This window comes from Mustela nivalis, assembly GCF_964662115.1.
Source record: "Mustela nivalis genome assembly, chromosome: 8".
Taxonomy (NCBI): Eukaryota; Metazoa; Chordata; class Mammalia; order Carnivora; family Mustelidae; genus Mustela; species Mustela nivalis.
The window spans coordinates 57,042,786-57,107,720 of NC_139027.1; the positions used below are offsets into that span (position 1 = coordinate 57,042,786).

Here is a 64,935-nt window from a genome sequence, read left to right on the forward strand (position 1 = left end):
TAGGGCATTCTTCCAGCATGGGTCTTGGTTTATAGATGCTCTGTTAAGGCCTGTTGATCTAGTTGTTCTAAGAAGACTTAATTTTATGGAGGTATATAGCAAAACTACCCACTTTTTCCTGAGCCTTGCTAGTGTTGAATAGGAAGCATCCAGAAACAGCAGGACCTCAGTGACTGCCCTGCAGAAGCTTGGCCCACCAGAGCGGCCCTACCCTGCCTCAGGAGATCAGGCTGGCTAAAAGCTGCTAGAACAAAATCCATTCAGCTCCCCTTCAGGTGATCCCCTAGAAAAGCTCTGTAACCTGGAACTACTTGGAACCACCACTGCAGAACACAAGAGAGGAAGAAAGGAACATGCAGATCCTAGCAGAAATACTGTATTCATTTTGAGGACTGCTATGTTTTAAGGCAAATGTCACACACACACAAAACAGTCAGAGATGAACAGTATTTACAACATGTTAGAAGAGTGGGGGAGATAGCTTCAGACAGTGAGAAAGTAGGATTTTCCCCAGCCTGGTCTGAAAAACAAGGAGGCACACAGCACCTCCTTCCTCCCAGAGGAAGGGGAGCTATCGTATGGGATTTCATATAGAAGCGCCCCTCTTGGGCCCAGCACTCTGCCTACTGCCTTGCCAGGTTTGGGACAGAGGAGGCGTGCTCATGAGATGGGCAGCTCTAATTTTAACGTTTTGTGAAACTTACTTTTAGACATAGGAAAATCAGTTTGCAGAAGCCACAACACTGTGGTTAGGTCACTTCTATCCAAATCCAAAACTTGCTTGGATGAGAGCTAAAACAACATGGAGACACACATACATATATGCATTTGTGTGCAAATAGAGCCATAGATATGTGGGAGAAGGAAAGACAGCAGAGGCAAAGGCAGAATGTTCACTTGCAATTTGGGATCAAACAATGTGATTGTTTCCCCTTTCAAAATAGAAGGGGGATCAGCAAGGAGCCAGAGTGTCAAGGTTTCCAGGCAGCTCTCGGCTCAGTTCCTGGTCCCTCTTGGCCTCACAGGGGATGGGAGCGGGTGGGCTGGTTTAAAGAGATTTGGAGGGAGCTGGGCCTTCCCACTGGCCAGGCCAGCTCTAAGCCCAGGGCTCTTCCCCACTCCTTCCACTCTGGCACACACCCCAAAAGGAAGGGCTTGACTGCCTCTGTCCCTGCCCTCCCATTCTCAACAGCACCAGAAACACATCTCCACAGCGTGTTCCTTTTCTGCAGGGCCTGGGTGACAGCCATGTCACAGCAATAGGGAAAACAAGAAAACGCACGAGGTGGGACGTCCGGGAACTGTTAACGGCCTGCTGTGAGGCGGATGGCCCGTGCCGGGGACCTGGGAGTCACGGGGAAGCCAGGGGCCCAGAAACATGCTGCAGATGGGATGGTTCACTCAGGAGGAGCTGAACAACCAGGAAGAGGTTGCACTCGATACTGGCAAATACCTATGAAGAGAACAAGCTGCATGGCAGAGTTGTAACTGCATGCAGAGACCAAAGTTCTGCTCAGAGAAGCTATCTTTACCAGGAGCACAAGGCCTCTAGGAAGAAAGGTCTCACTTGGGTAAAACATAAGAAGAACGTAGGTCGTTAGCACTTGCCATCCAAGAAATGAATGGGTTGTTTTCACGGATTCACTCAGTTTGCCTCACCAAATCCCTCTGAGGTAGGTAAGAGGCAGATGACATTAGCCCCATTTTACAAATGGGGTGAAGTGAGGCCCAGGACTCGTGGCAGGTCACACTACGGAGAACCATCAACAGCCACAGTGAACGAACATTCTTGTGCTTTTCAGTCTCCCCGTCCCTGGCAACACTGGTCTTCTGGATAAAGCCCCCTCACCTGGTTTCAGACCAAGTCGGCAGGTATCTGCAGGAATGGGGACATTTGGTTTCCAGTCTTAAACTTTTCATCTACTGGCAGGAAAAGAAACCCAGCCCACAGCAAATTAGCCAAAGCCAGGAGACCTGGGGACCTGGCAATGGGGCACCCCACCCCAGTTAGTAAGTGGGTTTATGTGTTTTCATTTTTGTTTTTGTTTTGCAAAGTGCAGCATTTTAGGGGGCTAGCTGAATTCTAAGAATGGATTAATGAGCCAGCAGGTCCTGAATATGAAGATCATGGAGGAAAAGTCCCCTCTTGGGCCTGGTTGGGGGATAAAGCTACAGTGTTGTCAGAGGCCAGGTCCTGGAAGCAGAAAACTTCCCTGGGGCTGGAATGAAATTGAGGATGACTGCGTATATCTGTGTGTGTGTGTATCTGTCCTGACAGAGTGCTTCCCTTACCCTTGCTGGCTGCATCCCCCCTCCTTTCTCTGACCTCAGCATTTAAACTGTTTACTTAATGCTACTGACCAGAGACCCCCACAGTGCTAATGGGGTCTGTAGTATTTCCAGCTGAACAATGTGCTGAACCTCCAAGCCCACCAGTGACTCAGAATCAGCCACACCTCCAAGTTGGAAATCTCTCAATACCTCAGGTACCAGCTCAGTGAATTCCAGCCACAGGTAAGAATTTGGGAATTTTTCCAATCACTCTGGCTCACGAGGGTGCATGACAGAGGACTGTAAAACCCCTAGTTTGCCCCGAAAGACCGCCAGGGCAGAGCTGCCTGCGCGCAGTGAAGGGCACCTGTGCGTTCTTCCAGGCCGTAACTACCCGTCCCGGGGAGCCCGATCTGCCTCCAGCCTGCAGCTCCAGGACGGGTTTCCAAAGCACACACAGTTGCACCTGTACACGGATCAAGCCATATGGCAGAGCGCCCCGGTCTCCGGTAACCAGTTCCCGCTGGGAAGCGCGATGCCTGCACGGAAACATAATCCTCGAACCCTTGACCGGGCCAAAGCATTGCACGGGCCTAAAAGTTGGTGAGCAGGAGGCCCGCGCCCCCTGGCCGCCCTCACACGGCGGGGCGCCACCGCCGGCGGGCACGCCCGGGGCCAGCCCCCTTACAGAACCGACTCTTTGGATTCCAGCTCGGGGGCGCTGGCTGCGGGGCCGGCGGGGTTCTGGTGCGTCACCAGAGGCGACGTCTCCTCCTCCGATTTGCAGTTGGGGACAGCCTCCACCTTCACTTCGCTCAGCTCCTGCTCGCCTGGCTTCCCGGCCTTCTGATTGAGGTGGTGGAGAATGCCGGCGCCCAGCGCGTCCCCTTCCACGTTCACCACCGTGGTGGTGCGGTCCCTGCGGGGGAAGAAAAGGCAGGCCTTGCCGCCGCTGCCGCACAGCAGCCTGGGCCTCACTTTACTCGAAACTGTTTCGGTCAATATTTCTCACTCTCAGGAAAGTAACAGACCCTGATTGTGGAAAACCTGGAAAGAAGAGAAGCATCAAGAAAACAAAAGTCGGGACGCCCGGGTGGCTCAGTTGGTTGGACGACTGCCTTCCGCTCAGGTCATGATCCCGGAGTCCCGGAATCGAGTCCCACATCAGGCTCCCAGCTCCATGGGGAGTCTGCTTCGCTCTCTGACCTTCTCCTCGCTCATGCTCTCTCTCACTGTCTCTCTCTCTCAAATAAATAAATAAAATCTTAAAAAAAAAAAAAAGATGAAGCTAATTACTTAAAAAAAAAAAAAAAAAGTCACCCACCCACACTTCACAACTCCCAGTGAGTCCAGTAACTCCTTTCTATGGATGTCTTCTATGCGGAGGAGACACCATCTATGAGGGTCACGCACAGCTGGGACAGACAGTGTAGACTGGGTTTCAGACCCAACTTCTCCCCCGCTTAGCAGTACACTGTGGGAACACCCCTTCTTCTTCTCTCATCACTGCCTCTCTGCTGAATGTTCAACTTTGCCTGTATTCTGTGGCAGTTGGCAAACACCATCTCATAGCACTGTCCTTTCCAGAAGCTTGTCTTCCCACAGGTTAGTCCAATAACCACTCTCTCTCCTGAGGCTCAGAGCAAGCACTGTGCCCATTTGGCAGAAAGGGAGAAAAGTGTGAACTTGCCTGCCAGCACCAGAAAAACTAAGGGCTGTGTAAGCAGAGGCTGTGGGGTGGTGAATGGTTCACGTGACTTCAGGTCTCTACTAGGCCATCTGCCTGGTGCCCTGTTGTCTCTGTTTTTGACTAACAGTCTCTTAGAGGCCTGTCTTCCTCAGACAGAAGCAGCTGGCTCTAACACTCTGCTCCAGTCCTGTCCAACACACCAGCTCAGGGACCGAGTTCCCTCTAATGAGCTGTATAGACAATGCAGGTCTCCATTTCACCCTCCTTGTTCTGAAGGATTCTGAGAAGTCCCTGAAAATTTCTAGGGCTTACACAAGAGGTTGGAAACCACCATTCCCAACCACAATGGGCAGAGCCACGAGCCCAGGGCCAGACTCTAGTGTTTAGGTGATGCCATGCCTGGCTGGGGCTAGCCTGGAAGGCAGTGTCTTTTTTCACTAATGTTTACTGTATGCTCTACCACAAGCCTGGAACTCTTCCATGCACTGTGGATATGCTATCTTATTTCATCTCCAACCCAGTTCTGGTGTAGGTTCTATTATTATTCCCATTTGACAGGTGAACCAATCAAAGTCCAGAACAGTTCCTATCACACAACTAGTAAATGGTAAAGCTGGGATTTGAACCCAGGTACCTGGACTCCAGGGCTAATTTTCTTACTCATATGCTCTACTGCCCAACATTAGCACCTCAGGTGACCTTCCCTATAAAACAAGTATTATTCATACCTAAAGAGGGTATCAAATGACTCAAGGAGTCCACACTCAGAATCAACACTCACTGTTCTATGCCTCTACATGAGCCCTGGTGATGGTGGCCTGAATCACATCTCCTTTGTAACTCCTCCTCCCCTGAGCCCAATCCACTCACATCAACTGGGTTCATCTCCACTTCCCTTAATGAAATCACTCCTTGCATGTTTCAGGCCAAGGACAATCATTCCCAAAGACTCACTCCTCCAATGGCTATGACTCTTATGCAGCCAACAATCTCCATTAGACCCTGGCCCCTGCCTTGGGCCTGCACTGGGGGCCCAGCCTGGGTCTTGGACTCCCATTTTCCTGGATGCTCTAACAAAGTTCTCAGTAATGACATTTCGTGGTCATTTATGGGCCGTTGACCCTTATACTGTTTAATTTTTCCTAAATTTTGTCTTGCCTGGGACACCTGTGTGGCTCAGTTGGTTAAGGGTCTGCCTTTGGCTCAGGTCATGATCCCAGTCCTGGGACCGAGCCTGCATTGGGCTCCCTGCTCAGTGGAGAGGCTGCTTCTCCCTCTGCCTACTGCTCCCTCTGCTTGTGTGTGTGCTCTCTCTTTTCTCTCTCTGACAAATAAATAAACAAAATTATAAAATTATGTCTTGCCAGCTCAACTCCTTCACAAGGCATGTCTGAAGTGTCTCTTCTCCCAGACACAGTGGGATGCCAAGCTCCTGGGGAAGGTACCACAGACTTTCTTTTATTCACTGACCTTAGGACTTGCTACTTACACAATCCAGTCCACAGCCAGGATCAGAGAAAGGTCATGAGTGGGCAGGCCAATGGCCTCCAGGATAATGGCGATGGTGAGGACCCCTCCAGCCGGTACGCCTGCTGCCCCGACACTGGATGCTGTGGCTGTCACTCTACAGGATGGCACAGAAGACTAGCCATTAACACAGAGCATGGTATGGGCACAGAGAAACGCAAAATATGGCGGCTATGGCTTTGAAACCAAAAATCACACAACCCTAGATGCTGCCAGCTGAGCCCTTCAGAGATGATTCACTCTCTTCAAGTAATGAATTCATGCTGTCATTTTCCAAATGGGACCTCCCCAAGTCATGGTGAGATTGGTATTCATGACGTGTTTCAAAGGAAATCACACACACAATGAAAAACCCCTCAAGTTTTGACCCAGACCTAAGGATGAAGAATAATGAACTTACAGAATCGTGAAAATCTGTCCTGCCTTCAGCTCGATGTTGTTGAGCTGGGCAATAAACACCGCGGCCACACACTGGAAGATGGCTGCCCCATCCATGTTCACAGTGGCCCCGATGGGGAGGATGAACCTGCTGATCCTCTTGTCCACACCGTTGTTTTCCTCAATGCACTTCATCATGGAGGGGAGGGTTGCTGAGCTGGAAAGGGAGAAACGGCCAACCGTGACAACAGTCCTTTCCAGCCTGGCTAAGAGAGTACTCAGCGCAGACCCAGACACAGAGCAGTTAGCATCATCCTAATGTCTGTTTTTTTTCCCCTTGAAAAAAGAGAAAAATTGGAATTGTTTCAAACCTTCTGTCATGGACACCTGGGTGGCTCAGATGGTTAAGCATCTGCCTTCAGCTCAGGTCATGATCCCAGGGTCCTGGGATTGAGTCCCGCATTGGGCTTCCTACTCAGCAGGGACCCTGCTTCTCCTTCTGCCTCCCTTTCTCTCTCTCATGAATAAATAAAATCTTTTTTGAAAAAAAGTTTTCAGTCACAATGTGCAGTAATGTCAATTCCTGAAGTATTCAAAATGGGACCCTCTAGATTTACCTGTTACGTTATTTACTTAAATACACCTGTTCCAAATATTTCAAGAAACACCATATTGCCTCATGGTGCAAAATGTTCTCAAGACAACAAAGAACTGTTTATTCCATATGTGCATCTCCTCTCTTGAGTTGTTCCTCTCCCCGCCTCCCTCCCCACTGGAAGTAAAAGGCAAACTATGACTTTTTTTCCTCTTTGGCCAAGAAGTGGCAATGGCTGTGAGAGGCTGGAGAGGGACTGTGTTCCTGGATAACTGGAAGAATAAGTCCTACACTCTCCAGCCAGCCCCGTGGGAGGCTGTCACAGCTGAGAAGCAGATTTGTCTCTAAGCCACAGAAACTTACCTCCCTAATTCTTTTTACCACCCCAGCACGGCATCACAGAAATAGCCACTGAGGATGGGAGGGAACATGCAGTAGAGAAACAAAAACCAAATCTGGTAATGCAATGTGCTGCCATCCTTTAATAGTTTTCCTTCTTTCTTCCTTTCTTCCTCCCTTCCCTCCTTCGTTTCTTTCTTTCAGATTTTATTTATTTATTTGATACACACAGAGAGAGAGGACAAGTAGGGAGAGCAGCCGGCAGAGGGAGACGCAGGCTCCCTGCCGAGCAAGGAGCCTGATGCAGGGCTCCATCCCAGGACCCTGGCATCGTGACCCTCGATGAAGGCAGATGCTTAACCAGTTAAGCCACCCAGGCACCCTTTTGAAAGTCTTCTTTAACACACCTGGAAAGCCCAATTTTTTGGAAGGATTTCCAGTAATGACAAAGTGCATCTTTTGTACTAAATTAGATAATCCCACAATACTGTGGACTCCCAGAGAGCTAAGCACCTGTTCCTCACCATGATACCTTGGTCTTATTTTGTGATTCATGCATTTAGAGGGAGAACTGGGCAGGCATCATTCTAGAAACTTCCCTGTAAGGAGTTCTGAGGTAAGCGATTGCTTTCTTTCACTCAGACAAAGGTCTTAGTAATTGGGGTGAGGACCCACAATTGGGTTAAACAATGATCTGACCTCTAAGGAGCAAGAAGGAAAAGGGAATGAGACGATCCCGAATTCTGGCAATCCCAGAAACCCACTTCCATAGAAATATGCGGCTGGACTCACCTGGTTCCACATCACTATGGCTCAGAGCAGCTGAGAGCACCCGACTCACCTGGAGCAGGTGGCAAACGCTGTTGCAAATGGTGTGAGGAGGCCCAGGAGGAACCTGAATGGGTTTTTTCGTGTGAAAACAAAGTAAATAAGTGGAAGAACAATTCCTCCATGAATAAAATGGCCCAATATAGATGTGAAGATATATTTTCCAAGGCTGGTCACCAGCACGATGATGTCCTTCATTTCCAAAATCTTGCTTCCAACCAGGAACATGATGCCCACAGGTACATACCTAGGGCATGAGCACAGGTACCTGTCAGTAAGAGTGATGTGATGATGGGCCCAGGAGATCCAAGCCCTTCCTGATACCCAGCACAGGGCCTTTCAACTAAGTGGTCTTCGTTTGTCCCTAGGATGATTCTAAGGGTGCCTGGCTGGTTCAGTCAGGAGCACACACAACTCCTGTTCTCACGGCGGGGAGTTTGAGACCCAAATGGGGCATGGAGCCTACCTAAAAAAAAAAAAAAAAAGGAAGATCTCTCTAGAATGATCCTGAAGAACTGAAAAGGATGGGCCCATTTTATAGGCTGTGAAACTGAGTAAAATTAACATGATAAATCACCATGGGTCATAGCATTAGGACCAGAACCCAGATTTCTTTCCCCTTGGATATGTTATGCTCTTTAAAAATTTTTTTTTTTACTTTAAGATTTTATTTATCTATTTGACAAAGAGAGAGAGGGAGAGACCACAAGCAGGGTAAAAGGCAGGGGGAGAAGCAGACTCCTTGCTGAGCCTGATGTGAGGCTCGATCCCAGGACCCCAGGATCATAACCTGAACCGAAGGCAGATGCTTAAACGACTGGAAATATTATGTTCTTAAGAGAGGAATGCTACCAACCACATGGGCTGCCAAGTGGAAAGCCGAGGAACTCAAGATCAAAGCCTCTGGGACTGAGAATTTGACTTTCAGCCTTGGTCAGTCTTGTTCCGAGAACTTAGAAACACAAAAGACTAACACCTATTTTGCAGAATTGCTGTGATACAGAATTGAGCCAAAGCTGGGACTTTTGTTAAGTTTTCAGTTCTTTGTGGTTTGGAAAACATGATTCCGTGGGAAAAAGTCATTAACAATGACCCTCAGGGAACACTCCTTGAATGTGAAGATTTTTTTAATGGTGAGACAGGAAGAAGAAAGGGAAGGAATGAACTATGGGAGCTACAAAACCCCGTAAGTCAGCTGTTTTGAATTTAATATAAATTTAGGAAGAATTTTATAACCATTGACTTTATTTGTAAGTTTCAATCACATAGATAATAATATCACAAATTTGAGAGAGTTCAAAAGGACGAGACAAGTGTCCCTTCCACATTTGCCTCCCAAGTACTTAGTTTCCTTCCCTAGAGATAGCCACTGTCACTGGTTTCCTGAATTTTCTTTACAGAGATATTCTAAGCAGTGTTATAATGTTAAATTTCATAGAGCCCATAAATGCATTCTCCTTTCAAAAAATTAAAATACAGGGGCGCCTGGGTGGCTCAGTGGGTTAAGCCGCTGCCTTCGGCTCAGGTCATGGTCTCAGGGTCCTGGGATCGAGTCCCGCATCGGGCTCTCTGCTCAGCAGGGAGCCTGCTTCCTCCTCTCTCTCTCTCTCTGCCTGCCTCTCTGCCTACTTGTGATCTCTCTGTGTCAAATAAATAAAAATAAAATCTTTAAAAAAAAAAAAAAAAATTAAAATACAGGTTAGGCCCAAATCCTCTTTCGGCACTCATGTCAGACCACTCCTTAGATAACTACTCCCACTTGCTATGCATTTAGGTACATCCGTATGTATATAAATCTTTTTTTTTTTTTTTTTTTTTTTGTTAGAGAGAGAGAGAGATTGAGAGGGCGTGCAAGCACAGGCAGACAGAGTGGCAGGCTAGAAGCAGAGGGAGAAGCAGGGTCCCTGCCGAGCAAGGAGCCCGATGTGGGACTCAATCCCAGGACGCCGGGATCATGACCCGAGCCGAAGGCAGCCGCTTAACCAACTGAGCCACCCAGGCGTTCCCGTATGTATATAAATCTATATATTCATTTTGAACCTCACATTATATCTCTGATATCTTTTTATGTCAATACATGGAAATCTACCTCATTTTGTCTTTAAGTTGTCGCAAAACATGCATAACATAAAATTTATCATTTTAACCTTTTTTAAGTGTGCACTTTAGTGGTTTCAAGTACATTCATATGGCTGTAGAGCCATCACCAATATCCATCTATCCATGTCCTGTATACTTCCATGTCCTATACTGAAACTACATATTCACTAAACAATAACCTCTTGTGTCCCCAAGTGGTTCCTGGGATAACCCCCAGTGGTTCCACAATAACCCCACTTGCGTCCCAGTGGTTCCTGGGAACCACTGTTCTATTTTCTGTGTCCATGAATTTGACTATTCCAGGTACCTCTTGTAAATGGAATCATACAATATTTTCCCTTTTGTGACTAGCTTATTTCACATAGCATCATGTCTTCAAGGTTCATTCATGTCAGAATTCCATTCTTTCTTAGGGCCGAATCATATTTCATTGTATGTATATATCACGTTTTTCTGATCCTTTATTGATGGACATCTGGGTTGTTTCCACCTTTACCTTTTTCTTTTTAAATATTAGCCTCAAAACTGAAATACTGTACATCATCTTGCCATTGTTCTGCTGATGAACCTCCAGACTGTTCCCAGGTTTGCATTACAAACAATGTTGCAAGCAGTCTCTTTGTGCCTACCTTGCTGTGTTCTCTAGGTAGAGATACCAAGAAGTGAATTGGTGAGTTATGGTGTGTGTATATTTTAAATTTTAGTAGATTTCAACAAATTGTTCTCTAAAGTAGCTCTTTGAATTCATAGTCCCACCAGCTGTCCAAGAGAATAATCTTTTCCCTGCACCACTGCTTCTGATTCAGGGATGACTTTGCCCATGGGACATTTGGCAGTATCTGGAGATATTTTTGGTTGTCACAGCTTTGGGGAAGGGGTCACTAGCATTTAGTGGATGGAGGCCAGGGATGCTTCTAGACATCCCACCCTTTGCTCAAAACTATCCTCACTCTTATTAATGCCTGATAAGACCAAACTTCTCATTTTCCTAATCCTAATAAGTTGGGCATCTCTTAAAATGTGTATTGATCATTCAGGTTTCCTCTTCTATGAATTGCCTGCTCACCTACTTTGTCTAATAGTATACTCAGTCTTTTTTCTTTTTCAACAACCAGAACTCCTTGCATTAGTGCTTCTCAGATGATCTTTGGTGTATTTTTATCCAGCTGATCATGGGTCAATATTCTTATAAAAGACAACAGAAATAAAATATTAGAAAAGTGGTCAGGTTCTTGGATATTGCAGCAATATGAAATTGCTACAGAAGTTTGTAAATGCTTACTCTTAATTTCCCTATAAATCTCATTGCAGAGAGATAAATAGTTTGTGAACTGGTAGCAATCCTCCAGGAATTGATGCTTTCATATATGTGTGTGTGTACATATATACATTATATGTAAATATATATAATTTTTTTTCAGTAATTGTCCTCTTTTGTTCAATGTATCTTTTGTAGGCAAACATTTTGTATTCTGATGTAGTCAGATTTAGCAGCTTTTTATGGCTTTTACTTTTTGCATTCATTTAGGAAGAGTTTCCATACCCCTATGTTTTCTTCTAATAATTTAGGACACTCCCCTCTTCCCTTCTTCCTTCCTCCTTGGATAGTTTAGTGTGTGAGTTGGCACCCTGAGTTTTATTGGAACAATCATGTTCATTCATTTATAAATAGTCTATAGTTGCTTTCATCCTATAATGGCAGGGTTAGTAGTTGTGTCAGAGACCACATGGTCTGCCAAGTTTGCTGAGCCTGTATTTAAGCCATTGAGGCATTATTTCTGAGGCATTATTCCTGTCCTGTGAGCAGGACAGGCAGGTGCTTTGATATTTTAGTGGGTAATGAGCAAAGGAAAGAAAGCAGAAAGAGCTGCTATTGGAGATCCCTCTCAAACCTGGTTGAGATCCTTTAACCAGGTAAGTCATTTTACACCCCAATTCTGTGTGACATATATTTGGCTGGGCAACAGATCTCCAAGGGGAGTCAGACACACAGCAGGGTCTGCCTGACCAAACACCTGGTTATGTAACTAGTATATCGATTTGAAGGAATGACTATAAATTGGTTTTCAGATTGAAAACAAATGTCTTAACATAGGAACATCACTTTCTTGCATAATTTCCCTTAATCCAAACGTTGGGAGGATTTTAGACTAAAAAAAATAATAAGACAGGAAAAGAATCTGACATGTGATGAAAATACTTTTTCCTTTCTGAAAAATATTTTTCTGCTCAGAACAACAACAGTCATATGAACAGTCATGTTTGCAAATGATGGAGTCAGACTCTGGAATTTTTGGTTGAGGAAGATAAACACCACCACCAGTGGGGGCTCTGGACTTGGCCTCCCACTCAATTCCAAACTTTACTACCAAATTCCAGGCTTCTCTCCTGAGATAGTTAAGGGTTGCCAATAAGGAAAATGCTTCATGTACGAAAGGATACTCTACGTTTCTGGACAATATACAAAAAGAAGCTAAAATGCATAGCAGTTTGGCCCAAGTAAAACAGCAAGGTAAAACTTTTAAGGGATGGGCACTAGGATTGGTAGGCTTTTTGAGAAGTCTCTTTGAGACCTCTGGTCAAATTTTTACTTGTTAGCCAGAAATCAATCCATTGGTTTTTATTAAACAACTGTGCTTTTATTGATGTTCCATAAAGAAATATTTATGTAAAAGGAGACCATTCCAAGTTTATGTATGCATGGAGTGAAAATGAATTTGTCTTCCATGCTGTGAAATATTATAGGAAGGGGCCCCTTTGAAGCTTGAAGTTGACTGTTTTAAGATAAATAAACCTTATTTTATGCAGCAGGTAGCATACTTACTGAGTTCATTGCCCTACAAGATGATCTAGGCATCTTATATGATATGGATAATGGTGTAACCTCATAACTAAATCGATTACCAGGGATAGAACCATAACGGGTCACTGTGGGTGCTGAAGAAGGGACTGGTAATGATGGCACATTCCTGATTCTCTGAGGGCCTGGACAAGAGGAAGAACTGTCTCCACCTCTACCCGCCCCTGTATCAAGTCCGGCCCATGGTGCATCAACCACAGGCTGGGTGGCCCCACAGGGCTGACCTAAGATAGCAGACTTGGGCTCTTTTCTGGATGGCAAGAGAGAGGAAAGGGAGAGTAGCAGGCAGGCCAAACTTACCACATAATCCATGACACCAGCACCATCGTCGCCTCGTTGAAGGCATTAAAGAAACGGATGAGCTCTTCTCCTTCAGAGCCAAGTTTCTTTAGGGCCACTCCTAACACCAGTGCAAAGAGGACCAATCCTAAAATGTTCATCCCTTCGATCTCGGTGCCAATGGGGATCTATAGGATCGCAGGGGACAGAGGGTCTAAGTTTACAGCCGATGAGTGAGAATTCAAGTAGAGGTTAGACAGTAACTTCAAACGGTTACTTTTATTTTATCAGGTAGCATTTTAAAGGCAGGACTTGAATTCAAGACCCTGAGATCAAGACTTGAGCTGAGGTCAAGAGTTGGATGCTTCACCGGCTGAGCCACCCAGACGCCCCCAAAGGGTTGCTTTTAAAAGAAAAGCTGGCTAATATAATGTTGTATGTCAACTACCCTGCAGTAATAACTATAAAAAAATAAATTAAAAAGAATTAAAGAGCTGGTTGGTGAAAAGTTCTTTCACATCGAGATTGCAACTGTGCCTCCCAAATGTCAATAAATCTTTTGTGGCTAGACTGTTACAGTGGTCTCCTACCTGAAAAATTTCACAAAAGGTTCTCAGGATATTCTTTCCTGAGTCACTGACTTAAAATAAAATATATAGATATACTATATTCCTTATTTTTTTTCCATAATGCTCAATCTCACTACTATAAGCATGTATTGGACAAACATTTTATTCCATCAAAGTACATGAAATTCTGAACAGGAAACACATCAGCATGGTAAAAAGAGAAAGAGCATTTTTTACCATAGATCTGAGTTCTAGTCCCAGCTCTGGGACTAGATAACTTCTCTGACCTTGCAAGATGAAGTGAATTGGACTAATTAGTAGCTTTCGACTTTTTTTTTTTTTTTAAAGTACAACTTCTCCTCAAAGAAAGGCTGGTAAAGCACAGAGCCCCTCAGCCCTGAGAAGCTGTGTGGGGTGGGGAAGGGGCAAAGTACTTTCTTCTTCCCATGACAGCTCTGTAGCAGGACCAAATAATCCTTGAGGTCCCTTGTCCCTTCCAGCTCTATCGTGAAGGCTGGGATCTCACCCAGTGTCCAGCCATTAATAGCTACTCAAAAAATATGTGTGAGTGAATGATGGCTATAGTGAGTTAAGCGTCTGAGACAAGTTCCATGTGTAGAGATGGGTTAAATCACCTATTTGTTATATTTCAGAACAGCAGAAGGGGTGTTATAAAATATTTTTTGAAGAAAGGGACATCAGTTCCAATTTGACGAAATGGATCTGCTGAAGATTCCAATGCTGCCGATGTTGGCCTTTGGCCACGTTGCTAAGTAACCTAAGGAGCAAACCTAATCTATATTTTCCAGATAGTTCCTTCAAACCCCAGAGTTTTCAGCCCTGCTGAGAAGAAGATGCATCATGTATGCTCCCTCAATTAAAAAGCATTATTTGCTTTGTAAGTTATTTGCCACAAGTGATCTTATAAAGAGCTTTACCTTCTCACGGGTTATATTTCCAGAGCTGGTATTGTGGGTCACCTCTCTATAATCAGTTGCATACTGGGAACAAGAGGAAGAAGAAGACATTGTCAGTTCATAGGTAAAGGCCAACCAGAGAAACTGAGAAAGGACTGTTGGACCTCTTGCTATTCTTATTCACTCTGAGTGTTCTAGGAATTCCTCACTTGGTTGGCCTGACAAGGGCCTCTAAGAACTACACCAAAGTTACTTAAGACCAAGGCAGCATACACCCCAAGAGGCCTCTGAGTTATCTAGGGACTCATACCATTAGGGACAATGGTTTGGAGGAGAAGGTCTGCACAATTTCATGCTGATAGTTTGATATTTCTAACAGCTGACATGTTATACTATTTGACTTTTGGCATTAATTTCATAATGTTCCACTCTGTTCCAGAACTTATTTGAGCCTGAATGCTTTTCAGCACCTACTTTTTTTTTTTTTTTTTTTTTTAAGATATATCTATTTGAGGGGCACCTGGGTGGCTCAGTGGGTTAAGCCTCTGCCTTCAGCTCAGGTCATGATCCCAGGGTCCTGGGATCGAGCCCCACATCAGGCTTTCTGCTCTGCAGGGAGCTTGCTTCCTCCTCTCTCTCTGCCTGCCTCTCTGCCTACTTGTGATCTCTGTCAGATAAATAAAGAAAAAATTAAAAAAAAAAAAAGATATATCTATTTGAGAGACAGAGAGTAAGAGTATGAGCTAGGGTAGGGGTAGGGGCCAAGGGAGAGGGAGAAGCAGACTCCCCTCTGAACAGGGAGCCTAATGCAGGGTGATCCCAGGACCCCATTATCATGATCTAAGTCAAACACAGACACTTAACCTACTGAGCCACCCAGGTTTCTCTCAGCATCTACTTCTGATCTTTCTAATCTGCTTGGTTCCCACTCTCCAAAGCAAAGGATATGAGACAAGATGGTGTCTTCTGGTTAAGTCTTGTGGAAGATTCACTTATCAGAAGTGAAATGACTTTCCAAACTTGGGTCCTACAATCGACCTCACATACTTTTTTTTTTTTTTTTTTAAGATTTTTATTTGTTTATTTGACAGATCAGAAGTAGTAAGAGAGGCAGGCAGAGAGAGAGAGAGGAGGAAGCAGGCTCCCCGCTGAGCAGAGAGCCCGATGCGGGGCTCGATCCCAGGACCCTGAGACCATGAACTGAGCCGAAGGCAGTGGCTTTAACCCACTGAGCCACCCAGGCGCCCCCTCACATACTTTTGCACAAGGCACTCGGGGGTCTGGCAGAATACACAACTGAATGGAGTCTCTTAGAAAGTGCCTTTCCTGACCTGTTCTAAGGACACCTGGTTCCGGACTGTTAAGAGGAGCCCATTACGGGGTACTGCTTTGTGCCTGCCTTTGATGCAGTCTGGTCTCTCTCACCTTTGATTTATCAGGCTTTCAGACAAGCAGAGGTGTTCAGCTGTCCTGTGATTACCAGTGACGGGAAACAAAACCCACCCCATGCCTTCTGTGACAGGCACTGAAAACCTCATACACCTTTTTTTTTTTTTCCTACCTTACATTATATATATAAGACACAACTGTGCTTATATGCAGATTTTTAAAAAATTATTTATTTATTTATTTGTGAGAGAGCGAGCACAAGCGGTGGGTAGGGGGCAGAGGGAGAGAGAGAAGCAAACTCTCTGCTGTGCAGGGAGCCTGATGCTGGGCTCTATCCCAGGTCTCCAGGATCATGACATGAGCAGAAGGCAGCCGCTCAACCAACTGAGCCTCCCACACACCCAGCAGAATTTTTTTTTTTTAAAGAGAGAGATTGAGGGAGAGGCTGTAAACAGAAACAGAAGAGTCTGCTTGGAAAAGGCAATGAGATTAGTCCACCTAATCTAGACCTTTATTCTCCTTCTGCTTATAAAGCATGGCTAGGGCATGTTACTCGCAGTCTTGCCAAAATTAGGTAAAACTAGAAACAACTTGAATGTCTATCAATAAGGGACAGACAGAATAAAATTATGATATGCTCACACAGTGGAATAGGGCCATTAACATTATGCAGAAGGGTATTTACCAACATGAAAAAATGTTTATAATATGCTGCCTTAAAAAAGAGGTGAAAAACAATGTGTAGTATGTGTACATACCAACAGATATGTAATACAGTTGTTTTTATTTCTAACACGTGTGTGTGTGCACATGTAGAGAAAAAATGTATCTGAAGGATATGTACCAAAATGTTAATGGGTATCTCTAGGCTGTGATTATGAGTGATTTTTAATTTTTTCCATGTTTTTGCACTTATTTTTTATTTATTAATTTTTTAAAAGATTATTTATTTATTTATTTGACAGACAGAGATCACAAGTAGGCAGAGAGGCAGTCAGAGTGGAAGGGAAGCAGGTTCCCTGCTGAGCAAAGAGTCTGACTTGGGCTCGATCCCAGGATCCTGGGATCATGACCTGAGCCAAAGGCAGAGGCTTTAACCCACTGAGCCACCCAAGCACCCTTATTTTTTATTTTTTACATATGCATATATTACCTCTATAATCAGAAAAAAGATAAAAGTATATTTTTCAAACATTATAAAATATTTAAGAGACCCCAAAATGTGATTTAAGAGTATTTCTCAGGTGATATGAAAAATGGTGGTACCAGTGGGATATTTTAGAAAACCTTCTTGTTTTTGTTGTTGTTATTTCACTTTGGTTTTTACTCCAGGGTCCACGCTATAAAAATTTAGGCCCAGGTTACCAAGGTTTTTTTTTTTTTTTTTTTAAAAGATTTTATTTATTTATTTGACAGACAGAGACTACAATAGGCAGAGAGGCAGAGAGAGAGGAGGAAGCAGGCTCTCCGTGGAGCAGAGAGCCCGATGCGGGGCTCTATCCCAGGACCCTGAGATCATGACCTGAGCCGAAGGACAGTGCAGTACCCACTGAGCCACCCAGGCGCCCCAGGTTACCAAGTTTTGCTAACAATACTACCCCTCTCTGACCCACCTTAAATAACCCCATAGTATCATTTATACACCACCCCTGTAAGTTTCCTATTTTTTTGCAAAGCATCAAGCCTTACCGTACGGAAAGCGGCAACCACAAGGTTTGAGGGAAACAGGTTTCTGTTAGGAAAAAAAGCACTTTGTCAGTGTTCTTAAAATTCAGTGTTCAAAGTGTCCACTTTCAGATACCCATTCCTGACAGCCCAACACACAATGTTTCCTCTCCCTCTCCCTCCAGCAGTTACTGTGGTCTCCGCTTGATCCAAGAACCCAGTCATGCCTCGGCTGCTGGGTCACAATACTCAGAGCGCACCAATTTTTACCCTTATCTCCACTGTGGTTCTCTAGGAAAACTGCATCACTTTCCTATCCCCTAGAAGTTAAGCCTTACTGCAGTGGTTTTCAACGGGAGTGGTACTGCCCACTGGTGGAATCCAAGGGAGTGCTTTCATTGTTGATATAATTGGGGGGCATTCCTGCCATTGGGGGAGAGTAATAGGGGGTGGTGCCAGGTCCCAGCCACTCATTCTACTGAGTGTGGCCTTCACACATCCCAAATGTCCCATATGACATACTTGTAGATGAAAACCTTATTTATAAAGACCTCAGCCTAAACTCATTTCAAAATGAGGTTTTGTTTGTTTTTTTGGTACAATTTGAACACACACTTAATTTTCTAGGAATGTAATTACTGTGTAAAAAATAGAATGAGTTTTTACTTTGTATTATTCAGAATGTTTCTAAAAATTGCTCATCCTCCTGGAAAATCACATCACCAATGGCTAACTGTAGGATCTGGGTACCTTAATTAATTACACACACCAGTATCAAGCAACAGCCTGCATTTACAGCTGTCTCATTAATGGTGACTTTAAATTCAGAAGCAAGTGCCTAACCACTTCATTTTAGGATCTCTACATATGGAAACAAGTTATTTTTATTATAAGTTAACTCTCTTTTTATCCTTCTGTTGAGTCACATTGATGCTCTGAAATTGAAATGCACTGAAATTCTATTTATGGATTTCATTTCAGGATGAAGGATTTTATAAAATATTTGTTGTAAAAGGCGGGCAATAGGACGAGTCAACTTAAGCTAGATTTTGAAGCCAAAATTTTTTCATGTGAACAGTTTGCTGAGGACCTCCTTTGCAGGCTCTATGCAAGATGCCGGTCTTGATATATAACAAAATCCCAGTGACGACCCATTTGTAAAACACTGAATCATTTACAATTTGTGCCAAACATACACATTAATACTTATTTCTGTGGCTGAGTTGTTTACCTAGCACTGGAATCTCCAGGCAACCATTTGCAGTGTCTTTGGTTTCGGAGGTAGGCAGGTCTGACTGCAACCCAGGTTGGCAAGCAATCTAAAATGACTCCTGGTAGTCACACTTTGTACAATACCCTCCACTTGAGAGTGGGTGGGGCCTATGACTTTCATCTAGCCAACAGAATACAGCATGCGGATGGGATGTCATTTTCATGATTAGGTTACATAAAATTGGGGTTTATTTTTTGCTGTTAAGACTTTCTTTATTGCAACTCAATATTTTTTTTTAAGATTTTTTTATTTGTTTATTTGACAGACAGAAATCACAAGTAGACAGAGAAACAGGCAGAGAGAGAGAGGGAGAAGCAGGATCCCTGTCCAGCAGAGAGCACGATGTGGGGCTCGATCCTAGGACCCTGGAATCATGACCTGAGTGGAAGGCAGAGGCTTTAACCCACTGAGCCACCCAGGCACCTGCAACTCATTCTTTATTAATAAACTCATTGACCTGTACATCTAAAATGGGTGCGTTTTACTATATTTAAATAGTATCTCATATCTGCTTAAAAGGCTAAAAAGTGAGATACAGTGCTAACCGCAAAGAGTTTACAACCAAAAAAACACATACTTTCAAAGGGATGACTGCACTTTCTATAGCTCAGCTCTCAGATATTAGTCCCTGGGAAGGCACCACCTGGGGGCCATGAGATATGTAGCAACCATAAAATCATCCTCCTTTCCCCTGGTCCCTCTGGTTGTCACAGAGCAGGCGCAGTCCCTCCTGCCCATACTAAGGGCAAGGAGCTGAGGCTATAGAGTAAAGCAAAAACATTTCTCTGCACTCTTCACAAATAACGTCCTTGGTGTTGTATCTAAAAAGTCATTACCGTACTGAAGGTCATTTAGGTTTTCTATGTTTTCTTCCAGGAGTTTTAGAGTTTTGCGTTTTACATATACGTCTGTGACCCATTTTGAGTCAATTTTTGTGAAAGATGTAAGGTCTGTGTCTAGGGGTCAGATTCCAGCTGTTCCAGCCCAATATGTTGAAAAGATTATCTTCGAGCCATTGTATTGCCTCTACTTCTTTGTTAAAGATCAGCTGACTGTATTTACAGAGGCTCTCTGTTCCGTTCCATTGATCTATTTGACTGTTGGTTCCCCAACACCACACTGTCTTGATTACTGTTGTTTTTTTGTTTTTTTGAAGATTTTATTTATTTATTTGACAGAGAGAGATGACAAGCAGGCAGAGAGGCAGGCAGAGAGAGAGGAGGAAGCAAGCTCCCCGCTGAGCAGAGAGCCCGATGCGGGGCTCGATCCCAGGACCCTGAGATCAGACCTGAGCCGAAGGCAGCGGCTTAACCCACTGAGCCACCCAGGTGCCCTGATTACTGTTGTTTTATGGTAAGTCTTATATAGTCGGGTAGTGTCAGCCGTCCGGTTTTGATCTCCTCTCTGCAAGCTTCTTACCCCTCTTTCCTTTGGCTCTTAAACACAGATACTGCTATGAAGGAACTCTAGCTTCCTTACTCCCGAGCTCTCCTGCATTCAGGGATCAGCTGCTTGTCATGCAGGTAGGTTTGCCCCTCACAGCTCTGTCTTTAGGCTCACATTCACAGAATTAACTCTGTGTGCTTTCAAAATAAGAAACATTTGAGCTGGAGGAGATTTTAGAGGTGGTCAAGATTGACACCCTCATTTAACACACGGGGACACCAAGAACCCGGAGACATTAAGCTGGCTTACATCTCCCATTCATGCTCCATACCTAGACTAACATCATCCAATATGGTAGCCATTGGTTGTTGGACACTTGAAATATGGCTGGTGCTGGGGAGGATCTGAGTTATTTTATTTTATTTTATTTACATGTAAACGAGTTAAATGTAAACACTTGTGGCTGTGTCTATCCTACTGGACAGTGCAGATCTAGAGTTTTGAGATCCAGAGTCTGGGAGTAAGGACCAACTGGTCTTTCCATGCTTCACATTTACACAGTACCCGATTTCAGAGGGCTTCAAATCGCTGAGCTCTTCAACTTACACAAATTCTCAAATATTTCCTTTTTCTTATTGGATCCCTAGAAATTTTCCTAAGTTACATAATACCAGATCTACACTGGACCAGTTTCTCTAACATTAGTGGGCTGTGAAAGCAATTTACTAGTTAAAGCCATTATTTTATAAAATATGTAATACATTAGACAGAATTGAAAAAACCTGCATGTATCACATTTAAAATGCTGTTTTGGCACTTGCTTCATGTTGCGTATGGGGGAAGGCTAGGGAGGGGCTAGATGTGTACTGAAGCCATAAATTTAAAGTACATTTCTTAGAGTAGGTCTAAGTCAAAAACATCTGCAAAAATATCAAGTCCACACTAAATCCAGAGTCCACGTCAGACCAAATTAGGAAAGAATGAATGGACAAGCCTTTCCAGTGCTAGAAGAACCTTTGGGTACATTACTTAAACCGAAAACCTGGTAGGAGAGGAGGCTGAACTCCTGTTAGTGGTGGTGAATGTGCACGCAGCTCACACAATGAAAAACTTCAAAAATGTTCCTTCTTTATACATCTGGTACTGTTTGCTCTTCTGATCCTATTTGTCAAGGGTGGTATGCATTTCCCTGTCCTATAGGAGAAGAATGGAAAACAATTTACTGTTGCTTAGGTATATTTTTTTGTTCCAGAAATATTTCCTTTTATTTAAGTTCAAAAATTCTTTACTGAATTTATGAAAATTTCAAAGACTGTTCAGAACAGGATATAGCACGGTATGTACACCTGCTAAACATTTATTATCCTTAGTGTTTATTGTTACAGAGTCGGTTAACAGGGACATGCCCCTTCAGATCTTGGTACCCCCCACAAGGCTGGGAGCAGAGGAAGGGCTGGGGGTAGTGGGCTCACACTCTGGTAACAGTGGGGGTGCAGGAGAGTGATCTATCCTCTTTTTGAGGCCCATCTCCAGTTTTAGATTCCAGCTGGAAAGGTTAATGCCAGGCCCCTGGCGTGGGGGCCTTTTCGGGAAGTAAGATTGAAAACAGTTTTAATTCTTTTAACAAGTGGACTGGGGCTATCCCTGAGGGGCAGGAACACTTGACAGTATCAGCAAGACACTCCAATATTAATTCACTTAATCTTTGTAACAAATGCAGGTAGTAGATACTATTATTAGTCTCATTTTACAGATAAGAAAATTGAGGAAAAGAGAGGCTTAAAGACTTGTCCACACAGCTGGTAAGTGATAGAGCTGGATTCAAAATCAGGTAATTGATCCCAATGTCTGCTTTTAATCACACACACCCCCCAATGCCCGCAAGCCCCCTCACTGGGTGTATGCTCTTTTCAGTCTCAGAACTATTCAGGTAGCCTCCTGGGTGGTGGAAGGAAAGGTGTCAAGGTAAAACCTTTTATTATTTTTTTTAAATAACACGCTGCCACTTTTTCCCTTTGGTGACTAATTAGGCTGAGAAATCTCCATTAATTTGGATCCGTGTTAGATTTGCTAAGAATCTTCCTCTTGCCTATAGAAGAGAGACATAGGCATAGGCCAAACAGCCTCCCATGGCCAACAGTTAAAAGAAATTATTCACTATTCACTCTCTTGACTGCAACCTAGGGGCTAAGATTAGAGCTCAGTCTCTGATAGGTTTCTTTGAAGCTATTAAAGAAATGTGTTCTTTGCAAATTGAGAGGCATCATATTCACACCAGTCCTTGACCAGGAAAGTCAGTCCCTCACGCCTCCCTCTGTGAAGGGAAAGGCTCAGAGCACTGTTCAGTGTTGAAAAAATGAGCACAAGAATTAAACAATAAAGCCTAGAAAACTGGGCAACGGGCAAAATCTCTCTTGTGTCTACCAGGCACAAGGCTGTGCCCTGCTACACTTTTGCAAAAGACAGTGGCCTCTGGGAGGGAGACAAACCATTAGAGTCTCTTAATTTCAATAAACAAACTGAGGGTTGCTGGGGGGTCGAGGGGGAGGGATGAGGTGGCTGGGTTATGGACTTTGGGGAGGGGATATGCTATGGTTAGTGCTGTGAATTGTGTAACACTGATGAATCACAGACCTGTACCCAAGAAGCAAATAATACATTATATGTTAATTAAAAAAAAAAAAAAAAAGACAGTGGCCTTGGGCCATTCTTCCAGATGCCAATGCAGACAGAGCTCTGGGCCCAGGAGCTGTCCCTACCTGCCACCTTTGCAGATAAGCCTCTGGTTTTCCAACTGAAAACTACAAATTTTAATACCCAAGGGAATGTTAGAAGCCAGTTCTTTCCACTTATAGCTGAAGAAAATTGAGGTCGACTGGTCAACTTTAGAGACCACAAATATGTAATACAGGGGCCGGGGTGGGGGGTGGGGGGGGATGGTGGGGGGGAATGCAGAAACTGCAATGTCAGAGAGGATACATGAGGATTTCTGCTCCCTTTTAGAATGGAAGGCTCTTCTAGGTTCAGTTTTGACTTTTGTACATTTTCCAAATGTCCCACGTGTTGATTCTTTTTTTTTTTTTAAGATTTTTATTTATTTATTTGACAGAGAGAGATCACAAGCAGGCAGAGAGAGAGGAAGGGAAGAAGACTTCCCACTGAGCAGAGAGCTGGATGCGAGGCTCAATTCCAGGACCTGGGATCATGACCTGAGCCGAAGGCAGAGGCTTAACCCACTGAGCCACCCAGGCGCCCCTCTTTTTTTTTTTTAAGATTTTTATTTATTTATTTGAGAGAGAACATAGAGAGAGAGTGAGAAAAAGAAAAGCAGACTCCCTGCTGAGCACAGAGGAGAGCTTGATGCAGGGCGCAGGGCTCGATCCCAGGACCCTGAGATCATGACCTGAGCCGAAGGCAGATGCTTAACCTTCTGAGTCCCCCAGGTGCCCCCCCCCAATGTTGATTCTCTTAGTTCAAAACATAGTAACTGTTCACTTATTTTTCTCCAAGCTCCATGTAGTTCCCAAAATACCTAAAAACATAAGCTTCAAGTCATCCTGAGCGCCCCCAAACATTCCCTCCCCACAACATTCATTCTCTTTTCTTTCCGACTATGAAAAGAGGGCCATCCCCATAAGTTCATGTGAAACAAAGACAATGTCCTGATAGCTCTGTAATACCACTCCGCATATAACCAGAGCAAGCAGAGTGGGCCAGCCCTGGTCTAACAGCTTTACAAATGTTAACTCAGGTAACCCTCAGAGGAAACTTCCAAGGTAGATACTTTGAGGATGCCGGTTACAGAGATGAGGAAGCTAAGACACAGGAGTTAGGGACATGCTCTAGAAATCACAATCAGTAAGCCTTGTTAGGGACCAAGAAGTTCCATGAGTTCTTCATAACCTGTTTCCCGGTCTCTTTGGTGTTGCATCTGTTTCATTTTGGATGAACAGTCACAGCTTGAGCACTTGGGTCCCACCCAATTCTGAGAGTCCTTTGCTGTTCTGGGTCCCCAGGCATAAAGCTCTAGGCTGCTCAGGAGGAAACTGGGACTTTCCCACCTGCCAGTTGCTCTCCATCACCCCTTCTCAGTTCTCAGAAGGCCTGCTACTAACACCTGTGCCTCACAGACACTCTGTGGCCTTTATTATTTCTAAATTCATTGTGTGTTGGGAAATCAAACTACTCAGCAATGGCATTCTGAAAATCGTCTAAAAGTTATAAAGAATGTCTATGAACTTCATTCCTTTCTGACTTGTAGTTCCATCTTGAGAAAAATTAGAAATCGTAGCAGAGAGACTCTGAGGAGCACCCCCACCAGCAAAGCCTGGTCATCAGAGTCTCTCTGATGAGAATTCAGAGACTTCTCCCACTCCTTCTGCCTGTTTGAGTTCTGGGCAGTTACCCAGTGACAGACTGCAGGATAACTGAGGTGGTTGCCAGCCAGCTCACTTCATTCAGTGGCCACAGGCAGTAAGGACTGTACCCTGCCTTTGCCAAGGAACATGCCCAGAGTCCCACAAAATCAGCATCTGCGGGGTTTCTTTGAAGGAAGCAAATTTAAAACTTTGACTCAGGGACCCAGGAAGCACTGAGGTTATAGCTCAAAACTCAGTTCCCTCTCACCAGCTGCTCAAGGTGAAGGCCAATCAGAGCAGCAGTACACAGGACTTCCTTCACTGCCGGGGCTCAGGTCCTCTGTTTAGAGCAAGTGGGCATCTGCCCTGACCCAAATCACATTCTTACCTGATGCCCTTTTGGCCCAGAGTAAACATTTCTGAGATGTTTGGACTAAATCAGCACCATGACACCATTACTATAGCAAACTGGGGGGAGGGAAGAGTGGGAGAAACAGAGCCCTGAATACTGGGGCACAAGACCCATATTTTCGCTAATCCCTCTTTTGATAAATCACTCTGTGACCCTGAGCAAATCACTTAATCTCTCTCAGTTTCCTCAGTTGTAAAATAGGATCATACCACCTGCCCTACCTTTATCCGTGAGCTGCTGGAGGCTGGTTGCAAGAAGTCTTATGAAAGGCTGCCTATTCCCAATAAGCCACAACAAAGGTTCTCTTAGTCCTTTCCAGCACCTGCAGCCCAAGTCACTGAAAAGTCTGCACCCAGACAGACCACTAAGCCATGATGCTGGGTTACCATTCACTTCTTTTTTTTTTTTTTTTCAAAGACCCCATCCACTTATTTGATAGAGAGAGTGAGCACAAGCAGGGAGAGTGGGAAAGGGAGAAGCAGGCTCTCCACTGAGCAGGGAGCCCGATGCGGACGGATCCCAGCACTCTGGGATCATGACTAGAGCCAAAGGCAGATGCTTAACCTACAGAGCCAACTTACCATACACTTCAGAAGCAATAGCTGTAGGGCTTGGTTTTAAACCTAGAAAACCACAATCAGGAATTAAGATGTCCTTCCTGAGACAGGTGGTAATAAAATAACCCCTCATCCTATCTTGCCCCCTTTGGGGGCTACTGTCTCTCTTTTGGAGATAAAACAATGCTACTGAGCTTCTCTCTGGGGTACCATCAGCAGGTCAGAGCTGGGCATCCATACTTCCTTTCCAGGGCCACTGACCCCTACAAAAAAGAATCCTTTAACCCCATAACCACCTTTCCTCCTGGAGAAAGCTGACTAATAGGTAAATGTAATAAGCCAAAGGCTTTCTCAACCTTAGTAGACTTTGTTTTCAGCACCCACCTAAAAGCCCCCCAAACTATAAGGGTTTCGAAAGACTCCAAATATCAAGCTGCTAGATACCAAAGACTGTGATCATATAAAAGTCCTAATAGGCCACCTCCATCTGCCTTTTTGGTAAGAACTTTTTGATCCCCCTCAATGGAGGGTGTGTGTGTGTGTGTGTTTAATACAAAAGCCTTGGACTTTTTATTGTTGTTGTTGTAGTTTCAAATGAACACACTCTCAAGTGGCAGACAGTGATCACATTTTCCAGAGGGAGAAAAGGAAATAGCAGGAAGCCAAGTAACTTTGCCCAGGGTTTGCTGTTTTTCACAGCCTTAGCCATGAGGAACTCTGCCTCAGTGACTCCAGACAAAACATACCTCCAAGGCTCCGAATCCAGAATTTTCGGAAACCTGGAGAAGGAGCCAACTGAGCTCCTCACTCAGCTGAACTTGGCCAGGACGGTAAATTCCTCCAGTCTGCAATTTTCCCATCTGTGAACTCTGGGCTAATGGAGAAACGGAGAGAGGCTGAGGCTTCGGAAAATCCAGAAACAACACTGCATCTCAAGGGATAAAATGCAACTTCTAGGAGTCACAAAAAGCAAGCAAACTCCTTCCCCTCTAGAACTCACCCTTCCAAAAATAAAGCTCCTTGAAACTCACAGTATTCTACAATGGTCCTGACTATGGGGTGGCCAGCAACCTGTCCCAAGCTCTGAGAGAGCCATGTTTCTGGGCAGTGGGCCTCATACCACTAACCCCAGCCTCCTTATCCTTGGGTCCACTGACAAATCTTCAAAAATTGCCACCTTCCTCTCAGCCAAAGGGCTGAAACAGGGAAGGCCAGAGATTACAGCTGAGGATGATACAGGCAAAATCTAACTAATGCTCCCAGAAGCTTTCAGGCATCGTGGGGAAAAAACAGGGTGAAGCTATTGGGGTGTGGTTGGGACGTTTTTACTGGTAAGGGCAGCCAGATGGTATAAGGAGCACAGCATAGGTGAGACACTGTCGTTTCCCTAACACACACTCCACCTAACGGTAGGCTGGTTCATCACCCGCAGCACATTAAGAATGAACTCTTAGCAATTTATGAGGGTGGTGTGTACGTCTGTGTGTGTGTGTGCGTGCGTGCCCGCGCGCACTGGAGTGCATTAGAGAGCACACTGTGCACTTGGCGAGGTGGGGGGTGGGGAGGGGCGTTACCTGGCCAGGTCGAGGAAAGAGTCCACTGTCTCTTTGGGGACCGGAGGGGACCCCGACTCCTCCAGCCCCAGGTCGCTGGACTGGAGGGTCTGTGCGCCAGAGCCGGGCTTGATGATGAACGCCAAAGCGACGGCGAGCGCCGAGGCGCCAAGCGTGGTGAGGCCGAAGTAGGCGATGGCGATGCCGCCCAGGCGCCCGAGAGAGCTGGCGTCGAGGGAGGCGGCGCCCGACACCAGGCTGCAGACAACCAGCGGCAGGATGATCATGCGCAGCATGCGGAGCAGCATCTCGCCAGGGAAGGACAGGTAGGCGACTTGCGTGCGGGTGAGGCCAAGCCCGCGGAGCGCTGCGCCCAGTCCGGCGCCCGCCACCACTCCCGACACCGTGAGCAGCACCAGCGCATGCCGCTGTAGGAAACCCGCGCAGCGCCGCGCGCGTCCTGCCGCGGATCCCGGCGCGCCAGGCCCTGCTGCAGGCCCCGCCTGGGAGCCGTCCAGGTAGCCGTTGGTTTCGCTACTCTTCTCCATGGCGCTGCCCGCGGCCCCAAGCTGAAGGAGGCGGGGGACTTGGCTCGGGGATAAGCTGGGAATCTCAATGAACGGATCTGGCAGTGCGTCCGCCGGCTGTACCTCGCGGGTTAAGCCGGCCCGCGGGGAGCTCCCGGCGCGGGTGCAGAAGCAGGTGGGGAAAGGGCCAGGAGAGGCGAGGGAGAGAGAGCAGGCTGGAGCCCCGGCCTGAGTGGTTCGCACCGCGCCCAACCTTCCCACAGCAGCCGCGAGCTGGAGATGATGCAACGCGGGAGCCGCGAGAGAGGACGCAGATGGGAAGAGGGGAGGGAGCCGGGAGCAGCCCAAGCCAGTCCCCTTCACACCCGGCGCCCCGCCCCCCGCGGCTTCGGCCAATCAGCGCCGGGAACCGCCGCCGCGCGCCCCTCGCCAAGGCTGCGGGCGCGGGGGGAGGGGCGGCAGGGTTAGGGGCGCTGCCGGGGCAGCTGGGGGGCCGGCCAATCCCGGCGCCCGTAGCCACCTCCCTGTCCAGCTAACTGGGGCGGGCTCCGGGTGACCGCGGCTGGGCACGGCCTGAGGGACGGCCCGGGCTCGTTGGCACCTGCCAGGGCCTCTCGGGCTGGCCAGGATCTGGGCCCTCGGAGTCAGAAGGCCCGGGAGAATGTGGAACCCAGCTACGTTCTTGGTCCTGAGGATTGGGGGAGGGGAAGGGTTCCCTCCTGGGTGGGTGTCTCCGCCCCCGCGGTCTGTCAAAGAACGCACCGGATTCTCTTGCTAAAGGGCCGCGTGCGGCTAGGCCCCCACCCCGGACGGTCCTCCGGTCGTGTCCTCCTCCAGCCTAAAACCTCTCCTCCAGGAGTCCTGTACGAGAAAGCACGCCGGGGTGCCCAGCGCGGGCCTGGCTCTGAGATGGAAGATGGGTGATGGATGGATGAATTAGAAAAACCTCATCCCACGTTCGATAAGGGCTCTGACAAAGCCTCAGCTGTAAGTGAAACGGGGTCCCGGGTGGCACCAAACCCAGCTCCCGGGCTCACCACTGCGCGCGCTCGCGCTCTCCTAGACAGAGGGGCTTAAAGCCTCCCCGCTAGGCCTTTGGCCTTCGGTTGCCCCACAGCTGTGTGCGGGCTGTGTGTCTGGGCTGTATGTAGACCGAAGACGCAAAACTCCTACAGAATCAACGGCTCTCTCACCACCACATCCAGTTGCATTTCTACTGGGTAGTAGACAAGCCACAGGATTTTAACCTCTTCTATCTCCCGGCCCCCAGCCATGGCGGGAAAACTGTACATACAGTGGTTAGCCAGCGTGCAAAGATGGTTTCTTAATGTTAACATTCGATTCATTTCCTTTTTATTTCAACTTTTATGTAGTATCTGCTCCGGTCATGGCAGATATATGAGAGACCTCTGCAGAGTCGTTTACTACCTCTGTCACATGTATTAGTTTTTTCGTATTTTCTCATGCTGCGCTTGAAAGGAATTGGTCTTTTAAGGCTTCTGTGAAAAAGAAGTCTTCTGTATTACATATGGCTAAACTGAGTTAAGGAGGAAGGCAATTATTCTAGATCTCTTGCTGAAAAGGAGTCATCTTAGAACATGTCATGACAGATATTCTTGCAAATCAAAATGCCTTCCTAAGGAACTTTAAGGAGCTGTCCAAATTTTGAGATCAGGGAGGATTTCCTTGCTTGAAGCCAGCCAGCCAGCCAGCCACCGGCTGGAGTTTGCAGGGGGTTTTTTGTTGTTTGTTTTTGATGGAGGGAGGGGAGCATGTGAACATATTTTTATGTTTTCAGAACACAGTTTATTTCTCTGTGTGCAATGAAGAAAGGATTTTCTACAATACACTCTCTATTTTTGCCAACCAGCCCCTCCCTTTGTTTTGATGACCACTTTTTTTTTTTTAAGATTTTATTTATTTATCAGAGAGAGAGAGGGAGCGCGAGCGAGCACAGGCAGACAGAGTGGCAGGCAGAGGCAGAGGGAGAAGCAGGCTCCCTGCTGAGCAAGGAGCCCGATGTGGGACTCGATCCCAGGACGCTGGGATCATGACCTGAGCCAAAGGCAGCTGCTTAACCAACTAAGCCACCCAGGCGTCCCTTGATGACCACTTTTACCCAAAGGACTCTCAGATCATGTTCCGGAAATGAATTTTACCTGCTTTATATATCCATCTGAATATCCTGCAGGCATACCAACACAACATGTCCAAAACCAAACTCATGGTGGCATTCCTCAAGGCTGCTCATCATTCTGGACCCCCTATTTCTGTTACTAGCATTACTGACCACCTAGTCATTACTGTATGAAGCTTCAGGTGACTTTTGGTTCTTCCTTCTCTAGTGTCTCTTCTCATCTGATCAATTGGCAAGTCCCACAGACAGTCCTTTCGCAATATTTATCATATCTATGCCTCCCATCCATTCCCACTGCTACCACCCTGGCTCAGGTCTTATTTCCTCACTTGTTATCTCAGCTGCCAAAATGTTCTCCTAATTAGTCTTCCCATCTCCAATGCTCTCCTTGTTCCAGCCATCCTATATTTTGCCTTGCCCCAGGCCAGTCTTCCTAATGAATAATATACATGTTAGGATTAAGTTCCACTTTTCCAGTAGGAAAAAAAGAAGGAGCAATGTCTTCTCCCTTTAAGAACATTTCCTAGAAGTTGTTCATGCTATGTGCTTTGTATTTCATTAACCAGAATTTACAACACGACTTTACCTAGCTGCAAGAAAAGTTAAGAAATGTCGTCTTTATTTTGCACAAGCATATTCCCAGTTAAAAATTGACGCTTCTGATGAGTAAGTTGTGGGAATAAAAGGGACAGTGTAGAGAATATAGTTAATATTATTGTAATAGCCTTGTATGGTGACAGATGGCAGCTATACTTGGGGTGAGCACAGCTTGACATATAGACTTGAATCACTATGTTGTACACTTGAAACTAATGTGACACTGTGTGTCTACTGTACTTCAATAAATAAATTAATTAAAAAAAAATTTTAAAAGACTGGTGCTTCGGTTACTAAAGAAGCAGGAAGGGATGGATTCTAGGGCAACTCCTCCATTCCACTTCTTGTTCAAAAGCTTTCAGTGGCTCCCACTAAATTAAGAATGTGCTCTTCATCCTGGCATTGAAGACCTACCAGGATCTGACATTGTCTCTCTCTGCCAGTCTTGTACCTTGTAGGTATGCTACAAACACAGGGCTGTGTGCTGCTTCTACATTTTTCTCACCTCTGCACATAGCCCCTGTTCACTTCTCTCCCAAAGCCTTTCTGCAGCCCCCTTGCTCCCACTGTGCTGCCCACACTTTTGTGCACCCCAGAGCTGTGTTAACAGTTAACCCTCCATTGGGAGTGAGGAAAGCCCTGCCTTAAGGAACGCCCTGCCTTGCTGGCACTTTCCCTGGACATAAGTGTGGTGCCCAGTGGGAGAGCAGTGTTGGGAGTACCTTATGCCGTGCCTCATGTTTGAACTAGAAACCCCTCCCTTTAAGTAGGAGCTGGTGTCTGGCTTCTTTTGGGAAATGGCTGCCCTGGAGCTGCTCTGCCTCCACGGGAGGCAAACCAAGAAACAGGTTATCAGCTCCTAGCCTCCCCAACAGTTGCTAAAGGGTTTAATTTTCTGCTTTCTTTTTCTTTCCCTTTTTTTCCCTTAATTCCTCCTCTTCTGCGCTTCCATTACATTTCTTTCGTCTTTTCATAACTTTACATGTCTCCTCCCTGTCAGTATTTAGTACAAAAAAATCATTGATTCTTATATTTAGACACGATCCCTACAACACTTACATGTGTTTTCTCTGGATTTTAGATGTGTAAGTACCACATTACAAAATACCTTGCAAGTGGTGCAGTCTGATACCACTCGCCATCACCACTACTACCATCATTTGGTGCTTGAAACTCTCAATAGGCTGGAGGACTGCTCGGTAAGTATTTCCTCTCTTGTTTCTCCCACTTGGATGGGAGTATATTTACTCACCCTTTTGATTTTGAGCTTGACCATATGACCTACTTGGCCAATGAAATAAGTGGACATAAAACAAGCAAAGGCATCGATATGTTTTGTGGAGTTGCACTTAGACTCCTGCTGATGTGCGAGTCGGCACGTCCCAGGTAGATGTTGCCTCTTTAGCTTGGCATTAGGACAAAGGTGAGAAACATGTTTGAATCCAGCCTGCCCCTGCAAATCCAACCACCTTGCTGCCTAAAGACATCCCAGGCAGCCCACGGACCCCTAAGTAAGAAAAATAAAATGCTGTTGTTGAAACTTACTGAGTTTTGGAGTCATGTGTTATGCTGTCTCATTGTGGCAATAGCTGAGTCATATAAATCCTCCCTTCGACATCTGTTCCAATTATGTTTTTATAGAACAAACCACTCCAAAACATAGCGGCATAAAGGTACAGCCATTTTCTGATGCTCATGAATCTGTAGGCCAGAAATTCAGATGGGAGCCTTAGCAGGGGAAGAAGCTTCATAACTGGACGTGACTGCTCCAGCTCGACCCAAGCCACATGCCTGGAGAGCTGCTGGGATCCTCGGTGCCTTTCCACATTACGTGTGCCAAGGCTGGAATGTCTAAGAAGGCTCTTCATTACCACCACGGGTGCCTGGGCTAGTGTGGCTGGAATAGCTGGGGCTGGGAGGGCATCTCTCTCTCTCTCTTCTGTTTGTCTGTCTGTCTCTTAGTGTGGCTAGTGTGGGCTTCCTCACAGCATGGTGATTGATCTGAGTGTAATCAAACTTCTTAGAGTGGTTGACTTTCCTCCTTCCCTCCATTGACCACCTTGTGGTGGTCAAGCAAGTCACTAAGACCAGCCCTGACTCAAAGGAGGAGAATTAGACTCCCCCTCTAAAAAAGGGAGTAGCAAAGAATTTGCTGCCATCTTTGATCCACATAAAGCTTAAACATGCATGCATTCTAGATCCACACACATACGTCAGCTGCTTCTAGAAGTGCCCTCGCTCTGAGGTCTCTTTGGACGACTCTGTTAGGAAGTCCCTTTGGGATCATTTAGTCATGTTCGTAAAGCCATGGCTGCATCACCTGTCATGAAGAAGAATTCATTTCCCTCACTAAAGCGATGCTTTTTTAGTGGATTTTTTTTAATATAAGAAGTCATAGATATGGTGTTTTTCCTACATTGTCAACAGTGACTGTTTATCACTCCTAATATACTTATGTATTGGCCAATACTTGGTATTGTACACACTTGCAGGCTTCTGCTAGTCAAGAGATATTATCAGTTCTGTTTTCACATCTGATGCCAGTTCAGTATTTTCCTCATTATTTCACTAGAATGATAATGGCATCACTAGAATCACATAGTAGGAATTATCTTCTGCCATGAATGGACTAAAAAAGGAAAATGGTATCCCACACAGGCCAATTTGGATTCCAGAATACGTCTTTACCTTTACTGAGAGATACCAGATAGTTTAACAATTATAACAACTATACTTAAAAAGTTAAACTTCAGTCTCATTCTTTGTGTGTCAGCAAAACACAGCTTTGTAGAAGATACAGTGTGATTTTTAAAAAAGATTATTTGCCTTTCACATAGGTCAGATTACTTGGCAAACAAAGCAAGTGAGGTGAAAATCCAAAATAATAAATAAGGTATTTTTCTTGTATGGTGGACAACTTCATGAGCAGAGGCATTGTGGCGTCAAAGCACTGGTGACTTTGTAATTGGTGATCCTTTCTCAAGCTTCCCCTTAGTATCATCTCTAGCCACCAAAAAGAAGGAAAAGGGAAAAGGGGGCCATAAAGATGCCCCTAGAATCAAAAGGTCAGGTGCAGACTCAGATAAACACTGTGAGTCAACACTAAAAGGGAATTTGGTCAGAGTGGGAGTAAAAGGCAGAATGAAACAGAAATAAGTCTGTTTCTTTGGTTTTAGAGAGTAGCTAAAGCTATGTTAGCTGACATGTGCTTTTTAGAGAGAACAGTGAACCGGAGCATCAGAAGAAATGCGTACAAGATGGGAATATAGGGGCGCCTGGGTGGCTCAGTGGGTTAAGCCACTGCCTTTGGCTCAGGTCATGATCTCAGGGTCCTGGGATCGAGTCCCGCATCGGGCTCTCTGCTCAGCAGGGAGCCTGTTTCCTCCTCTCTCTCTCTCTCTCTCTCTGCCTGCCTCTCTGCCTACTTGTGATCTCTCTTTGTCAAATAAATAAATAAAATCTTTAAAAAAAAAAAAAAAGATGGGAATATAGGTTAGTCTGGTATCTGTGTTTTGTGGACAAGGGTTCTACAGGGAGGGCTTTGATTCATTGACACAATCAGATTCTTACTGAGTTGCTTAATGAGCATAAATCATTCTGCAAGGTCCATTGAGTGAAATACAAAAAAAAAAAAAAAAAGGAGTATGGATTACTTGGGGAGCTGATCAAAGTGCATATCCCTGAGCCTGGAGGATGGCCTAGGAACCTGCATTTCAACAAGCAAATCCTCCTCCCCTGCATTACCCCACCCCGCGTTTCAATCAAAAAGTATATACAAGGGCACTGAGTTAACAGAGTTTAGAATTAAAGAAAAGGTCTAGGGTTAGGTGTCCGAAGCCTATCGATTAAATCCTTCTTCCTGAGGAGGGTCTTCCTCAGCTTATAGGGTTATGTCCCCAAATTGAATTATCATAAGTTGAAAATGCATTTAAAATATCTAAACTATGGCCCATCAGAGCTTAGCTTAGCCTACCCTAAGTGCACTCAGAACATTTGCATTAACCTACAGCTGGGCACAAACCTCTAACACAAAGCCTATTTTATAATAAAGCATTGACTATCCATTGTCATTATTGAATATTGTACTGGTGAAAAAAATTGGAATGATTGTGTGGGTGCAGATTGGTTGTAAGTGTATCAGTCATCAACCCTGCTGACTGTGTGGTTGACTGGGAGCTGGGGCTGCCACTGCCCAGCATCATGAGAGAGGATCTTACTGCATATCACTAGCCTGGGAAAAATACCCAAATTTAAAATTCAAAGTACTGGGACGCCTGGGTGGCTCAGTTGGTTAAGCAGCTGCCTTCGGCTCAGGTCATGATCCCAGCGTCCTGGGATCGAGTCCCACATCGAGCTCCTTGCTCGGCAGGGAGCCTGCTTCTCCCTCTGCCTCTGCCTGCCTCTGTCTGCCTGTGCTCGCTCGCTCTCTCTCCCTCTGTCTCTGGCAAATAAATAAATAAAATCTTAAAAAAAATAAAATAGGGCGCCTGGGTGGCTCAGTGGGTTAAGCCGCTGCCTTCGGCTCAGGTCATGATCTCAGGGTCCTGGGATCGAGTCCCGTATCGGGCTCTCTGCTCAGCAGAGAGCCTGCTTCCCTCTCTCTCTCTCTGCCTGCCTCTCCATCTACTTGTGATTTCTCTGTCAAATAAATAAATAAAATCTTAAAAAAAAATAAATAAAATAAAATTCAAAGTACTGTTTCTACTGAATGCACATCAATTTCACATCATGGTAAAGTAAAAAATCATAAACCATACCACCCGGACAATGCGAAGAGAAGAAGCAGGTGGAATTAGAGGAGAGGGATGTTGGATAGGGTAGAAGAGAAATGAACATCAATCAGAATGGGTTATGGTTCCCCCCAAAATTTAGTTTAATTTAATTTAAACCTGGCCCTAGAATTCTCTGAGGTCTGTTTGGGAAAGAGTGGCAGACTTGTGAAAAGATAATTAACCTTACAAGTAGAACTCAGTGGTCATCAAACTTCACTCTCATTAGAGTCATCTAGAAAGAGTTTAGAAAGAATAGATTCCAGGGCTTAAGTCCTGGAAATTTTATTTTTGTAGCTCTAGGGTAAGACTTGGTCATATATTATTTATCTTTCCAGTTAACAAATTAATCAGATATAACAACCCAATCCAATGGAATCTGAATTAAAAGAAAAGCAAAGTCACATTTTGAGACCATTAGGGAAAGTTCATGTATGTTAAACCTAATGTTGAGTTTCTTAGATGTGACAGTAGTGTTCTGGATAATAGGACAATGTCCCCATTCTTAGGATAGTGCCGAGAAGTATTTAGGGATAGTGTCATGGTGTCTGCACGCCACTCTTGGGTGGCTTGGCAAAGGGGAAATGTTTGTACCTATACAGAGACCAATGTGATGGAGAAGGCAAGATGTTACTGGCTGTTCAAGCTAGGGGAGAAGTATATGGATGATAACTGTTTTGTTCTTGAGATTTTCTTCAGGCTAAAAAATTTTCAAAATTTAAAACATTAATTATTTTTACAAGAGAGAATAAATGATGGCAAGGGGTGGTGGTGCGTGGGGTAAGAAGGCTCCATTCTTGATTTTGTTGTACAGGAGATTTGGGTAATATTACCAGGAAGTATGAGTTACAGAAGCTTGAACAGTGAGAGAGAGGTCACTGTGGGCTACAACTGAGGTTCTCCATGCATTTTCTTATAGGATACACATGACCAATGATGTTTATACTCAGTGTCCACAACTATAGTGAACCTAGGGACGCCTGGGTGGCTCAGTTGGTTAAGCGGCTGCCTTCGGCTCAGGTCATGATCCTGGCGTCCTGGGATCGAGTCCCACATCGGGCTCCTTGCTCGGCAGGGAGCCTGCTTCTTCTCCCTCTGCCTCTAGCCTGCCACTCTGTGCCTGTGCTTGCGCTCTGTATCTCTCTCTCTCTCTCTCTAACAAATAAATAAAAATCTTAAAAAAAAAAAAAAAAAAACTATAGTGAACCTAGGCTTAGATGTACTTCCTGGCTACTGACCTGAACCACAGCAGATTTTCCTCCTACTTAAGAAAGAATGTTGGCCTGCAAGTAAGTGATGTTATCATATGGATAACTTTGAATTCATTCAAGTTTATTTTTAAAACAATCATGCCCAAACTTCTCTATTTTTGTGTGGAAGAGTTTTGAAAATCCAACCGATCACTGTAATATACAAAGAAAATATAGATTACTTGCTATCTGTAGCTGATCTAATCTTTGTTTTGGTCAGTCACAGCACTGGTGCTTCACCAATTGGGAAAAGGCACAGACATTGTGGTAGATTCTGAAAATAGCCTCATTCTTCATCTCTCCCTGTATCCTGACTTTTTGTTATGTTACTTTTCAGGGTCCTCCAACTCAGTCTGGACTCAACCATAGGATTTTCTTTAGCCAATGGGTATACCTGACCCAAGGCAAGCAGAAGTTTGAAATAGGCTTACACATTAGGCTTTTCTCTTGTGCCATTGTCATCAGAACATGCCTGGGGGGAAGAGAGACACACGGAGCACAGCTGAGTCCTCAGTCATCATAGCAGAGTTCATCCTCGATCAACTACCAGCCAGACTACCCCAAACGTGGAAGTGGAACCAGCCAGTCAGTTGAGCTGTCTAGCCGCTCCCTACCACCACTCCGAGAAATACGAGCAATAAAAACCACTGTTGTGTGCCATGAAAATTTTGTGGTTCTTTGTTACAGTGTTAGTCCAAATCCACTAAGCAGCAGATGCTGAGATGGAAGAAAACATACAAGGATTTTATGCAGGAGTAGCAATGTGAGAGAAAAAAGTGTGGAGGGAACTGCACCCCAGGACAGCTGTCAGAAGACAACGCAAGTCTGACCCAGATGAAGGAAGGAGAGAAGGAAAGTTGGGTAGACCAGTCTGCCATGCAGTCTAAGGGAAATTCAGCCTCAGCTATGGTGGCCACCATGTGCAACCTGCAAACATTGGATTATTTCATTATATTCCCTGTGTGATCATTCCCAGGTATTTACTCACAATAAAAACATATATTATTTTAGGGGGCGCCTGGGTGGCTCAGTGGGTTAAAGCCTCTGCCTTCAGCTCAGGTCGTGATTCCAGGATCCTGGGATTGAGCCCCACATCGGGATCTCTGCTCAGTGGGGAGCCTGCTTCCTCCTCTCTCTCTGCATGCCTCTCTGCCTACCTGTGATCTCTGTCAAATAAATAAATAAAATCTTAAAAAATATATATATATTATTTCATTATACTGATTTTCCTCAAACTATGCAGTAGGTAAACTTTATTTATTTATTTATTTGGAGGGGTGCAGGAAGGGCAGAGGGAGGAGAAAGAATCTTAAGCGGGTTCAATGCCCAGTGTGGAGCCCCACGTGGGCCCCGATCTCACGACCCTGAGGTCATGACCTGAGCTGAAATCAAGAGTCAGACGCTTAGCCAACTGAGCCACCCAAGCACCCCTATTTTCAAACTTCATTTTTGGATGAAAGGAAGTGCTAGGGCTGACATGGTTAAGAACCATACCTGTAGAATGAGGATCAAAATGCTATATAAGGATTATCAAAGAGAAGGGAAATGGGTACATTATTCACAATAGCCAAAAAGGTAGAGGCAACCCAAGTATCTGTTGACGGATGGATAAATAAAATGTGGTGTATATATGTGTGTACCTAACAGAATATTAAGAAAACCTTAAGGGGTGCCTGGCTCTTGATCTTTGGGTTGTGAATTTGAACCCCATGTTGGGTATAGAGATTACTTTAAAGTAAAATCTTTTAAAAAAAAGAGAGAAGGAAATTCTGACATATGCTACAACAGAGATGAACCTTGAAGATATTATGCCAAGTGAAATAAGCCAGTCACAAAAGGGCAAATATTGTATGATTCTGCTAAAACCAGTTACCTAGAGTAGGCAAATTCATAGAGACAGGAAGTAGAATGGTGGTTGCCATTGGCTGGGGACAGGGAGATTGTGAGTTATTGTTTCATAGAGAAAACAGAATTTCAGTTTTGCATCAGGAGAAGAGTTCTGGAGAAGAGCTGCACAATATGAATATACTTAATACTACTAAACTTGAAGATGATAAATGTGTATTATGTGTATTTTACCACAATAAAAGGAAGAGAAAGAAAGGGAGTGCACTTCCAGTCCCCAGGTCAGACCCTGAGTAAACTCTAAACGGATACCAGCACGTGATAATGTCCATTAACGTTATCCTGATATTTAAATACACAGTTTCACGTAAATGTGTGTCTGTGTATATACACACACACATATATTCAATGACACTAAAATTGATAAGAAACATGATATATGGAGAACTGGTAACTCAGGAAATACTTCAAACCAGAACAAGATTTTTTAAACTATTTATTTATTTATTTATTTATTTATTTCAGGGGAAAGCGCAAAAGTTTTTTTTAAATATGACTGAAAGAAGTTAAAAGCGTGAAAGATTTTTTTTTTTAATATGCTGAAAGAAGTTAAGAGTTTAACTGGAAAGTCCCAGTGACCATGACCTCTGTGCTATTTATCCAGCTATTGTTGCCCACACCAGGCCCACCCTTCTCCGCTTCTGGGCGTGTTGGGGCTGAGCCACATTTCCCACATTTCCCGCATTCTCTCGCCAGCCTGCTCCTTGTGGTTCTGGGAGGCAGTGGTGGGAAATGGGTGAGCTGAAGGGAGGGGAGGAGGACTTCTTTCCTGCTCCTCCCTCCTGCTGGAAGATGACTGGCAGCAGCAGACAGCCCTAGCTCCAGCTTCTAGCTTCTCTCCACAGTCCCCACCGCAGTCCCCAGCCCTGCACAGCCCTCACAGGTGCCAACACCAGCCAGCTGTATCTTCCTCAGCAGCAGGAGCTCCCTCGGGTCTGCGCCCCTCAAGGAGCATGGAGCACACACCTGCTGAGAGAACTTTGGGTGCCAGCCCTGCCAAGCCCTCCTCGAAGACTTCATTTCTAGAAATACCACTTCTTCCCATTTGTTCCCCAGCCCAGCAGTAGCTGCTAGCTTATTAATCTCTGATTTCCCTCAGCATCCCTTTTTCACTACACCCCCCCTCCACCCCCCTTAGCTGACACCTTTGTAATCAACTGCTTATATTATCTTTCATCTAGTGGAAATTCCTGGTGTGATTGCCGTTTTCCTGCCTGGATCCTGACTGATGGAATTTCTGAAAGATATACCACTTCTGTCAGCAAAGTCATCTGTTAGTGATGCTGCCTCCACCTGTGTTCGTAGGGAGCGGTCTGCTATGGATCCCTTTAGCAGCAAGATTTTCAAATACTTTAATACTATCTTTAAAGTTTTCCATTTGTTTGTTTCGAGAGAAAGAGAGTGAGTGTGAGTGGGGAGGGGCAGGGGAGAAGGAGAGAGAATCCCAATCAGGCTCCACACTCAGGGCAGAGCCTGACATGGGTCTCTATCTCACTACCCTGAGATCATGACCTGAGCTGAAACCAGGAGTGTGATGCTTAACCGACTGAGCCACCCAGGTACCCCTCTAATATTATTTTCTACTAAAAGGAATCAGGGCTCCTTGGAGAGTGGCTGGCTTTCGGACTCTCTGTTTGGAGCAGAAAGTAGAAATGGGTTGGAAAATCTCATTGTTGTGAAAAAGCATAAATGCTTGCAGAGATTTCGGGCTGGCCAGACTCTAACAACTTGAGCACTGAAAAGAAAAAAAAAAAATTCTGTGCAAAACAAGAGTACATAATGATACTCAAACAACTAAAATATACTACATTCAAAAGAAAAGGCAATTATAAGTCTCAAATAGTGTTTGCAGAAAATGCTCTTTGTGCTAATGCAAACCACATACATCAGCATCAGATTTGGTTAGCAGCTAAGCACTGTCAGGAAAACCCAGGAAGTAGCAATTCAGCTTAGCCCTCAAAAATACTTGCTTGGGACAAGATCACCCTGGAAGGAGAACTTTGATCCTGTTTCCCCTAACTTAGGAATGTACCTGGCATGTTTGAGAACACTAAGGAGGTGGATGTGGCTGGAGGAAAAGGATTAAGGGAAGAGGGATAGGAGCTGTGGTCAGAAAGGTGTTGTGAGAGTCGGCCCGGCGGGGCCTCGTGGGGCACTATGTTGACTTTGGCTTTTATTGTGAGATGGAAAGCTGCTGCAGAGCTCTGGGGGCGTGATCCAGCTGGTTTGAAATGACCTGCTGTGTTAAGAATAAAACTGTCAGGGGATCTAAAATAGAAGCAGCGAGCCTTGCTGGGAGGCTGTTGTAATTACCCAAGCTGAGGTGATGGTGGGTTAGGTCAGGGTAGCGGCACAGCAGGTGGTGAGAAATGGCTCAAATCTGAACGTATTTTGAAGGTAGTGCCAAAGGTTTTTGCCAATGGATTGGACAGGATGTGAGAGAAGGGGAAGAGACAGGGACAACTCTGAGTTTTGGGCCTAAAAATTAGAAAACTGGAACTGACATCCACCTGAGATGGGGAAGGTTGAAAGCAGCAGGATTTTCAGGGGTCTCCTGGACACATGCTGCTCCATCTCTGAGGGTTGTCTCAGGCCTAATGTTCAGTCCCTCCTACCTGTTCTTAGCTGCTGATGTTTGGAGGCCATGTCCTCCATCTTGATGGTTGTATGTCTTTTCTAATGGGTTGGGACTGACTACTCAACATTTTGAATATTGTTAGTTATTTTGGATCATGGTCAAATTCCATGGCCATTTCCCTTGGTCTCAAAATCACCACAGCCTGAAGTTCTTTATCCTGACCTGAGGTCTCCTTTGGACAGTCAACTCCCCCAGCAGCCCTGAATCTGCTCCTGGGTCTGTGGGGACTTTTAGATCCCTTGCACTTCTGGGAAAAAGTGAAGCAACAGTGAGATCTTTTGGGCCAGGATTCTGTTTTATTTATCCACCTATTCCCAGCACCTTCCAGGCTGCTGAGAACATTGCAGATATTACGATAACAGTATGGGGACTTGTTGAGCCGTGTAGGAGCATAGAGTAGTGGTCTGGTGGTTTGCTGAGCTGTGTAGAAGTATGGAGCTCTGGTTTGTTAAGTGGTATAGCATAGGGCATGAGGAATCAGACTGTATTTCTGGCTTTCCTGGCTACTTATTAGCTATGTGATCTTGGGCAAGTTATTTAACCTTCCTGTGCTACGTATAATCACCTAGAAGACAGAGCTAACAACCACAGCATGTTGCTGAGAATTGCATGAGCTATATACATAAAATAATTAGCATAGCTCCTGGTACATCGTAAAATGTTTAATAAATGTTGCCTAAAGTAATAATTGTATAATACATGTTTATTACTATTTTGTGTGGTCCAGTTCAGTTACTTGAATGAGTTAATTTATCAGAATAAACATAAAAGAAAAGCAACACTCAGAATCCTAATTCCATCCAAAGAAAATGAGTTTGAATTCCTATCTGGTTATTGCAAGAAAGAATCCACCAAAACTTTGCAGTGTAACAGAAAGGCAGGTAGACATCATCTGGAACTTGTCAAATGTAAACTCTTGTTTTCTTTTTTCTTTCCCTTGTATTCTGGCCTAGCTTCCTTGGACTCCTATTTCTTCTGAGAGTGCTGGGGGGTGAGTCACCACCATCAGGAAGGCAGTTGGAGAGGAGAGAGGATTGAAAATTCAAGCCGTACCATGAAAGGTCATCACCAGTGAATAGGAAGAAGACTGGGCATTTGGCCCTGTTTGGCAGCTGACCTTGGCCCTTGGCAAACCTCCCTCATGGGTTGGCATACTGTAGAAATGGGAAGGTCATCCTCACTCCTCTCCACCCTGTACCTCCTCCCACACCCACAGGTGGCGTGAAGGTCACAGATCTTTCTTTTGAATCATCTATGTGTTTAGGTAGCTCAAGTCCAAACTAACTGGGAACACTCACTGTTCTAAACTGGAACCAGACGTTCATTTTGATGTGAAAGATAGAAGGTTCTGGGCGCCTGGGTGGCTCAGTGGGTTAAGCCTCTGCCTTCGGCTCAGGTCATGATCTCAGGGTCCTGGGATCGAGTCCCGTGTCGGGCTCTCTGCTCGGCGGGGAGCCTGCTTCCCTCTCTCTCTCTCTCTGCCTGCCTCTCTGCCTACTTGTGATCTCTATCTGTCAAATAAACAAATAAAATCTTAAAAAAAAAAAAAAAAGATAGAAGGTTCCATTTAGTAGTATATGAGGAATGTTAATCTGGACAGGAGTCAAAGTCAACATCAACAGTGGCAAGCCATATTCATAATATACACTTTTTTTTTTAAAGATTTTATTTATTTATTTGACAGATGGAGATCACAAGTAGGCAGAGAGGCAGGCAGAGAGAGAGGAAAGGAAGCAGGCTCCCTGTTGGGCTGAGAGCCCAATGCGGGGCTCGATCCCAGGACCCTGGGATCATGACCTGACCTGAAGGCAGAGGCTTTAACCCACTGAGCCACCCAGGCGCCCCCATTATATACACCTTTTTTTTTTTTTAATCTTTTTTTTTTTTAATTTTATTTATTTATTTGACAGGCAGAAATCACAAGTAGGCAGAGAGGCAGGCAGAGAGAGAGGAAGAAGCAGGCTCCCTGCTAAGCAGAGAGCTCAATGCGGGGCTCGATCCCAGGACCCTGGGATCATGACCTAAGCTGAAGGCAGAGGCTTTAACCCGCTGAGCCACCCAGGCGCCCCTACACCTTTTAAAAAATATTTTATTTATTTATTTGAGAGAGAGAGACAGAGACAGAGATAGCGACAGAGATGGAGAGAGCATGAGCAGGGAGGAGAGGGAGAAGCAGACCCCCACAGAGCAGAAAACTCACTGGGGGGTTGATCCTGGAACCCTGAGATCAGGACCTGAGACCAAGGCAGATGCTTAACCGACTGAGCCACCCAAGTACCCAATAATATACAGCTTTAATGTACTTTACTTCTATGGTTTTCCTTCTTGAAATCCATAACCCCTATCTAATCATGAGAAGACGATCAGACAAATCCCCAAAGAGAGGCATCCTACAAAATACATGACCAGCACTCAAAACTGCTAGAGTCATCAAAAACAATGACAGTCTGAGAAATTACCACAGCCAAGAGGAGCTTAAAGAGACATGAGGACCAAATGTAGTGTGGCGTCCTGGATGGGATCCTGAGCAGAAAAGGATATTAGGTAAAAACTAAGGAAATCTCAATACAGTGCCAGTATTGGTTCATTAATTGCGACAAATGTACCATTCTAAAGTAAGATGGTAAAAATAGGGGAAAGTGGGTATGGGTATATGGGAACTCGGTATTACTGTCACAGTCTTTTCTGTAAACCTAAGACTACTCTAAAATTAAAAGTTTATTTTTTAAATCCTGCATAGGAGAGGTCTGCAATGCAACACCTTAGCTCGTTAACCATGGAAAAAGGGGTGCTACCACTTTGAAGCTCTACTATGTGCAGGGTTAGGGATTGGAGAGATTGGAGTAGATAAGACGGGCATGGCCTGCCCTAGCAGAGTGTACAGTCTGGCAGGGAAGGGTTTGTATACTTTGGCATTGCTGGAATTTCTCTTAATCAATTTTTTTTTTAAAGATTTTTATTTATTTATCAGAGAGAGAGACGGGGAGAGAGCAAGCACAGGCAGACAGAATGGCAGGCAGAGGCAGAGGGAGAAGCAGGCTCCCCGCTGAGCAAGGAGCCCGATGCGGGACTCGATCCCAGGACGGTGGGACCATGACCCGAGCCGAAGGCAGCTGCTCAACCAACTGAGCCACCCAGGCGTCCCTCTCTTAATCAATTTGACCCACTTTCATAATCTGATTTTTTATGAATAAAAAAATGCAAGAGGAAGCTGAATAAAAGTAACAACTAGCATGTTCTCCTTATGGATGGTAACCTGGGTTTTCCAGGCCACACTGACTCTTATTCTTGGACTACAGGTTTTGTTTTTTTTTTCTTTATTTATTCTTCTCTAGTAATCTCTATACCCAACGTGGGGCTTGAAACCATGACCCCGAGATCAAGACTCCCACCCTCTTCCAACTGAACCAGCCAGGTCCTCTTGGACTAAGATTTTTAAACATTTTTTAAAGGTTAAACTGGAAATCTTATCAGTTTAGGATAGTTTCCCAAACTCTTTAACCTTAACCATGGAATACACTAAAAATGACGAGGTATTGTCGGAATAGCAGCAGACATGGATCTGCTATAATGTCAGGTGGTCCTAGAGAACACAAGGGGAAGGGTCTCAGAGAAGAATTTCCTTAAGGAAAAACATTCAAGCACAACGTCTTTCTATTTTTCATGTTCTTATAAAACTCATAAAATAATTTAATATAGGTTGTGTCCTATCTGTGTTTTAACTTTTTGTATGTTTTGTGCCTTTTATATTGTTTTATATTGCATGTCTTTTATTTTTTTTAAGATTTTATTTATTTATTTGACAGAGATGACAAGTAGACAGAGAGGCAGGCAGAGAGAGAGGAGGAAGCAAGCTCTCTGCTGAGCAGAGAGCCTGATGCAGGGCTCAATCCCAGGACCCTGGAATCATGACCTGAGTTGAAGGCAGAGGCTTAACCCACTGAACCACCAGGCACCCCTATTGTATGTCTTTTAAAAATCACCTTTCTATTGGGAACAGCCTTGGTGTGGCTGAGAAGTCTATCTGGTGCGCCTCTGGCCTCTGGTTTCAGGCCAGGGTGCTGCGAAAAGTCCCACCTTGGCCAGATACACTGGCACAAAGGCAGAAAGGATGTCAGCTATATGTTGTGTGATATTTGTGTCCTCTTAAACTAGGCCACTCCAGATCGTGTTCCTTGTTTCAGCTCGGGCAACACACACTCAGATTTTTTTTTTTTTCCTCTTAGGAAGTTGAAGCTCAGTTTGCTTCTCTTCACTTTAAAGTATTTTAAATTTGTGTCATTTCAGATGCCATTTAGAACCCCAAGGCCCTTCTTTGTATTTAAAGCTTTCTTATTTTGACCATAGATTAATGTTAAACATGTTAATACCATATAATTGTTTGCTCTTGAATAAGCAGTACTTAATAACATGAATATATGCTGAAATCATGTGACCAGGGGTGTGACATTTATGGTAATCGATCAAGAAATGATGTACATCTGCATACAATAGGGTTGGGTTTGCCTGCACTTAACAAGAATCTGACAGTGGTTTAACTAAAATCATTTTTCCCCCATAAGAAGAAATTTGGACATGAACATACCAGAACTGGTACAGTGACTGTATGATGTCCTGAAGGACCCCAACTCTGTCTTGTTCCTTGGTTCACCATCCTTAGCATGTGACTTTTGTTTCTCAGGGTCACAAGTTGGCTGCTGCAACTCCAGATGTGAAGTCTGTATCTCAAACACGAGAAAGGGCAAGGACAAAAGGTCAAAGTTGCCAAGCAGGTGAGTCTTTCCCTTTCATCAGGAAAACATCTTTCCAGAAACCCATTTAGTAGACATACTCTTACATTTCACTGCACCTGCCAAAGTCTGTTACAGGGCTGCTACTCACTGTGAAAGAGCTCAGAAAAATCAAGTCTTATACCCTGAGGCATCCTGAACAACACGAGGGTTCCACTGGTAAGGTGCGTGTTGTGGAGACAATTTCTGGGAATGCAAGCATGAGCTTACACGTGAGTTGGTAAATGCTACTCCTCCCTCACAGCCCAGAGGACGTGTCCTCCAGGGATGGCTTCAGAGGGGTGTGCTAAAGGCAGATCATTAAATAATGATATTTGTTTAGTTGATTTTTTACATATCTGTTTTTCTAGAATAAATTTGGGTAGAAAAACAGCATCAATATCAATTATTTTTAGGGAACATCATTCAATTTCTTCAGAGCACAGTTCAGGAAAATTCTGGCCTAAGTCATAAAAGTAACTTACTCCATATGACAGAGTTTACATTAAGAAAACTGAAAACCAGGGCAAGTGGGTGGCTTAGTGGGGTAAAGCCTCTGCCTTCGGCTTGGGACATGGTTCCTGAGTCCCGGGATGGAGCCCCATATCGGGCTCTCTGCTCAGCAGGGAGCCTGCTTCCTCCTCTCTCTCTCTCTCTCTCTCTGCCTGCCTCTCTGCCTACTTGTGATCTCTATCTGTCAAATGAATAAATAAAATCTTTAAAAAAAAGAAAAAGAAAACTGAAAACCTGTCTCAAGATTTCTTTAAAGTATATCCTCCCTTAGATTAAAATTTTAACTTAATTTACAATTTAACAATGGATTTCTGTATCTCAGCACCAAACCTGTTGTATCCTCCTTAGGACTACAAGTTTTCATTTCCAAATTCCAAATGGATAAGTAGTAATACATGGTTCACATCCTGGGTAACTCTTTTAAAAACAGTAATGTGTGCTTGTTAATCTGAATCATTTTTAGTCTCTGCTTCATGGTTTCGACATTCTCCTGGCTACAGCTACAAGTCTTCTTTTATTCTTTTTACTGCCATAGTCTCTGTGCTGAGTGAAATTGATCCTCCTTTCTCACACTCAATTCTGAATGACTTTATTTTTAAGTATAAAAATAATGGTGTTATGAAAATAATGCATGCTCATTGTAAAAAAACAACAAAACACATTTATGTCTTCCCGAGCCCTGTCCCTTTCATAGATAACTGTTAACTCTCCTCCCACCCCAATCGCTTAATCTTCATCTCAGAAGTTGTATCTGGTAGGTGGCTCTAAGAGAAAGATCTGGGTATGCTGGCTCCAGCCCCTTCCTTTTTTGGGACAGACCTATGTTCTGACATCTCTTCTGTGCAGTATAAAGCATTCACCCAGCTGGGCCCCAGACTGGGGAGTGTGTCTAATTCAGAGATTAAGCCTTCCTAAACTCACTGGCCACAGACTTTAGACATGTTATCTTAATAGCTCTACAGACAATAAGAGGGATATTTTCATTTCCACCAGCCAGACTCCTGTGTCTGCATCTCAAATAGTTCAAAACTCAGGAGGGAAGGGGGTGGGGGGGGGAAGGATATTATTTCTTGGACTTCCTAAAACCCTAATAATCTTTATCTATGTATCAGAATGTTCCCCATCTTTTATGGCCCAGGCCAAATGCCATCCTTACTACCCCTCCTCCTGAAAGTGGACACAACCTGCCCCTGCTCCAGTCTCTTCAATGTCCTTCCTTTCCTCACTTTTGGTCACTTGCCAAATTTGGCGAGAGAGTGAGCTGTGTACTTACACACCTCAGTGCTACACAGCATAGGTTGTTCTCAACTTTAATGGCTGGGCTTTAAGATTACCTAAACTTCCTTTTTACGTTCTGACACTCCTAAATGGAGGGTTATATGCCAGATTCAGACTCTCAAGATTCGGCTGAGAAAAACGAACATTTCCAGCTATCACGCAGGAAGTTGCTTGCTAGCCAACTGCTCTGCTGCTTTATCATTTTTGTCACTGTGACAGTTTGGGGATAATTACTTAAATATTTTATTATATTTGCAGTGGTTCTTTTATAAAACAAATTTAAAGTGGAAAACGCAAGATCTCATCCTGGTGATCAATTCAGTTAAGGCAAAGATGGAAATCGTTAAGCATGTTGAATGCCAGGAACAATTGACCTCGATTTGGATATTTGTTTTGTATATGGTGCCTGACTTTTGTAAGGATCAAAATGAGAAAAAAAAAAAAAAAAAAAAGTATAACATGGTGTATTAGTCTGGGTTCTCCAGAGAAATTGGCCATGATTGTATCACCCTGTAACTAGGATTGAGTGGACCAAGGAGGTCACCTGACTCAGGATGGGCCAATCAGCTTCCCTTTTTTCCGAATATGGAGCTGGGAGTCAGAGACTGCGAGAGTCTCCCAACTTGGGAGTACTGCATGCTAAGTGAACTTGGGAGCCATTGGAGAGAGGAAGGTGATGAGCATATTCCATTTTGTGGGCCTAAGAAACAGAGACACCAAGCTGTAGAGAGAATGAGGATAAAACAGAATCACAGAGAAAGGCAGAAACAAAGAAGGGTCCCAATGGCTCTCCTGCTCCATATTCTACTCCTCCCTGAGATCTCTTAGCATTCTTGCCCTGGGGTTCTGGGATATACCCTTGCATACTTATAATTTTCCCTTTTTTGCAATCACAATGTCTCACTACCAAAGAGTCTTATCTAAACACCTGTGATAATACATACAAAACCAAGAAAGTCAGTGACCCACCATATTCTTTTTTCATTGTGGTAAAATGTACATAACATAAAAGTTACCATTTTGGCCTGTTTTTAAGTGTCCAGTTCCATGGCATTAAGTAAATTCACCTTGTTCTACAACTATCATCCATCTCCAGTTCTTCTTGACATTTTCTTAATCTGGATCCTCTGTAATGTAAGACACTTGATTGTGGTTTCTGAGCATGAACTAAGGTGGTGCTGCATTCCAGCACCTTGAGATGGTTTTGGGGCTCATTCATTTTAGTTATATTCCTAATTTGAATTTATTGTCAGGGGACTTGTTTCTTCTTCATAATTTTAGAGTTTAGAAAAAATACCATTACTGAAGGGTTCTAGTTCTAGTGCTCATTATAAAAACTCTGGCTGTTCAATAAAATCCACTGACCGTTGCTTTGATTTCATATCCTTTGGCTAAACATCACAAATAGCTTTACATCTAGACCCATGTTCATATGATCCCCATTTTACATCACACCTTCACTCAAGAAGTTTATAGACAGTCCCTTAAAATACTATAAATAAATAATGAAATTACTTGTTTTTGTTTTTTTTAAGATTTTATTTATTTATTTGACAGACAGAGATCACAAGTAGGCAGAGAGGCAGTCAGAGAGAGAGGGGGAAGCAGGATCCCTGCCGAGCAGAGAGCCCGATGCGGGGCTCGATCACAGGACCCTGGGATCATGACCTCAGCCGAAGGCAGAGGCTTAACCCACTGGCCACATTTGTGCCTCTCATGTTTTCCCCTCTTGCAATATATTTTATCTTTTCCCAACTTTTCTTCCTCTAAGTTATGGGATTTTTAGGCCTCTTAGGTTATCTACTTAACTCACAGGCTTCTCAACTTTTTTACAAGATAGGTTCACAATAAGTATGAACAAGAGAGGCATGAGAGGTCCTTCTGCTGCTAGGAGAAGAGAAGGGACATGTCTATGGCACAGCCTCTGTGGGGAATTCCCGAAACCTCCACATTGTTGATGAAGCAACAACAGTTCTCTAATGGAATGATTTTTTATTCACATAGTGAATTTTAAGTAGAAATGTTGCTAAGTTTTTATAGCAAACATTGGGAGAGAGCGCGTTCAGATGGTGCTGGGGATCTAATGATGAAGACAAATGATGGTCTCCCTCTTTGAGAAAACCCCCTACGTTGGGCGGGGAGCCGCTGGCCTCAGTTCTGGAGCTGCCATGTACAGTGGGCTCTTTTCAGGGGCTAACTCTTACTCCCCGGAAGGATTATGGACACTCCCAACCCCTTTGTTCACAGCATTCTGCCAGTTAGGCCACACTGGTCTCGTTTCAGATGCAAACATCACAAGGGCTTCCGCCCACAGGCACACAGGGAAATGTCCACAAGGGCTTTATCTTTTATCTTCTCTTGGGTGCTTCCATGAAGAACCCGGAACAGAAAGGAGTTAATTCACTAAATCATTAAAGAGGCCAGTAGTGCCTTGAGTGTGGGAGGCCGGAGATAATTAAGACTTGGAACACCAACCTCTGAGGCTTGCAGTTTAGAGGAGTCTTAAGAGAAATTCTGAAAACTCAAGGCTTTTGTCTCCTGGGAAGGCTATGCTCACCACATAATACCACTCATTCATTATGTGTTAAATAATAACTATGATTTAATGCATAATCGCTATAAATAATCATTAAAAAGAATGCATTGCCTTCTTTGTAAAAACAAAACAGAAATTCTTGGGCTCACTGCTTCCCATAAGAAGCTGCACAGCAAGGGAGTCCTTACCTTAACACTGCAGCTTCGGTCCCTGGGGGTAAGGGACTCTGTGTGTATGTGCTTGGGGAAGTTGCGGGGATGGTCCCATTCCAAGTCTATAGTCTGTGATCTGGGTGAATGCCTTCCTCTCCTTTCTGGGATGGGAAAACTCTGAGATGCTGAGCAAATGGATGGCTTTGGCAGCTTCTCCTGATGAAGAAATCAATGGTGTCTATTTTTCAAGGATCACTGAGGGGTGCCTGGGTGGCTCAGTGGATTAAAGTTTCTGCCTTTGGCTCAGGTCACAATCCCAGAGTCCTGGGATCGATCCCCACGTCGGGCTCTCTGCCCCGTGGAGAGGCTGCTTCCTCCTCTCTCTCTGCCTGCCTCTATGCCTACTTGTGATCTCTGTCAAATAAATAAATAAAATCTTTAAAAAAAAAATAAAGGATCACTGAGGGATAAATGGTATCCATGTTTCTACCTGCCTCCCCACCTCCATGGCTGTGTCCTGGAACTAGCAACTTCTTTTGCCTCATGGGGCAAGTAATAGGCCTTTGTTTTCTAAAGCTCAGGCATGTAAAACTGCTAGAATAGAACATATGCACTAAACTTCTAAACATTGATCTTGGCGATGATTTTCTGAATCTGACTCCAAAAGCAAGGAAAACAAAAGCAAAAATAAACAAGTGGGACTACATCAATCTAAAAAGCTTCTGCACAATGAAGGTAACAGGCAACCTACTGAAGATTTGCAAATGATATATCTGATAAGAGGTTAATATCCAAAATATATAAAGAACTCATACAATTCAATAACAAAAAACAATCTGATTTAAAAATGGGCAGAAGATTTGAATACATACGCCAACAGGCACATGAAAAGATGCTCAACATCCGTAATCATCAGGGAAATGCAAGTAAAAATCACAATGAGATATCCCCTTATACCTGTCAGAATGGCTAGCATCAGTAAGACAAGAAACAGGGGCATCTGGGTGGCTCAGTCGTTGGCCATCTGCCTTTGGCCCAGGTCATGATCCCAGGTTCCTGAGATAGAGCCCTGTGTTGGGCTCCCTGCTTGGTGGGGAGCCTGCTTCTCCCATTCCCCCTACTTGTGTTCCCTTTCTCACAATCTCTCTCCCTCTGTCAAATAAATAAATAAGAGCTTTAAAAAAATAAGACAAGAAATAACAAATATTGGTGAAAATGTGGAAAAAAGGGAACCCTCATGTCCTATTGATGGGAATGTAAATTGGTGCAACCATTATGGAAAACAGTAAAGAGTTTCCTTAAAAAATTAAAAATAGGGAGTGCCTGGGTGGCTCAGTGGGTTAAAGCCTCTGCCTTCAGCTCAGGTCATGATTCCAGGGTCCTGGGATCGAGTCCTGCATTGGGCTCTCTGCTCAGCAGGGAGCCTGCTTCCTCCTCTCTCTCTGACTGCTTCTCTGCCTACTTGTGATCTGTTTGTCAAATAAATAAATAAAATCTTTTAAAAAAATTAAAAATAGAAGTACCTTGGGAGGGAGACAAACCATAAGTGACTCCTAATCTCACAAAACAGAGGGTTGCTGGGGGAAGGGGGGGTTGGAAGAAGGGGGGTGGGGTTATGGACATTGGGGAGGGTATGTGCTATGGTGAGTGCTGTGAAGTGTGTAAACCTGGCGATTCACAGACCTGTACCCCTGGGGATAAAAATATATATTATATGTTTATAAAAAATAAAAAATTTAAAAAAATAGAAATACCATATGATCCAATAGGTTCATTACTGGATATCTATCCAAAGAAAATGAAAATACTAATCCAAGAAGATACATACACACCTTTGTTCACTGTGGCATTATTTACAATAGCCAAGATATGGAAGCAACATAAACAACCCAAGTGCCCTTTGATGGAAGCATGAGTAAAGATGTGGTACACACACACATCTCTCTCTCTCACACACACACACACACACACACACACACACACACACACACACGGGGGTGGAATACTACTCAGCCATAAAAAAGAATGAAATTTTGCCTCTCGTGACAATATGGATAAGTCTTGAGAGTATTAGGGTAACTGAAATAAGCCCAACAAAGAAAGACAGTGTCACATGATTTCACTTAAGTATGAAATCTAAAAAAACAAAACAAATAAAACAAAACCCAGATACATATATACAGAGATTAGTGATTATCAGAGGGGAGGGGCATTAGGGGCAAAGTGGGTGAAGGGGATCAAGAATGCAAAGTTGCAGTCATGAAATAAGTAAGTCCTGGTGATGTAATCTATAGAATAGGAAATATAGTCAGTAACATCGTGTCAGCTTTGTAAGGTGCCAATGGTAACTAAACTTATTACCCTGACTGTTTTGCAATGTTTATAAATGTTGAATCACAATATTGTACACTTGAATATAATAGCTCAGTTACACCTCAATAAAAAAGTAAAAATATAATAAATAAAATAATAAAATTTTAAAAACAAAAACACCCCTAATGTACCCACTAAGGAGTTCTTTAAGTGTTAACTAACTAGGTAATTGTTAAATGCTTTCTATGAGTGGTTCCAGACCTTAGCATCCATCTAAGTCTCCGGGGGTCTTGCTAAAACTCAAAATTGCTGGACCCTATTCAAGAGTTTCTGACTTCGTAGGTTTAGTTTCGGGTCTGAATTTGCATTTTTAAGTTCCCACGTGATGCTGATGCTTGCTGGTCTACAACCACACTTCCAGGAACCACTGATTCATATTATTTAGAGCTCCCTGATGGGTTGTTGTTTTTTTTTTTTTTTTAAAGATTTCATTTATTTATTTGACAGAGAGAGATTACAAGTAGGCAGAGAGGCAGGCAGGAAGAGAGGAAGGGAAGCAGGCTCCCTGCTGAGCAGAGAGCCCGACGCGGGACTCGATCCCAGGACCCTGAGATCATGACCTGAGCCGAAGGCAGCGGCTTAACCCACTGAGCCACCCAGGCGCCTGATGGGTTGTTTTTAAGTGTTGGAGTGTTTTTAGTGATTGAGAGGATGTTGGTTGTGGTTTTTTGTTTGGTTGGGAATGCATTATTTTTCCCCCCTGCATTATAACTAATGCAGTATAGACATTGGATATCCTAAAATCACCAGCAAATTTTTAGGAACAGATTAGATTCACATAATCTGTTATGCCTGTGCTGCCAACTTGAGACCACCTGGGGAGTTTGTTGGAAGCCACCTTCTGGCCCAGCAGGCCCACATTCAGGACTGGACGCCTTCTGATGGGTGGGCCGTGCTGGGAGAGAAGAGCAGCCTGAAAGGGATTTCATAGCCCTGTGAAGAAAAGAGACAAAAGCTGCCCGCCCCCCCCCCCCCAAATTCTGCTGCAAGGCTAAAAAGCCCTTTCATTGCTAATGAACACAATTTGGAGAACTTGGCTGGGAGCCTGGAGCTGAGGGAACCAGAGCCATGGACAAGTTACTAAGTGTCCTGTGAAAGCCCCACAGAGCAAGTTAGGGAGCCCAGGCTTGGCTACTGAATGGTGTCAATGGAAGGGACCGGATGGCCACCAGGCTCTCTGGTGGGACCTGAGGAGGTGTCATTATCCCAGCCTGGAGGGGGCCTCAGGACAGTGTAGCTTGGGATGCCAGATGGGGATTTCAACATTTTGGAGAAATGGATCAGGCTAGGGAGTGTTTATTTGCCCAAGGAGTCAGGAAGGCTTAGCTGTCTTACCCCAGTATCATTTCTCCAAACTTGCCACGTGCTTCTTCAGTCAGGTCTAAAAACTCAACTTTCTTCTTGGTATTAAATCAGGAGATCTGTACATTCAAGTTTCTTCCAGCCCATGAGAGGAGCTTATTAGAGAAGTGAGATCTGGGTCTTTCCACTTCTGTGTGTGTTTCCTTCAAAGTTGCAATGTCCATGCTGATCTTCTCTCTCATATTTATTAGTTCTCTGTCTGACCAATGGTGAAATGGGGCCAGGAATACCTGTATCCAATTGGCATGAGGGTACTGTGGAAATCATTTCATCTGAAAGATGAATGAATGAATGATTGGAATATTGATAAAAAGTGGAAGTCTTTGTGTTTTGAGATTATTTGTAAGAAGTTCTGAATTCCATAAGGGTGAGGGTTTGTCTGATTTTTCACTTATATCCCCAGTTCTTAGTACAATGACTGACACATCCAAAAAAAAAAAAATCGTTGAATGAATGAATGGGAAAAAAGGAAAACATAGAACTATGTAACTTAACAACAAGAGAGGTCCCAGGGTCAAGGTCAGAGCCTGATTTGTAAGCCCTGGCAAGGTTTATATTTTTCCTCACACTAGATGGGCTCAGGAGTCCAACACCAGGCAGGCATCCTCCATGGAGCAACTCAGTTATCCTGTTCACGTTCTCTCACTGCTTTGCATTTTGAAGACAAATAACTTAAGCTCTAATTATTGGCTCTTTTTTTTTGTCAAGGAAGAAAAAACGTTCCAGTCCAGCTCTAAGCATAATGTGTCTGGTCCTATTCACTTGTAAAAAGTGAAACAAAACAAAACAAAAACCCAAAACCTGGAAACTTTCTTGGCATTCTGTGTTCTCATTCCAGGTTCCTGAAGGAGTCAAAACGCACGTTATCTGTGAACCCTTTCTCAGTCACAGCTGAAGTCAGCTTGGCCTCCCAGAGCTTCTCCAACATCTCTGACCCACTGGCAGGTGAGCTTCCAGCCAGGACGCTCTGGCGGACAGTCATCAGTGGGAAAGGACTGGAGAAGTCTTGTGGTCTCTTCACTGTAGAGGTTACATGGCTTGCTACGGTCATCCAGCTGTCCAGAGACAGACCCTGTTCACGTCCCAGCCCAATGGCACTTTATAGAAAGGACACTGCTCATCAGCTGACCTGGACAGCCTTCAGACAGCAGGGCCCGTGGGGAGAGGGTACGGGTGGTGAAACTTGCAGGCTGTGGCTTAACGGCCAGCAGGGAAGTTGCACACTTTCCCCCACCCCCCCAGCCTGACTGCCCTTCCTCTCTTGGCTGCAGCACCAGAGAGGCAACATCTGTGTGTGTGGCCACCCCTGCCTGCTCCAGCCTGTCCTGAACCTTCCCCAGCTCTTCCTCTCGGCATCGGAGCCCCTCTGTGTGTTAGTGCAGGGCAGAGAAAAGGCACAGAAAGGCTTGTGTCACCTGTAAACAGTGGTTCCCTTGAGTGGTGGGATGGAAGGGTGCAGATGGAGACAATTAACTTCTCCTGTACTCACCTTGTGTTGCCCAACATGTTACACAACCACCATCTACAACACATGCCATTTAAAAAAATGCAATAAAATTAAAAAGTTAGTTGTAAAAGGATGCATACCATATGATATCATTTATATAAAATCCCAAACTACAAAAACAATACTGTGCATTGTGTATGGGGCTAAACCTACATAGTAAAAGCCCCAAACCTGCCCAGACACTACATACTAGCTGCAGAGAGCTGTTATGGAAGGGAGATGCAGTGGGGGTGAGGGAGGCCACTTTGAGCCATGACATTTTGTTTCCTTAAAAAAAAAAACCAACAACCCAAAACCTCAAAGCAAATATAGCAGGTTAATGTTCATTAGAGTGGGTGATGGGTAGCTGGGTGATTGTTAACATTTTTCTCTACAATTTTCCAAACATTTGAAATACTTCATAAGCTCAAAGATTAGCTGCAATAAAGGGAGAAAAGGACTGAGTTTACCTTATTTGTAACTTATGGTCTTAGCAACTCCCTGTCCATTGCCAGGATAGGAGAAATTGGGGAAGGAAAGAAAAAGAGAAGAAGGATTGCAATGAGTTTGGGTGAGCTAGTTTGCTTTTCTGATTTTCCTTAATCTTTGTCTCAGTCACTCGGAGCTACTATAATTAAATACCATAGGCTGGGTGGCTTAAACAACAAACATTTCTTCCTCAGAATTCTAGAGGCCAGTGAGCTCAAAATCAAGGTGCTAGAAGAATCCGTGCGTGGTGAGGGTCCTCCTCCTGATTTACAGACAGCCACTATCCTTTGCATCCTCTTCTCTTTTTTTGTAAGATTTTATTTTTATTTATTTTAGAGAGAGCGAGAGTGGGAGCAAGAGGGGGGGAAGGCAGAGGGAAGGGGAGAGAGAATCTGAAGCAGACTCTTCACTCAGCACAGAGCCTGGCAGGTGGCTTGATCCCACAACCCTGAGATCATGACCTGAGCCCAAATCAAAAGCTGCATGCTCAACTGACTGAGCCACAAAGGTGCCCTGCACCCTCTTCTTATAAGGGCACTAATCCCACCATCAGGGTCCTACCCTCATGACGCCATTTAAGTGTAATCACCTCCCAAAGGCCTCAACTCTAGACACCATCACATTGGGGGTTGGGACTTCAACATATGACTTTTGAGGAACACAAACATGCAAACTATAGTATTCTTCCACAACGTCTATTTGGCAATAAACAAGAAAGAGGCAAAATTAATGTACTCTGGATAAATGGATGGATGCAAGGATGGATGGATGGATGGGTGAGTAGACATCCTAATGAACAGATGGCTTCCGGGTTCTTGGTGCAGCTTAGAATCTGCCTGCATCCGGACGCCTGGATGGCTCAGTGGGTTGGGCATCTGCCTTCCGCTCAGGTCATGGTCCTGAGATCAAGTCCCGCATTGGGGTCCTTGCTCAATGGGGAGCCTACTTTTTCCTCTGCCTGCCTCTCCCTCATCTGTGCTCTCTCTCTTTGACAAATACATAAAATCTTAAGAAAAAAAAAGTATCTGCATCCATCATGAAGGCTCACAGAAGCCATCCCCTGCAGCTATGGGATTGCTCTCTGCTCACTTCCGAATGTGATACACAGCATTCATGAAACAAAGCCCTTGTGCTTTTGCTTGTCAAACCACAAGTACCTGCATGTTATACTAAGCAGTTAGAACATAGAGTACCTACTGCCGATTATCCCCCTTGTGCCAGGGGTGAAATATCCCTGGCGTCCTTCCCCAGTCCCAAGTTGAGACCTGCAGGAGTAGGCATGGGAGTTCAAGAGGACAGTGGCTCGCCTGCTTTCCAGGCGATGGGAATAACATGTGTGGCCATTCCAGAAGCACTACCTCAATCTTTTTCTTTTTTTTTTTAAAGGATTTTATTTATTCACTTGACAGAGAGAAAGAGAGTGTATAAGAACACAAGCAAGGGGAGCTGCAGAGGGAGAGAGAGGAGCAGGCTCCTTGCTGGAAGGAGGGAGACAACATGAGGCTCAATCCCAGGACTCTGGGATCATGACCTGAGCCGAAGGCAGATGCTTAATGGACTAAGCCACCCAGGTACACCTCAACGTTTTCTTTAAAAATAAATAAATAAATAAATAAATAAATAAATAAAATCCCTGAGGGCTGCCTGGGTGCCTCATTTGGTCGAGCCTCTGACTCTTGATTTCCCCTTGGTCATGATCTCAGGGTCATGGGATGGAGCCCAGTGAAGAGTCTGCCTGCCCCTCTCCCTTTCCCTCTCCCCCTTGGTGTGTGTGCATTCTCTCCCTCCCAAATAAGTAAATAAATAAAATCTTCAAAAAAAAAAAATCCCCAAGAAATAGTGGGCAAGGCAGGTGTTCTTCATTTTACCCTTTTTCTTGGAGTATGTAACCTGGATTTGGGGAGTAGAGGGCCTGGCTGGGGTCCCAGCTAAGGGCATGTCTCCTGCCTTGGAGAGCAGAGCCAAGCTCATCCATCAGCTGGCATAGGTGGATGTTAGAAGGCAGCCTGGTAGGGAAGTGCCCAGGCCCCCAGGGAAGCTAATATTTGCTGAGCTCTTACTATGCTCTAGGTGCTGTGCACAGTCCAATAGTGTTTAACTCCTGCAGCAGCTTTGAGTTAGGTGAGCTGTGTGGCTGGGATGTCAGCTGTGCCTACGGGATGGGATGCGCTGGGAATGAACCTGCTGAGAGGGGCCTGGGACCCGGCTGGGGAGGACCAGATGCTGCACCAAGGATCCATCCATGGTGATGGGAGTGATCAGGGGCTTTTCACAGGACTGCAGCATGACCTGACTTAGCTTCTGGAGTGGTAAATTTGGCTGCAGGGTGAGAATGGAGTGGAGGGGGCAGGAATGCATGCTGGGAGGCATTGGGCAGGTCCTGGCTGCAGTCAGGCCTGACTGTACCAGTGGGTGGGACTCGTGCTGGGCCCTGATCAAAAACAGGGAGGCTGACTCTCAGGTCTGGAGAGCATCACTGGGGAAGAGATCCAGAGAGGAGGCAGCAGTCAGGCAGGAAGAAGAAACTATAGATGGTGGATGGTGTCGTGCTCAGGCTCTGCCCCCAACCAGCCCTGGGATCTTGGGTAAGACACATCATCTCTCTGGGACTCGGTTTCTGCTTCTGTGAGACCGTGGCACTGGGCACAGTCTCTCCCATTGGGATGACTCCCGAGGCCTTCTGTACCTTGGCCTAGAGCTGACACCACCAGGAGTGCCAGAGAAGCAGCCAAAGTGGCTGGAGGGGTGAGCACCCGGGGCCACTGGGCCTCACGGCAAGCAAAAGGACGAAGCTAAGGCCAGGAGTGAGCAAGCACGGCCAAGGCTCTCGGGTGTGGCCGGGACACCGATGTCTCTAATGCAGAGCTCCGGCAGGGGCCGCCAGGGCTGGCATGAACTGCGTCCTCTCTTCATAGCAACATGTTTTCCCGGGCAGGCACTGTCTGGCCTCTGATCAAATGGATTTTGCAATTCTCACTGTCAGGTTTAAGCTTGGACTAGGGAGCAGGAAAGAGTGAACACTAAGTTGGCTTCGAAATCACTCTGGTCTTCTAGTTCAGTCTCCTTGGAGGCAAGGGCTGGCGTGGACCTCCTAAAGATCCCCTTGACCTTGTCTTACTGGCTTACTGGCAGCCTCTGGCTAGAACCCTGCCTTGAAAACCCCACACTGACCTGGGGGGCTTCCTGCCTTGGAGCTGAACACCTGCTAAGTTTTTTAGGCCCTGCCTTGTGTAGGAATTAGGACAGGTTCTTGAGCACTGTAGCTAAGTCCTCAGCCTGGTGGGGTTCAAAGCCTGACCCCTTTCAATGCATTTCTATGCACTTTCAGCTATATTGCCATGGTAAGTGACTTGGACTCTCTGTGCCTCAGTTTCCTCATGCCTGCAGAGGAAGCATGGTGGGCCCCACTGTGGCTCTGTTTAGTGGGGATGATAATGCTACCTACTTCGCTCTTAGGAATGTTAAGTCAGAAAAGACCCATAAGACATTTAGCCAGGCACACTGTAAAGCCAGGCACACTGTAAGCTCTCAATTAACTGATGGCTATCACCATAATTAAGCATTTGCTATCAGTACTGAGTACCCACCCTACTCCAGGCTTGGGGATACAGTGCTTACCTATGAGTCTGGCAAGCAGGGTCCCTGTCCTCAGACTTACTGTCTGAAGGGGAAGCAGACAAGTTAACCATAACACATTAACTAGTACACACGCACTCCACTAGGGACACAGGAGGTATGGTAGGAGGACATATTGGGGGCACTTTCCCCAGAGTTGGGGTTCCCAGCCCTAGCAGGCTCCCTCTTGTGGTCTGGAGTGTTCTCTCTTTGCCTGGAAATATCTTCCCCCAGAAATCTGCATGACTTCCATCATATCATTCAAGACTTTGATCAAATGTCACCTCCTTCCAAGGAGCTTTCCCTGATCTTTCTGCCTAAGGTAACTCCCACCCACCCCATCCCCTTCATTTATTTGTCAGAGAGATAGAGGGAACACAAGCAGGGAGAGTGGGAGAGGGAGAAGCAGGCTGCCTACTAAGCAAGGAGCCCCGATGCGGGGCTCCATCCCAGGAGCCTGGGATCAGGACCTGAGCCGAAGGCAGACACTTAACCAACTGAGCCTCCCAGGGTCCTGATTTACCTTCTATAAAGTGAACTTGATGAGAGCAGGGACTGCCTATTCTTTAGCCCTTACGTATCCCTGGTGCCAGGAAAATGCCTGGATCACAGGGAGCCATCAGTAAATGTCTCTGAATGAAGTGACCTTCACGCTGGATCCTGAAGGACGGACAAGGGTTGGTTAAGGAAAGGATCAGGGAGGGAAAAGAAGATCTTCCAGATGGAGGGAGCAGCATGGCAAAGGCTGGTGGAAGACGAGCAGAACATTGCAGCAAATAATTCAATATGGCAAGTGTGTGTTAGCCTGGGTGTGCTGAGAAGCAGAAGCCAAGAAGAGATGAGATGTGCAATGGGTCTGACCCAGAGGCCTGCTGTGCTTGGCCCCTGACTGGGAGTAGCTGAAGGGACGTGTGGCCTTGGTGTGAACACACTGAAGCTTCCAGAAGGATGGAAGTCCTTCAGTCCACTCTGCCCCCTGCAGCAGCAGATCTTAGCGGCACAGTTCCATGACCGCTCAACCAACTGAGAGGGTGAGGGAGGAAGCGGGGACACATGAGTCTGGAGAGCCGAGCAGCTACTGGATCGTGAAGATCGACAGAGCTGGGCTTTACCTTAGAGGCCGCCAGTGCCACAGTATGGTTTTTTGTGTGGATGTATGTTTTCAACTCATTTGGGTAAATACTAAGGAGGTGATCTCTGGATCAGATGGTAAGCGTATTCTTAGCTTTGTAAGAAACCTTCAAACTGTCTTCCAAGGTAGCTGTATCATTTTGCATTCCCACCAGCAATGAATGAGAGCTTCTGTTGCTCCAAATCCTTGCCAGCAATCGGTATTGTCAGTGTTTCAGATTTTAGCCATTCTAATAGGTATGTCATGGTATCTTGCTGTTGTTTTAATTTGCAAGTCTTTAATGATCATGACCCCTTTATAAAATTAAATTTATAGTATAACTCTGAATTATTCCAGATGTTTGCGTTACTTTTTCTGAGATTCTTTTTGTTTTGTATAGAAAATCTTTTTTATATAGAATCTCTTTTCAAGAGTATATTTTGTTTACTATGACTCTATCTGCTTCCAAAATAGCTACTTAAATTATTTTTCAAATAATTCAAATAATACACTAAGTACACAAAGTACACAAATAAGTTTGAAGCAGGCTACCCAGTGAGCAGACAGCCTGATGAGAGGCTCAATCCTAGGACCCTGGGATTGTAACCTGAGCTGAAGGCAGATTCCCAACTAACTGAGCCACCCAGGCACCCCTTGCAAATGAGGACCCATAAAATGCTAGGTTAAAAAAAGTAGTTACCACTTTGGGTTGGTGGCTATTCTCCTCATTCCTCCCTGCAAAAGTTTTAGTAAACTGGAAAAGTCACATTTGAAAATTTTCTGAGACTATTGCCTTGTTTCTATAAAAACTAGAAAAAGGACAAGTGAAACCAGCTTGGAGAGGTATGTGACTTCAAGGCCACACACCTGGTTAGCACTGGGGGGAGGGTGTAGCTGAGCTCTGAGACCTTGTGGTTTCAAGACGAACACAAGGCTAACCCTAGGTCTGAGTTTCTTTCCAGAATCTCTTGCCCTCCCAAGCCCTTACTTAGCTGGCAGGACTAGCAAACAGTGCAGCCACAAGAGTTAAATGGTGCGGTAGGCTGGAAGAATTGACCTGGTTTAAATATTGGCAGGAAATGGTGTGGGGGGCTCAGCAGAGGCTGTCTGTCCTTGGTTTCCCACTGACCTAGCCAATGAGCAAGCAGCACCGGACCATAAAAGGTCCTGAGAGCACTATGTAGGGTAGGGTTTTGTTCCCCACTTGCATACAGCAGGGCAAGATCAATATTTGCTAACTGATGGAGAAAGGAAGGTAGAGATGAGGCACGAGTCCTTGACAACACCCCTTAGCCCTTATCTGTGTGGCTGTTCAATAACCTGGTAGAAGATGCTGAGCTCTAGACCTTGTGGTTTGAGGACAAACACAAGGCTGACCCTAAGGGTCAGAAAGCCTAGGGGCTTTCTTTCCAGAAAGATATGAGTTTCTGGCAGCTGTGGAGGGAAGCCGCCACATTTTGTAACCAGGCCTGACAGGAAGATTAGAGGCAGCGGCCACTTGAAAGGCTTTGAGAACAAAATCAATACAGGGCTTGCAAGCCAAGAGTTCATAGCTTTCAGCTGTTTGTGGGTGCTGAACTGGAAAGTTGAGAGGGGCCCCAGCTGCCTTGCAAGGAGGGGCAGGCTACTGGCAAAACCCATTTAGTAGCCACTCACGGAAGTCCCCACAAGACAGAAATCTAATCTTTCTTACATCTGAGGTTAATGGCCTCCACAGGAAGTAAGGGACAGGATTCAAACAGAACAGTAGTAAAATCATGATCCTATGCAATGGCTACTGATTACCAGGCATTTGCCTACTGATCTTCTCAACAAGCTGGTGAATCCACCATAGGAAGGTCATATGACTTACCCAAGGTTACCCAGCTGGTATAGTTGAGAGCTAGGATTCCAGCCCATCTAGCCCAGAACAGCACCTGGTTCCTTCCACAGTGCCAACTCCCAAGGAGGACAACAATGTGATTTAGATGCTGAATAAGGAAAGGGAGCATATTCTTAAGCTCTCAAAGAACAGATTTAAGACATTCTGCTGTGTTAATAAGAATTTTCTTTCTTAGGGGGCCTGTGTGGCTCAGCTGGTTGAGCATCTGAGTCTTGGTTTTGGCTCAGGTCATGATCTCAGGGGTCATGGCATTGAGCCCTGCCTCAGGCTCTTGCTCAGCAGAGAATAGGCTTGAGACTCTCTCCCTCCACCCTTCCCCCAGTGTGCATGCACCCGTGTGTGTGTGTGTGTGTGTGTGCGCGCGCGCGCGCACATACACACACACTCTCTCTCTCTCTCTCCCCTAAATAAATTTAAAAAAAAAATTTTTTTTTTTTTTTTAAGAATTTTCTTTCTCGGGGCGCCTGGGTGGCTCAGTGGGTTAAAGCCTCTGCCTTTGGCCTGGGTCATGATCCCAGGGTCTTGGGATCGAGCCCCGCATCGGGCTCTCTGCTCAGCAGGGAGCCTGCTTCCTCCCCTCTCTCTCTGCCTGCTTCTCTGCCTATTTGTGATCTATCTCTATCTATCAAATAAATAAATAAAAATCTTTAAAAAAATTTTTTTTCTTTCTCAATTTAGAAAATTGGCATTGGCTCTACCTACCCTAAACAAAGTCAGCCCTGCCATGCTTGTCAGGCTTCTTTGAAGATACTTCCATCCCATCCCCAAGTCTGAGAGAAGTTTGTGCCTCCTTCCCTACGGCGGCACATTAACTATCATCCCTATGGAGAATCTAACAAAGCAGGGAGATGGGTATTTAATTCTAAATTTTCCTTAAGGATTTCCTGATTTGGCCTAATTTCTCCCCAGACTGGTGGAACAGGAATAGCAACATAACTTATGTAAACTAGAAAATGGTACAGTGGTTTTAAGTTACACCGAACTGTACATTGGATTTAAGACTTACTGCTCTAAGGGGCGCCTGGGTGGCTCAGTGGGTTGAAGCCTCTGCCTTCGGCTCAGGTCATGATCCCAGGGTCCTGGGATTGAGCCCCGCATGCATTCAGCTCTCTGCTCAGCAGGGAGCCTGCTTTCCCCCCTTTCTCTCTGCCTGCCTCTTTGCCTGCTTGTGATCTCTGTCAAATAAATAAATAAAATCTTTTAAAAAAAGACTTACTGCTCTAAGACCCTCACAACTTTATACAAAAAAGCAGCTGCAGAACTGTACATACAGTATGATCTGTTTCTGTGAAACTGAGTGCTCTATATAAATTCATTCGTGTTTGTAGGAAGTAATCTGAGAGGATGCTTGCTAAACAGCTAACAATGGTGAGGCTCAAGGCTCTGTGCCTTGTTTGTGTAAAGAGTCCTTAGAACACTTTTCCCTTCCCACACTGCTTAATTGTTTCAGACTTCTACGACACTATTAATTATTATTTAAAAATAATTTATTCTTAAATTTTCACATAGTAAAATTCACTTTTTGGTGTAGACTTCCGCAAGGTATGATAAGTGTATAGAATTGTGTAACTATCACCACAATCACTTAGTTCTTATCACCCAGAAAGAAAAAAAAATAATCCCTCTATCTGAATCCTTGGAACTAGTGAGGTGTTCTCAGTCACTCTAGATTGCCTTTTCCAGAATGTCACAGAAATGGAATCTTAAAGCATGTTGCCTTTGGAGTCTGGCTTCTTTCACTTGACATCATTAATCTGAGATTCATCTGTGTTGTTGCCTGCTTCGGGAGTTCATTCCTTTATTGCTGAGCAGTACTGCATTGTGTGATGTCTGCGTTTTGATGATCCACTCACCCCTTGGAAAACATTTGGGTTATTAGTGGTTTTGGGCAATTATGAAGAAAGCTGCTATACATATTCATGTACAGGTTTCTAAATGAACACAGCTTATTTGGCGTAAATAGGAATAGGATTGCTGGGTCATATGCTCAGCGTATATCTAACTCTATAGGAGAAACGACAAGGGGTGCCTGGGTGGCTCAGTGGGTTAAGCCTCTGCCTTAGGCTCAGGTCATGATTTCAGGGTCCCAGGATTGAGCCCCGCATTGGGTTCTATGCTCAGCGGGGAGCCTGCTTCCCCCTCTCTCTCTCTGCCTGCCTCTCTATTTGTGATATCTCTCCCTGTCAGATAAATAAAATCTTAAAAAAAAATTTATAGGAAAATTGTCCACTGCTTTCCAAAACCAAATAATATACGAGAGTTCCAGCAGCTCTGCATCTTCTCTGGAACTTGAACTAGATATGATAAGTGTTTTTGACTGTAGCCATTCTCATAAGTGTGTGGTAATACATCACTGTGGTTTTAATTTGCATTTCCCCATCGACTGATCCTGTTCAACACTGTTTTATATGCTTCATTCATTAGCCATCTTTTTGGGTATAGTGTCTATATAAATCTTTCACACATTGTTGTTCTATTGTTTTGTTATTGTTAAGTTATCTTAATCTTTTTAAGAACTCATTGTATTGAAATAATGTATAACTGACCTAAAAATAAACTGCATGCATTTAAAACATACAGTTGTTAAATTTGACATAAAC

At 44.8% G+C, this 64,935-nt stretch overlaps 1 protein-coding gene and 2 long non-coding RNA genes across 3 annotated transcripts; 2 read left to right on the forward strand and 1 right to left on the reverse strand.

Annotated features, from left to right (window-relative positions):
* Positions 1 to 360: 360 nt before the first annotated feature.
* Positions 361 to 28,021, reverse strand: SLC1A4 (solute carrier family 1 member 4). Its single transcript, XM_082743251.1, has 8 exons — positions 26,968 to 28,021; positions 17,432 to 17,474; positions 14,375 to 14,437; positions 12,889 to 13,055; positions 7,642 to 7,875; positions 5,889 to 6,083; positions 5,451 to 5,585; positions 361 to 3,190 (listed from the first exon to the last, which is right to left on the reverse strand). Exons 1-8 carry the CDS (start codon positions 27,492 to 27,494, stop codon positions 2,956 to 2,958), a joined length of 1,599 nt encoding a protein of 532 aa, XP_082599377.1. The 5' UTR covers positions 27,495 to 28,021; the 3' UTR covers positions 361 to 2,955.
* LOC309870806 lies at positions 11,503 to 13,358 on the forward strand. Its single transcript, XR_014314826.1, has 2 exons — positions 11,503 to 11,642; positions 13,159 to 13,358. It is a non-coding gene; the product is annotated as an uncharacterized lncRNA (long non-coding RNA).
* An 8,149-nt stretch (positions 28,022 to 36,170) lies between the features above and the next one.
* LOC309870805 lies at positions 36,171 to 36,892 on the forward strand. The gene is made up of 2 exons (XR_014314825.1): positions 36,171 to 36,265; positions 36,564 to 36,892. It is a non-coding gene; the product is annotated as an uncharacterized lncRNA (long non-coding RNA).
* Positions 36,893 to 64,935: the final 28,043 nt, after the last annotated feature.

Coding starts and splice junctions, on each gene's coding strand:
- SLC1A4 (XM_082743251.1), bottom strand. CDS start 27,494: ATGGAGAAGAGTAGCGAAACCAACGGCTACCTGGACGGCTCCCAGGCG. Junction 13,056..14,374: donor GAAATATAACCCGTGAGAAG/GTAAAGCTCTTT, acceptor GCGATCCTATAG/ATCCCCATTGGCACCGAGAT. Junction 6,084..7,641: donor GCGTTTGCCACCTGCTCCAG/GTGAGTCGGGTG, acceptor CTCCCTTTCCAG/CTCAGCAACCCTCCCCTCCA.